Source organism: Tinamus guttatus, unplaced genomic scaffold, assembly GCF_059628265.1.
Source record: "Tinamus guttatus ecotype Peru unplaced genomic scaffold, ASM5962826v1 Tinamus_guttatus_pri_ptg000384l, whole genome shotgun sequence".
Taxonomy (NCBI): domain Eukaryota; kingdom Metazoa; phylum Chordata; class Aves; order Tinamiformes; family Tinamidae; genus Tinamus; species Tinamus guttatus.
Window position 1 is genome coordinate 2,358,303 of NW_028288918.1, and position 72,089 is coordinate 2,430,391.

A 72,089-nucleotide genomic window follows, 5' to 3' on the forward strand; every position below is an offset into this window, starting at 1 on the left:
TGAGAAGCTGGTGCTCTCTGCTCCTCATGGCCGCTCTCACAGGTGAGCACTGTCACAGGGATGTGTGAACTTTTCACGTGCTGGGTAAGTGCTAGGCTGTCCTTCAACTGGAGCCCAGAAGGCAACTCCCGACCGGCAGTCTCCACATAGACATAGCACTGGATGTAAGTCCATAGCCTTGTCCATAGCCTTGCTCTAGCTGAATCTCCTCTGTCTTCTCTGGGGCAACATGGTGAATATGTTGCCCTGTGGACAGTGTTGTTCTGGCAGATGGGTGCTTTTGGAAAACTATGGCTAATGCCTCCAAGTGCACTGAGCTGACTAACGAATGCTCCTGCAGGCAATGCAAAGGGCTGCTCCGCAGTGGTCACCTCCTACTCCAGTTACCTGTAGGATAGCCTGCTTCCCACCCTTGCTGGCTTTTTTTTCTTCCCCATTGTTTTTTTCCATGCATGTACTCTCTGGGAACACAGTAGCCCAGTAGCCCCATCATCCTCCTGCAAGGCACATCATAAAATCACCATTTTAAATAAGACTTCGGTCATGGCCCAAGCACATGTGTGGTTACTTCCAATGTGGAAATGCTGCAAGAGGAGCAAACGCCTTAAGGCTGTGTCAGGGGCCATTAACATGTGTGCCCTCCCTTTGTCTGCAAACATGAATCACAAGGAGGTGAGGTTGAAGGAGCATTGCACTGAAGAGAGAAATGCTGCGCTAGCAGGGGCTATGTCAATGTGAAGGATGTCTGAGCTTGGCTTCCTGCACATGCTGTAGTACACTGTGGGGTAATGTGTCTGTGATTAACTCTTTCTTCTGTGGGTAAACAGATGGAAGTGATATGTGCTGCTCAGTGTGATGATAAAACACCTATGTAGTCCCTTCGCATTTTTATTCAAAAAGCAGGAACGAAATTCTTCTGTCAGGAAAATGAATTAAAATGAATTGCCAGAACAACTGCATGTACTGAGTTTAATTTCATTTAATAATTAATGACTAGTTAGCTTTTTCTGCGATAATGATTGCACAAGAAGAGAAAGATCAGAGCAAACCTCCTGCTACCATAAGACAGCTACAGCAAGAACTGGAGAAATGTAGGGTTGATTCAACAGAATGAGGTTCTGCCATCTGCACTTGTGCTGAATACCATTTTACTCCTTGAGTGTTTTAGTTTGGGTCAGTAGGACCATGAAGAGAAAAGAAAGCATTCGGTATGTGTATGTGTTAGGGCACAGATTTACGCAGATTTTGATCCTAACTGGAAAATGCTCCCTCCGCTGATAAAAATAAGCAGTACAAAGTTTAGGAAAATCCTTTGGATTTTCCTGCTTTTTACGAGAAAGGGGTGGGATGTTTGCTCCCAGATCTCACATGTCACAAAGCTGACTTTTCCACTTAAATTTTCCACTCAGCTGTGCCATGGTGATGTTATTTTACATAAAGTGGATTTTTCTGCAACGATTTCTGCAACAAATTTGGAGCAACAATCTGTCCGCAATTCTGTATGGCAAACCCAACATTAGACACATTTGACTACCCAGTAGCATCTGTATGGAATTGATATTAATGTCAAAGATAACATTTCTATACTCTACAGGTAGCAGATGGAGGTGTTCTTCGTCCACATGGCAGAATAAGCTGTGATTTGTTTTGTCACAGTTGTACTGGCTCTGCACTGCTAACAGTCCTGTTAGATCTTGTCTTTGGCATCCTCAAATGCATTCCTCTGAGTTACCAGAGTTAGAAGAACTATTAGATACAAGGAACAAGAAGGCCCACAGCATATGTTCCATCTGCAGGCAGAGTACTGCTTGTGCTATCCCTAATCCATGTGTATAAAGATGGTTTAGGAAGCTAATTATGACAAGCACACACACACATGCACACACACACATAAAAAAAAGGGAAAAGGAAAGAAAGACCTGTAGGAATTTGCTCCAAGTGACAGCAAACATGTATTGCAGAATGACTGAAACTTGGTCACTTAAGAATCCTGCTAAAATGTGTAGCCTTCCTGACGCACAGGAAGGCTTACTGGGGTAAGAGTCATTTTCTCTTAGAGTCATTTTTCTACTCATGGCTAGATTAACACCTCTTTTGTTTTCCTTTCATTTGTTTCCCCCTACAGGGTAGGGGCGAGCTCTGTAGGTCAATCTGTTTGTTATTATTTTCTTTTTTTATGATAGATAAATTGACTAATAGATTCATGACAGCCTTGTGAACAGAAGGACAAACTCATGGACTGTTAACAAAGGAATTGCCTGATGTCTGCCATCTCTACTGAGGAAGCATTATGTCCTCCTTCCCAGATCCTCAGAAAGACTTGAGGTTCCCTTTCCTTTAATGTGCTATTTTCCACCCAACTTCACTGTGTGGTTAATTTTCCTTCTTACTTTGCTGCTTGTCCTTACCAACCTGAATAGTTACGTGAGTTTATTCCCCTTTCATATCTCCCAGATTACTGGGCATACTGCTCAGCGAGAAACAGGGACACAGATTTTAGAGCATCTGACTACTTTCCCTCCCCTCTCCCATCATCATTAAGGAATAAATATATGAAGATTTCGTGAAGATACTTGCAAGTACGTTCATTTTAAATAAAGCTCAGCTGATTTGTAACCTTGTGAAGAAAACAAGAAAGATGTTTTCTGGGTATTGCTTGCCTACTGGATGCCAACAGGGGGAGTTTCAGCTCTGTCTCAGATTTTTCTTCTAACAGTATCCATGCCTTTAGTGATATTGATCATGAGGGATAAAAGTTATTTATTTTTCTACATTTCAGTAACATTTCTTAACGCCTCTTTCCTTTAAAGAAACACTCCTGTAGCTCTTCTGTAAATTGAAAATGAAGCTGCAGTTCATATTGCCTGTTTGAATCCCTTTAAAGAGAAACCAGTGATAGAGGGGTTCTACACCTTGCATCGCTAGAGTGGAAGAAAACTGATTTGTCTTTGAGATGAATCAAAAACAGATTTTGCAAAACTGTCTCCATTTCTCCCTTCCCTCTGAAAGCCCTGATGATTGAAGCATACTTGAATTCTCTTATTCATTTTGTATAAACTAAGATCTGAAAGATAAGATCTTAGAAAACCAAAAGTCTGCCTCTGGCCTATCAGTTTAAACCCATTAATTCAGAACCAGATAGAAAACAAATGAAGAAAAAAAATCTCCCCTTTGTTTGTTTGTTTGGCTTGTTTGTTTAAGTAAGAAATAAACGGGAAACAACTTCACTTGTGATCAGGCAGAACAAGATTTTGGAAAATCCAGGCTCTGTGGTTAGAATGGGGGGCATAAGTCATGCATTTGTAATAATGAATGGAGGGACATTTTGTTTCCTTACAAAAGGGACAGAATGTGTCTGTGCAATGTTGCAGTGCAATTCTGACAATTCCTGGTGATGAAATTGCAGTTTCCTTTCTTTTCCCAAATTCATTTTATTTCTTAAGTAAGAAAATGTTGTGAAGTTTTCTTTAAAGCATAGCAACTCCACCTTTTCCGTGACATGAGCTGCTATTTTCAGTTGCTGCTGGAAGAGTACCTTCTGTATATTGAGCCTCTAGGGTTCACTCAAGTTACATTTCAAGCATTTAATCACTGCCATCCAGGCTAGACTTCAACTTCTGAATCTGCTTCCTTTTTAAGGGAAATATGAAAAACATGAAAATATGAACTGTTAAAAGTGGAGTGCTAATACTCTCCAGCAGAAAAGCAAAATATCCTGAATCATCCAGTGAAAGTTAGCGTTAGGTCCCATTTTCAAAGTCTTATTGTTTTCTCTAAGCTTCAAAATCTGCTTTCAGTATGACATCTCAAGTGATGGGATCCAGAGCTGTGATTTATCCATAGAGGCATAGGTGGAATAAATTTACTTTAGACAATCTAGCCTCTGGGGGGCAGTCCTACAAACGTCCCTCTTCCTAGGAGCATTTTTAAGGCATCAAAATATCTTTGCCTGCCACTTTGAGCCTGAATTTTGAATTCAGAAGCTACATCATTCCTCCCATGACCTCATGTATACAGGAAAACTATGTTCTGTGCAATGAAAAAATACATGTAATTAAATATATACAAAAATGCCATTACCTTCTTCAGAAATCTGGGTGCCAATTAATGTCGATAGAAGTGATAACCCTCATTTCACTCCCACCAGTTTGACAGCATGTTGAAAACCTTTTTAATTACTAGGTATCAGCAAATCAGTGAGTGGGTTGCTGGAACAGAGAAGGTTAATGTTGTATTTGGGAGGTTAGTGCCATATCTGCTGTATCAAGTAACTGCAATAGGAAGTAGGATATTTTCCTTGATTTGTTGAAATTGTGCTGGAAAGGAGTAATCTGTGTCTTGATATTAACATAACCACACTGCATAGGCTGCAGCAGCCCACAGCCTGTTGTGACAGGCTGATCCTGAGCAGGTACCAGGGGCCAAGGATGACCTGGTGTAGCTTGCAGAGATGTGCTGTCTATTCCCCTGCCAGCAGCCCAACCTGAGGGGGTGAATGGCTGCAGGGGTATTAGGAGAGGTGCCAAACTCTGTCATGGCTGGCAGATTTTACTCGGACAGTTGCAATATGGAAGTAATGTCAATTCCCAGGACTGGCTCTTGAGTAACGAGTGGAGATCAAAAAATGATTCCCAAGGAAACTGAAGTAGGTCATCTCCATCACTGACTGTGACCCTAATACCTCTCAGTATGAAGTCTCATTTCACTCTCTAGCCAAACTGCATGGAGATGGTGCTGGAAACCCTTCAGTTTCTCCTGCATGTGTGCTTCTGTTTAAAGCCTGCGTTGCTGTAATTCAGCTCACTGACACTGCAAGAGAGTGTAATAGAGGAAGGACATGTGGATTTAAAGAGGATGTCTAGGTGAAGAACTAAGAGAGTTAGATAGTGTCACAGGATTAAGGGTGTTACTCAAGCTAGCATGGATGTTTCCACCTGTGTTATCCTTAAGGCTTCTCTGAGAGAAGATTATTGTCCCAAACATAAATATAGTATATACATTGAAGGGTACATTGCAGTGTACCTCACAACCACAGCCCCTAGGTGCTATAATGTATGTTGGGACATACCAGTTTGCGCCATCCCAGTGTGTGCTCCACTTTCCTTTGCAAGAATATTTGGGTGTACAGCGACAGGGAAGGAGCTGGGTGCAGTGCAGCAAATCCTGTGGTCTAAATGGTTGCAAAACCAGAACCACAAGTTGCATCAAGGTTTAGATGTGCTATAGGTAGCACACAGCCAGACGTTATGCCTGGAGACCAGGACTGAGAGCGCACCAAAGTCGCAGTGAATATCGCTCTGGGGTACTGCTGTTATGGCTGTATGAATGGGACTTCCAAAGCTACAATTTTAATCACAGGATCTTGCCCCTGAGTTGTGTTTGGCAAATGTATAAAATGCTTTGTCTGCAGTACAACACAGGATGTGTTCTCTGGGCCTTTGACCAACAAAATCTAACTAACTGGTGGTGTTGTACTAGTAAATATTGCATAGAGAATTGCACTGAGAATCACAGTGGTGTTTAAATGGGATAACCAAGCTGATGGGCAGGCTGCTGGGTATGTCATATGGATGACTAAATTTTTACACAATGTTCAAAGTCTTGTCAAAGACTAACTGGGAAAACTAAAAGACTGAGATAACATGTGCTATGGAAGTAGACATCTGAGGTGTAGTACATTATAAATTTTTTACTGATAAATGAAATACCAATGGAAAAGGACTCATGTCTCTATCTGTGACTTCTCGACAGGTTTGCATGTACATTAAATAAAAGTGTGCTGGAGTAAAGCCAAGTTGCTTTCAAGGGTCATATATCCTCTAGTCAAATGTGGTGTAAGACCTCACAGTCTCTCAAGAGAAAAGGGCTATGTATGGGGTGGAGTGGAAATGTCTGTGGAATTGTTGCATCCAAGAGCTTGCTGTTTAAAAAAACAAATCTCATGAAATAGCCAGGAATGGGACAGGAATGAGAGGCAATGCTTTAAAAGCAACAACAAAAGAGAGGCAAATAAGAGTTGTGTCTACCATGTGATTAAGAACAATAACACGGAGTCAAAACATGCTGGACTCCATTGGGAGTGCTGTGGTTCAGCTAGCCCAACAGAGCTGAACTAGAATGCTCTTTTTGTCTTTCTGAAAGGCTGTGGAAGTTGGCAGAGATCGGATCAGCTGTTCAAGCCCTGCTGAACAGCTCTCAGAGTTCAGATATTAAATCTAGTTAGGGGGCCCAGTAGAAACATTGAGGGTTAAGCAGGTCTTTGACTTGGCTGCCAGTTGTATCTGAGAGATATATGGAATAAGATGTCTTTTCTTGCATGGAAGAAAAATATTTGTTGACTCAGAAAGGTGTGTGCCCATGCACTCTTCTTCTCCAAAGCAGGGGCTTATTGTGTAGTGAGTAAAAAAAAGTGAGTAATAGCTTGGGAACTCATTCCATAGTTGTGGTCTTACACAAATCAATTTAGCTCTTAGTCTAGGAATATGCGTCCAAGGCAGGTTAGGTCTATCTAAATCAGAGTTAGCACAGTTCTGCCCCGCACCTTGTTCCCTCTCTCCTTGCCAGCACCGCTATTTGTCTGATCCTGTCATGAGTCAGTTCAGAGAGCTAAACTGATTGAAGACTAATGTCCTTTTTTGCAGAGTTACTTTTTATCTGGTTTATCTCCCTGAACTCACAGCAGGGTCATAGCAAGTCCTAGTGCTGGCATGCAGGAGCTGGCTGGAATTTGTGACTGGAATGAGAAGGAAATGGCAGGACTGAAGTTGTCTTTCAATAGATTAGTCTAGCTCTGGTGGGACGTCCCTGTATGGCCATTTACCTGTCCTCCAACCTCACTACATCTGCTTAGTGACCTGTGATTCCTGTCAGTGTTTTATATAATGAATATTAATAATGTCACTCTGGGCAAGGTAGGTTATGCAGTCATTTCCATTCTGTGGTAGAAAGATGGCTATGTGAAAGAAAGCAGTAGAGCTCAGTGTGGAAATGATTTAGCCCTGCCCTCTCCTTCGAGTGGTTCAGAAGTATCTCTAGAAATTTATATCTTGGGATTGCTAGCAGGAAGCAGTACTTCAGAGCACAGGTTCTCAAATTGTGTTTCCTGGGAACTTGCCCGACCAAGAGATGCTGACTCCTTCAGTTCAAAGAATGTAAAATGATTTTCAGGATTTGGCATGTGCGTAATAGCTGCAGTTGCTGAAGAGATGTTGAGCAATTGCGGATGAGCAAGAGAAGTGGTCTGTGAAATCATGAAAGGAGGGGAAAATTCCCAAGAAACAATTTCTTCCCTACGTATATGTTCCACATTTTGTAAAGACCTAAGGGCCAGTATGCAAGTTCACATTTTCTAGCAATTTGACTTCTATTGCCACCTGCCAGTGTCATTATTTTAAGCCTCTGCATCTCAACTGTCTGCAATTGCTGATAAATCTACACCAACCTGCATCTTTCAGCTAACGTTTCCAGAGAGGTGCACAATCTTCCTTCCTTATTTTTCTTTCAGTGTTTCTTTGTTGCTTTGTTGCAGTATAGACATGGGAAGTATTTTTTTTTTCCTCCGAATGAGCCTGAGTTACCTGAGGGTTGAAAAAAATGAATGCTGTAATTCAAGGCTACCGCAGATAGAATGTAAATGGTGCTTTTCACTTAGCTTTTCACTTAGTCTGGTTTCTTGCAGTTTTGCACTCTTTCGCATGAAACAGATAAAAGACCATTCCAGTAATTAAAAGGAATACGTCTAGAGAATTAGGCATGTAATGAATGTCCCAGAATCTGAAACTCCAGCTCTCTGATTGTGCTTTCAGTCCCCATAGACCTAAAATGGAGAAGACAAATTCCAGACTAGAGCTGCTGTTTTCATATAGCTTAGGTTCTGTCACCAGCACCATGTAAAGATATTTTTCTTAAACAAAGTTTCTTTTTTTCTACATTTCATGGGGGTGAGAACAGTGCATAAATATATGCTAAAATGTTATAAGAAGTGGATTATCTATGGTCAGAAAAGAAAGTAAAGATCTGATAAGAGTTTCAAGTTCTAATATACTTGAAAAAGGGAGAGAAAAACTCCCACAAGACAGTTATCTATTGTTAATCTGATCATATGGGAAATAGGTGGGTTTGTGCTCATGCGTGATAGGACAAAACCCAGTGTAACTGTACTACTTTACATATGAGTAAACTTGCCATAGTTCCCTCTTATTTAGTAGATATTCACCTTGCTTTTTAAAATTAGAATAAGACCAGTGACGAATCTCAGGGAAAAAGGTTGAAAATTAGCCAGTTTCATTTTTCTTGTTGTTATAGTTTTGGACAGCTTTTTAATGAATAAAACAATATGGCAATCTGCGAAGTAGCAGAGGAATTGCAAGCAGTGACCAGCACGTGCAAAGTTAAAACTGTGTACAGCTGAATGCTGTTCTTATACGAAATGAAGGGCAAACAAGAATATAATTGATTATTGCCACTCTATGTGGCCTCAGAGATCACATAATCCAAAGTAAGAAATGGCATGCATGTGTTCCCAAAGATATTCTTCAGAGCGGAGGGGCTATATATCAAAACCTTATTTCCTGGTAATGAATTTTAAATAAGTGCCCAGGGCATCAGGTCACTGATGTTTCTGCTTTGCAAACTGGGTGGGCTATGAAAGCCCCTAGAGCCCTTCAAAAGCGCCTTAAAAAATCCCGAGCTTTAACTGACCAAACTTTTCAAGAAAAATACCTGAAACAATTAGGAGAATCAAAACCAGGAGGTCAGATTACTTGGCCCATGGCTGAGGATTTACATAAATAGGCCTAACCTTTGACTTGAAAATAAAAGGTAAGTACAGAGCCCTGACAGAACAGCAGGTCATTGGTATTTGCTCTGTAAAGTACTGCCTCTGATGCTATGACAAAAATGCCAGGAATTCCACTGATCACTGTGTGCTGATAGGGCTCAAAGGTATGCAGCCTACTAACAGAAACCCAGCCTACCTGACTGATCGAAACTGCAATACTCCCACGCATTTATAGCCTGCAATCTGCAAGCGTGGGAAAGTGTGCAAGGCCTTAGACTAATTCCTGAGAAAAGAAAAGGGAGAAAGTTGCTTTCTCAAAGACTATACACGTGCTTACTGTTTGGGCGAAATTTAAGAAAATTAATAAAAAGTCTAGCAGTGAATATCTTCAGTAGTTTTCATCACTGCCCGCATTGCGTTTTGAGATAATTTAAAATTGACATTCAATGTGCAAACTGAGATCAGTACCACATTCAGCATTGTGCAGATGTGAGACTTTGTCAGCGATGATCTGTACTTGCAAGCAGTCTTCAGCTGTGGGAATGGTAACACACTGTAGTAGGTTAGTAGCCTGGCTTATTTTTTATCTAATGAAATTCTAGGCAGTAAACATACATCAAAAATTGTAAGCTATATGTTTGTGTTACTTACATTTTGATAGGCAATAGCCCTGTGCTCACCAGGGAGAGATGTAAGAAGAACAAAGCAAAGCAATCTTTTGCATTTTTATGTTTAGTACAATAACAAAAAATGTGCCTTTTTTTTTCTTTTCTGTATAGATAGCATCATAAAGGTAGAAACAATAAGCGAAAAGAGTTTATGTTCATATTTTGGAGAGAGGGAGATGCAGTTTCCTGTTTCACTTTGTGACACAAGCACACATAAAATATCCTGCAGGCTGCTTCAAACTTGTTTCTCTAATTAATCAAAAGTGATCCATTACAGAAAACCTGCAGGAATGTCAAAGATGGATGCTTCTGTTTGCTTGGCTTGTTGCAACAGAGGGAGAAGCTGTTAGTGCCTGCCTAGTAAATTATTGAAGGATGGTGTAACAAGGCCTGCTGCCTTTCTTTCCAAGGGCCAGGAAGCCTGGGGCTACCCAGGGCTGTTCTGTTATCCCTGTCTGCTAGACCTGGGTTGTGGAGTGATGTGGTCTACCCTGCAAAGAAGGATAGATGAGGGTAGAAGACAGGCGACCTCTGTACGCTAGACACAGACTCACCAAGGTTTTTGGCTGAACAGGCAAGCATGCGGTAGGCAGCAAGAGGTGCATGTGGCCCTTGAAAAATGGTCAAGCAGTTTCAAAGAAGCTGACATCAGCCTCCCCCAAGCCCAGCAAACTTGAGTGCTGTACAAGAAGCTCAGCCTAGTGTCCATGCCAACCTGGCATGGACTTCAAAGGGCACCGCTTGGCATGACTTCCTTCCCTCATCTACCAACAGGCATGAACCTAAGGTAGACTTTTGAAGGGAAAAGTGTCCAAAGTGCTGACGTCCAATCTGTGGACAGTTCATGGTGACACAGACCCCCCTTTCATACTAGTTTTGGCATGTTTCCTTGCCGGGCTTTTTTTCCTCTTTCATATACGATTTTGAGGCAGTTTCAAAACAGTGCTTTAAATAAAGTATTAGTGACTACAGGATTTTTCCCAAACTCGTGTTCCATTTGTACTTCCTATATCTGTAGCTTTAGGAGAATACAACTTAGAAGAAGGTGATATGCTGTGGCTTTTTTGATGACACAGCAAGCTGTACATAGTCAATTTATAAGCTAGGGCTTAGGCCCCCTTTTCTTCTTGACCATGCTGTTTCTTAGTTTTTGTTAGTGTGCATGAGGTAGAAGATGTCACCTCCTGACTTTGGCTACGAAATTCTGGGAGGACTAAATGAATAGTGTCCTTGGGGAGGGGGTTTCTCTGTGGACAAATTGATGTTGTCTTTATTATCATCTTACCCCCGACTTTCAGGGTATCTTCATCTACTTCTGTTTCTCAGAATGCTTATTGAGATTTGTATCTTTTGTTGATGGAATGTCCCTGTATAGACTGCTCTCAGACTATTCTTGAGAGCTCTCAGGCTTTCTCCATTTTCAGTGGAGAGAGAGATTTTGTGGTACGGTGTACTTCATATACTGCCTTTGACCATTAGGACAACAGCCTTTGACTGTGCTTTTCTTCCATTTCTCCTTTTATTAAAATATTCTATATGTAAACCTTTTTATGCCATTATGCCAACAAAAGTTTGTTCTGGTTTCCTGTGAAATGCCTTAAGGGCAAAATTGATGAAATCCTTACACAGTCTCTGATTATATTAACGGCACTTGTGAAAACACCACTCTTGCAAAAGTACAGGTAGTGTGAGAAGACTTCCTCTACATGCATTGTGTTGAATATTTGCACATAATTGTTTAGTTCTTTTTGATCTATCTATAAATGATTACCCTTGCCTTCTTACAGTGACAAGGAAGTTCATCTATTCAGCAGTTTCTTCTGCTGGCTCTGTAACTGAGCAATGAGCTTTTCCAAATCTTTTAGCTTTTGCTGTGGAGGTGCAACTAAATTTCCACTCCCTGGAAAAGCTGAATTAAAATCCTTGAGGGAACTGTGTTGTGGTTGGGTTCTTTCACCTCTACTTGTTGCTTGCTGGCTGCTTCTCTCCCTCCTGGAAGTCATATCCAGTCTTTTCCACCTCCTCTAGCATTCCCAGCCTCTTTCCCCTTCTGTGTATTTTTCCCTGATAAACCAAAAATTTGATACCATTTTAACCTGAGTAATTATTTTCTTCCCCTCTACTAAGGATATTTATCCATCCATTCATTGATCAAGATTACTTATCCATCCAGTTAATCCCTAATATTGCCTAATTTGAGTAAGACCATCCCTGTAAAACCCAAGTCAATAAGTTCACCTTATTTTGCCTCTGGATTTTCTCTCAGGCCTGAGAAGATTGCTGCTGAAACCATAGGTTCAGGTACTCACATGCATCTGAAGATTAAGGTGTCTCTTTTATTCTGGAATATTGTGTGTTCATTTCCAGGTGCAGCGCTGTCCCCTGCTTTGTCAGGAGACTCCTTTGAGTGGCAGTGTCCTCCCAGGTTGCTCTGGAAGCATTTGTAAAATCTCTCCAAGTGGCCTTGCAGCGCTTACGCTTGTTAGGTTGTTTCTTGCTTCATGGAAGACCTATTTTAGATACTCACAGACAGGTGGGAAATCGAGGCATTCAAAAGCCAAATGTTATTCAAGGTCATAATGAAGTAAATCTGTCTCTGCAAAATTTTGTGTAGAGAAGTTCCTCTTTCGTAAAGAACTCTCAGACACAATATCAAGCCCATGTTTAGCTAAAGGAAGCAACATCTGAAACAGCAACAGCCAAAAGGCTTTGATTTATTTCATTTATTTTTAACTTTCTGTTTGAGATGTCATAGAAAAAAAATACTGCCTTCGAGAGCCCTTCAACTCTGGGAAAGATACCTGCTGTAATCCAGAAATAGTCATGTTCTGAGAACAGACTGGCCAAGTGCTTCCCAGGGGGGCTGTATTTTATTCTTTCCTATTTTTTCTTTTTATTTCTTTTCCTTTTCTAAAAATTATTATTTTGCCTCTGAACCTGTCCATGTCTTTTGAAGGCTGCTACCGCAGGTTTGAGTAAGGAGCTGGAGCTGCCTGGAAAGTTCCGGCTCACAGGAGCAGAGCTCAGTACCAGGAGACGGAAGCCCTGGGTGCATCGAGCTGTCACGAGGCACACGTGGCATTCAGACAAAGATCCCTTTCTTTCTGTGTCTGGTGGGTTCTCCATCAATGGGAGAACCTTGTCCTACAAGGAGAAATCAACTGCAGTGTCACTGTTAAAACACGACTTCCTTACCAATTTATACAAGCACTTTGACTTCTTGCTTTGACACAAAGACTTTGAAGATTTTTCATTTCTGTTTCTTTTTATGCTTTCAACAGAAATACTATAGGAAAGCTTATTTTGGGAGTACTTTTGATCTACCTCGAATAAGAAGCTGAGCTTGTGACCTTACAGGCAAAACTATCAATTGTCCAGTCTGTCAAAAATGATTTCAGGTTGCAGTTTACTTCTGGTTTAAATTTAAAACTACTTTTGCCTCAAGAATTGGTGGTGTGTGTTTTTGACAAAGATGAGACAAAACCTTTATGCCAAAAAAATTTCATTTCTAACAGAGGTAAGAAACATATGTAAGAGACTGCAAATAAAAGAGTGTGCTAATTATCATGGTTAAGTAGCTCTCTATATTTTTTCTTGATTGAATTTCATGGGGGCAGGAGTAAAGTTTTTAGATTTCACAGCAGGAAAGACTTCTAACAAAAAAATGAATGTAAGATAGTAGAGGGGTCAGGAAAACAGCTGAGGCAAAAAGAGATTGTTTATAGAATGATGTAGGAGGAATCTGAAGAAAAATATTAATTCACAGAAGAAGCAGTAGCATTTTGAAATTTTTCTAGCTGTTTAGTAACAAATACAGTATCCACCACAGTGTATTAGCATGTAATTAACAGCAGTCATGCTGTTATTAACAGCAGTCATGGTCACTATCCCAGATAGGACAAAAAATTCTTGTTTGTGGATAATTTCTTCTTTAAAGAGAAATATTTTACATATCACAAGATTTAAAGACAGCAAGATACATTACAAGGTGGAACCAGGCACAGCTTCCAGAAATAATGTTTTAAAGCAAAGCAAAGTGAAAAATGGAGAGAAGCACATATTTGAATAGTACTTGAGATTTCTAGTGTTTAACTGCTGCAAAGTAAACTTGTTTATGATAGTGAACTGTATAAGAGAAATGATTTGGGCTAGCAGATTAGTCAGCTTTGCTGCTGTTGTTCAGTCAATAGATCACTTCTCTGGGTTAGGGGTAGTGCTCTACCAAACAGCAGTTTTTTCTAGCTCGTCCTACATTGATAAAAAAAATAGTTCTGTTTCTATGGTACCATCAATACATCATCAATAGAATACATTATCAATAAGAAAGAAACAATTGTATTATTCCAAACTGCAAAACTGCAGTATTCTCTACTGTTCTTTTTTTTTTCTCTCACGTATATTAAAAAGCTCATCCCAGCAACATGTTTTTGCAAGGTATTTTGTAAAATATAGTTTCTGAACTACAAATGGAAAGCTGTATAGTAAGTGTGCTAGCAGTTAATTCAAATTCATTACCCAGAGTGCGGTTTTGCCGTAGTTGACTCCCTTCAGGGTCAGGCTGGGACACTCAAGTACGATGGCCACAAAGACTTCTTCCTCAGATAGATGCAGTTCTCTCTCTGATCTGTGTAGTTGTGTTTGCATGGAGATCCATAACAGTGAAGCAACTTGCCAGGTTTAAACACTGCATACAATGGACAAAAGTCAGCTCTAATAGTGCTGGGGTTTCGTGAATAAACTTGTATCACTGCCATGAATTAAATTAAACATTAGCAATAGAAAAGTGCTATTTCCTCTTCCAGTTTCTGGGCGGTTTATTATTCTCTCTGAGGATAAAAATACATTAAATTCCTTAATTTGGAGGGAAATAAATGTTTTTACTTTGAAATATCCTCACTTCTCAGGAAGTGGGTAGCACTGGATTAAGTACCCCAAAACTTATCAAAAATGGGAGCTCTCTGCTGTGCTCTCAGCCTCAGCAGAAACAGAATTTTGGTCACCTACTGGTGTTTTGTAGTAATTATGCCTGCTCAATTCTTTATTTTCATATTGCTGCAACTTTTTGTCCTCATTCCTACAGACACAAGACTTATGCAATCAGTCTGCCTGTACTGGGATCTCTGTCAGTTCCACACTCGCGGTCTCTTTTGAACCTATTGACAAATTTCAACCAATTGGTCTCTCAGAGAAAGTCATGCTCCTACAAGCTTTCTGAAGATAACCTGCAGGTCAGTGCTTTGACACAGGGTAAGGCTACAGCACGAAGAACCACCATTTTAGACAACAGAGAATCCACTTTTAAGGAAGTGTTTGTAAAAGTCTGACCAAGGGGAAAGCTTCAGTGAAAGCCTGTTCCTTCCTCAGTTTGAGGTCAATCAGGTCTGAGACATAGACTTTTCAGGAGCTGGGCTTTACAGTACTGATCTCCATAGCACATGGGCATGTTGTTTTGCAGCAATCATTTACTACCTTAACTACATTTAAAGCAAATGTTTTTTCTAACCCCTTAACTTTCCATTTCTTTACTTTTCTCTCTCTCTCTTTTTTTTTTTTTTCCCAAAGGACCAAGTGCTACCCCATAGCCTTTCCCTTAAGACCAAGACTTACTTTGTCCATCGCCCTAGAAGTCAACTCTTGACCTTCATCACTGTCACTTTTCTCCATTGATTCTCTGGGTTTAAAGTTACAGGATTGTCAAAACAGATAACAAAGTGCAGCAGGCTGAAAAGTGCCTGCGACGAACCTTCAGGGACAAAGTTTATCTGTTGGAGCATTTCCTGTGTGTACTTTGAAACCTCTCAATTTAACTTGATCAAAGCATGAGCCGACACATTTCAGCTACCTACTGAACAAACAAATTTACTGCTTATCATTGTTGCCACCTCAGTCTTTAATTTACTTTACTTAGTAAGCCAGTACATATTAAATGAACAACTTGTTCATTTCAAATGCTAGTTTCTGGTCTTAAAAATAGGCTATAGTTCGCCTAGTGTAAAATATTCAGCATATACAGCTCCCCTACTTCCCCAAAATCTGTATATAAAAGGAGATTTAAGCCAGATACAGTCAGTGTGGAAAACAGTGGCCTCTTTGGGGTCACTATATCCATTAACATCCATTAGATTTTATGTCTATATAAATATATGTATTTCATATATATGTATATATCAGGCTTCCTCCTTTTATTTTCTTGAATTCCCATAGGACATATGAGGACTGAGCAATTAATGGTGGTGTTCTTAAAATGTGTTAGTTAACTCACATTAACACATTTCAGAATACGGCTTAGCACATATGGATTGACAGATCATTTTAAACTTTGCTATCTTTGTCAACAGTAGTAACTAATACTTTTGTAATGTTCTGGTAGTTAGGGGAAAAATGTTTTTTTTTTTCTTTTCCTTCATGAAAAAGTGTTTACTTAAAGTAATAATAATACCAAAAAAAAAAAAGACTGTTGCGAGGTGTGGCATCAAAGGATCATGTCTAGACAGTCTGGCCTGTAGCAAATAACAAAGTATGGTGGTAGCCTTTCTTTTTTTAAAACCAAAAAAAAGTTGACCAGTGTTTTAGTCAGCTTTCTAAAATATTTTGATTGTTTCCCACTCAAAACAATCAAGATATCTTTTCCAGCCCATGTGGTCCCCCTTATTCTGAGGGAAAAGGAGTCCAAATATTTTAGTTTTATTGGTAACTGCTCCACAGTGATAGCATGTCATCCCGGTGCAGCATCCTTAGGGAGGCTGCTACTCTTTCAGGAGGCACCTGCCAGGTCCAGCTCGAGGCTCCAGCCAGAGAGCCTAGAACTGGAACATGTGTCTAACACAGCTCTGGACATTGGGAACGTGCTGCCTAGGCAAGGAAACTGCTACCATCCCTGCAACACATGGGTTTCTGGATCAGACCTCAATGACGAAATGTCCTGAGTTAGGGAAAACAGCAGACAAAGCAATCGGCCTCCTGAACCAGCTTTGCTGCCAGATCTTCAAATTATGGGCATTCCTACTCATAAAACAGAATGTAACAGACTCTTCAATATCAGTACATACAGATATAAGTTATTCTTCAGTACTTTTGAATTGTGATTACTGTTATACACTGGCAGCTTGTTTCCTTCTTTCAAGTAAAAATAACGTCTTCAAACATTCCGTAAACTCAGATATTAAACATAACGGATTTTTGTTCTACTCGTGCATCATCACTCAAAGAAAACACAAAACACTTAAACAGTATAATTTATGATGGAGACCAAAAAAAAAAAAAAAAAAAAGTGCAGAGAATGCAGCCGCATGTCTCCTCTGTAAATTAATGGAAATACATGACTGTTTTCTGCTCTGCTTTGTAAATGTCAATCAGGGACTTCAGAGAATGTGTGCAAGAAATGACAGAAGAGCCAGTCACATATGGTAGGGTCTACTGACACAGATTACCACCATATGCAATTCTACTAATAAAAGCACCATATCTTATCCCATAAAAAACACAGAGAAGGCATAGGAGAACTTGAGATTCTGTGAACCCAGACTATGTTATGTTCTTGGCAGCTTGCTACAGTATTTTAAATGCACAAAATTATTTCCTTCATAATTTGAACTTGCACTGATTATTTTTCTTTTCCGATATTATTAGTGTAAACAAACAAGAGGACTTCTTAGCGAGATGAAGCCTGTGTGAGATACAGAAAATCTTGGCCTTGACCTAAACATGGTTCAATGCAAGAGAACATCCTGCATTTTTTATTGCAATAATCCAGAATTTACTATTATGTCACCTTACTTACAAAGTTGCCAGAGGAAACAATAGTATAACTGGTGCTGCCATTTTCGAGAAAATTTAGATGACAGAGCAGAATGGGAAATGTTCCTGTCCCGATTCATCCCAGGATGAATCAGACTTGAAAAGAAATCTCCAGATAGGGAAAAGAGAAAGATTTCTCTGGATTATGCAGTCCAGACATGCTTGGACTTCACACCAGGAATGTGGGAGAGTTTAAGTCCTTCCTTTGCTTAAACTAGTTCTTCACATACCAGGAGGGATTCCCTGAGGAGCCACCTGGCTGCCCTGTGATGGAACTCCCTAAATATTCCTGGGCATATACAATTTGGTGCCAGCATTTGGACCTGCTAAAAAAGCAGGCTTGCATGGAGAGTTAAAGCCTAAAGGCAACGTCTGACATGGGGAGCCCTCACACTGTTTGTCTCTTTGTTCAGTGTGAAAACCAGATATTTCAGATCTCCCATAAAAAGGACTGACTGCCCACCGCCGAGCTGCTCCAGAGTCCTGGCTTCATGGCAGTCTGCTTGGAGTGCCATGAAGCAGGAGGCTTCCACTCTCCTGAATCCTCACCTGCCTGCTGGATATTACTTACACTTTTCTAGGCAATTTTATGGATGGGTTGAGACAGAAGAGGAAATAGAGTAGAGGAAAAGTCTGTTTCTGTGGTAGGGCTACCTGCTGTTCTCTTCTACAGCCATCTCATTGTGTGAACTATTCTTTCCATCCACAGTAAGCCAATGATGTCTTCAATTTCCCAAGGATAAGGAACATTAAATTCAAATGCCAGCTTTAGTTTTCAAAAATTAATCTTGTCAAAGCACCTATATCAGGAAAACCACTGTCCATTAGTAGGAAATTATTCAGAAAAAAAGGAAGACGATTTGATTATTTATGTAAGAAACTGCTGCACAATTAAGTACAGATACAGGCCAGTAAAATAAGTTCTTTGATCTATTGCTACAAGGAATTCAGTGTAAATACGTTTCCTGATAAGAGTCGCTACTGCGTAATTGCATTTTACAAACTGCGTACTGTGCTATTGCTCAGGAAATGTGTTTACTGATATGCATGTCTCCACTCAGCCTCATGGTTGAAAGGTATGCTTTTTCTGATATTTATAGTTCTTGCACATTTTTAAATAAGGCGATTAAACTCATGAAGGGATGGAAGAGTGTACAAACAGGGAGAATTGATTCTAGAGCATACAAAACCGCTATTGAAATAGAGACGAGCAGATTGTTTTTAAACAAACGTAGGTTAGTGGCATTTGAGATTAAACTACAAGACAAATATTAAGAAGGATTAATTTATACTGTCAGCTCTGACTGTTCTGAGCTTCATCCTTTTGTTAGAGCAGATGAGAGTATAACTCCATCACAACTGTAAAATGGCCTATGTTTTATGTAGTTTTGTCCTATTTTAGGGAGAATAATATTCCCCCCAGAACTTAGCCTCTTCAGAGCTTGCACAGGAGCTACTAACTGAATGTCTTGAATGCTCACTAGTTAGTCACCTAAGGATAGATTTGACCTGGACTTTTGTAGGGTGCCTTATATATGAAGATGAGGTTTGATGTAGTGTTATTATAAGGCTATTCCCTGTTTACTACAGATGCTGCCATTAAAATGAAAGTTTTCAGGTAAATCTTTTCAGATCTGTGTTTTAATCACTAAGAGTCTATCAAAGCAACAGCCTATTGAGCAGGAGCTGTTCAGTTGGGTTGAATTAAACTTATTAAGCATTGCCTCTGTAAGAAAATACATATTTTGTAGGTTTGAGCTAATGCCTCTTACCTTGGGGAAAGTGAAAAGCCGATCACAGAATCATAGACTGGTTGAGGTTGGAAGGGACTTCTAGAGATCATCCAGTCCAACTCCCCTGCTCGAGCAGGGACACCTAGAGCACGTGGCACAGGGTCACATCCAGGCAGGTTTGACTATAGCAAGCAAAAAAACAAGGGAGGAAAATGTGTTTATATTTGTATTTCTATGTTTTGAAAATGTATCATTGAAGCATTGGAAGTAGAAAGCAGCCCATGCAAAATATGAATGTGTCTCTGCGCTCTGGTGACAAAGGCTGTGATTTGACTAGTTGTCGGCTACTGAAAAATCCCTCTTGCCAAAGTACGATATTCATAGCAAAGTAAACAAGCTTTCTAAGCTCAGATGCTACATCTACCGTTCTCATGATCTGTAGTATAGAGCAGAGGGAAAAACAATGGGTTGTTACTGAGAGAGAGGATATGGCTTGGGGTTAGCAGCCAGGGTGGGAGGCAATTCCTGCATCCTGCACTATCTTTGGGTTCTGGAGCCAAGCATAGCCAAGCATGTTGCAGTGCACATAACACTTTTGCTAATAATAATCATAATAATAATAAAAATATCGTAGAGCTGTCTTCTCTGCGATAACTCCAGGATGAGGCCTTCCTGGGGAAGCTTCACTTGGTCTAGCAGAGAGCACGACATGCAACCCCGTGAGAGGTTGTTTGGTGCTTCCTCTTCTCAGTGAAACCAGGATAAGTACTGGATCGAGCTTCCTCTTTTTATGATAGAAGAGGGACACATGGGTGTGAATCTGTAAAAAGAGTTTGGAAATTGGAATCAAATTTGTCTTCGCTTCCTAGCTGTGGAGTAGCAGTGGGAGCCTACTACTGGGAGTGGGAGCCTCCATGGTAAATGTGAGGTTGAAAGAGGTGATGTGGTGTGGCTGGAGCCTTGCCTTGAGCATCCTCAGGAGCCTTCAGTGCTGCCTTAGGTAGGGCTCAGCAGTCATGGGCTAAAGGTCCAGCAGGCAGGAGATGAGTCAGAGCTACAACCTCTAAGAGTACAGGTGGTACCATTTCATTTTAGGGATGTTTGTTACAAATGTAGGCTGTGTTTTCTGTATAACTAAACTACATGGTGGAAAAAGTTTGTGGGGAAATCAAGATGGCTCCAGCTTGGTCTTCTTGCTTTAATTAGCAGTGCAATAAGCTGCCTTCTGATAAGGGAAAACTCAAGAGGAAGCAACATGATCTAGGGCATGATGATGCCATTGGGTTGTGTTGGGTTTTAGGTGGTCCAAGTGTTTTTCCATGGAGACACTAATACCTGCCTTTAACTCATTTGGACATAGTGCTGGAAAGAATTTGGAGGGCCAGTCCATGTTCCTGATAGCAGTTAGGATCAGGTTCTACAAAAGCTAGAAGTTGGTGGTGTCACCTTTGGGTAGTTAAAATTTCTAGAGTGTGCAGAAGACGTGCAGGAGCAGGTGTCCAGAGGTGTGTAGGATTAACATTGCATTACCAAATCCTTTTCCTTCTTTTTTCCCCTCTGCATTTTTTTCTTTTTTTAAAAAATATTTTAGAATATTAAATAGGAGAAGGGGGAAAGAAACTTATAAAACAGCAGTGCACTGGGAATGTATTTTAAGCAAATGTCAGGAAATAAAAATATTCAGGTTGCACACAGAATCTGAATTTGTCCCCCTTGTGACTTCAGTTGCTAATTCCATGAACAAATACCATCCCCAAGTCAGAAAATATAAAAATATGGACTATTTAATACTTTAGACAGGCACAAAATTCCCATCAATGATGTTAAACTGCTGCTTTATTGTCAGGGTAGTCCACTTTATTTTTACTGTCATGTGGGTATGAATCTCATTTTCTACAAGCACTCACTGGCAGTACAAGGGGTTTGCAAGTGAATGCAAATGTTCAAAGTGAAGTGCTTTCCTGAACTGAGATAGACTAAAACAGATGTTGAAATGCCTTCATGACTCAAGCCCATGCAGATTGGTGCATAGCTGGAGAATAAGGACCGCTGACTAGAAGAAGGATGTCTCCTTCCTACCTACTGGAAGAAAGGGGCTCTTCTACTTCAGGCTTCCAAAGAGAGACTAGTACAGGAGCAAAAATGTTTTCCTGATTTCTCTGAGGGATGTAACTTGACCCATCCTGCTTACAGAGGAGAAACTGGAGGAAAAGCTTCAGATACTAGAACCAGATGGGACAGTCGTCTCAGTTATCAATTAGATACCTAAAAAGCAAAAAAACCCACAAACAAACAAACAAAAATCCAGCAGCATTGCCAGGAGGAATTCTCCTCTCTGTGCAAGTAGCTTTTCTAGAGGTTAAAGAGATTAATAAATGTTGGGAGCTTTACATCCTATTTCCAGCCTGCTACTAATGGGCTGTATGGACTCAGTCCCATTGTTTTAATTCTCTATATTTCAATCCACTTATCTGTAAGATAGGCACAGTTTGTGAGGGCAGCTTTTTGTAAAGTAAACCGGGATCGCTTGGGAAAAAGTGTGGTATAATCTTGGCACATTATAGTTATTATCAGATTATCAGTAAACATGAAAAGAACTGCATTTTTCCACGCGAGAAGAGAAGGATGAAAGATGTTAATTAGTGTCTCCCTTCCTATGGCTCCAAGCTTTCACAGGTTTCCCTCTGACATGTGTCTGCAGCTGCAGATCAACAACGGCCTGACCTGGTGTAACAGCTCACTACTGTGCTCCCACCATCTGCCCCTCTCTCCCAATTCTACTCCTTCCCTTATGTTAGCTCTGATATCCTCTGATCCTTCACATTTCAGAGCATTAACCTGTAGGAAAACTACCCCTTACTTTTTTAGTGCGGTTAGTTTCTGTTGGATGAGTGCTCTGAAGCATGACAGCATTCGGTCAAAGGAACCCCTCAGCTCCTGCTGGAGAGGGGCAGGGTTGTGTAGCAGGGGACGAGATAGAAGAAGTCAACTTGGTGGCCCACAGACAGATGGATAGGGGCTACCATGGAGCTTCAGGCCTAACCTCAAAGCTAGAGTTTTCTGGTGCGGCTGTTGAGATTATCTATCATCTGAGTTGTCAAACAGTCCTGCAGACACTGGTGCTACTGCAACTGATGGGGCACTGCAAGACTGAAGGTCAGTCATGGGGAAATAAAGGGAATGGGGATGCTGTAAGATGGGACTGCAATCAAGAACAAATTCAAGAAGGAAAAATATGAGTCATTATGTAGCAAATGTTGGTTAACAAATTTGTGGCTCTCAAAAGTGCAAACAGAATAATTTAGGTCAAAAGGGACTTCTGGAAGTTATCTGGTCTAATCCTTCCTAGAGTTGAGCCAATTTAGATGGCTTGATTTGCCTGTTTTTGGATATCTCCAAGGAAGCAGTCCCCACAATCTCTTTGGGCAACCTGCTCCAGTGTTATCAGGCAGCAGGTTTGATACAAAATAAAGGAAATGTTTTATGCGTTGTGTGGCCATTAATTGTGTTGAACTCATTACTGCAGGATACCAGGGAGTGAGAAGACTGAATAGATTCATAAAATGGCTAGACAAACTGCTGGATCTTCAAGAGCTATTTAAACTGCGGACAAAACATCTGACTTAAGACAAAACACTGTAAGTAGCAGTCTGCAGAAAGGTGGGAACATACTTTAGAGGAATTATCATTGTTTACATCTCCCTTCGCATTTTCTTGAAGCACTTAACTGTTGGTCACTGTTGGTCACTGCTGGTCACTGATGAAGTACTGGCTATGACGGGCATTTACTCTACCCAACATGAAGGTCTTCATTCTGATCAGGCATCTAAGCCTGGCAACACCTCAAGTTGGGGTGAACACACACTGGAGCTCTTAATGCTGCCTTAAATTTCCCAGGATAGCTACCCAGAGAGGCTCAGAGCCATTTTCATCATGCTTTTAAAAACTGGTTTCATAACGGGTATTTTTCTGTCAAACTTTGTGAATAAAACAGTGCAGGAAGATGTCGTGACTAACATGAAGCATTTTATTCAGGCAGCAGATGAAGTGGGTTAGTTTTAGAAAGGAGTAGGAGTCAGAAGAACATTCAGCTTAAGCAGACAGACCAACCCTAGTTAAATTGAAGGGAAAAGCAGTGACACTGGGTCTTGCATATCTGATATGAAAGAGCTGGAGTACAATGCTGGATTTATTGTTCAAGTTATACATTATCCTAGAATACTGCATTTTTATAGGGGCGACATCTGACCACTTGCTATCAAGAGATAACTTAAAAGTGCCGCACGATAGAAAAGCTGTTCCGTTCTTGGTGCAGTTATTTTTATTGATGAGCTTCCAGACACTGCCAAAGAGTCCACTGGTACACAGCAGCAAATGCCATGCAGAACCAGTCAGAGTAAGATTGAAGGTATGAACAATAAAGTGAATGAATACCTTGCTGTTTTCTGCACACATAGCTGCTTATTCAGCCTTCAAAAACAAGTAAATAAAATGCACAGATGTTTGCATTCAGAGATGAAATGATCACATAATGCAGGCAGCTCTCACATTTTTTGGATACAATGTGCCATATCTTAGGGGAGAGGTGGATGTGAATAACACTTCTTTTTGCAATATGTCATCTGCAACATAACCCCCACATACTCACGTGTGGTTTCTCCTTTCCCACTCATGAGCTGATAACGTCCTTGTTGCAGAAACATTAATTACTTGCTTGGAGAAAAAAAAAAAAAGCATGACACTGAGAAGGAATGGAATGCTTTATTTATAGGTTTGCTGTTACTTTTTCTAAGGGGCTTACACTTCTGCTGGTTGATTATTAAGGGAGCAATGGTGTGATGATGAACACTGAGCAAAGCCTTTTTGATACTTATGTCCACTTGATTGAATTTGTTCTATCCCTACGCAGAGTTTGGCTGATGAGAGGAGATGTGCATTAGCCTCAGAGGTGCCTGGGGATATGGTCTGGGCTCAGGGTGACACAGAGTGGGTTATTCCTCTGTGGGCAGGTCACAGACAGGGAATGAGCCTGGAGATCGGTGCTTGGAGCAGCGTCAGGATCTGCTCAGGCTTCTGGGCCCATCATGGTCAACATGGTCAACAACCAGATGGACTGCACACAGCCAGGTGCCATCCCAGTTTGAAGTTCACCAGTTACACCAGGTAGTGCAGTACCCAAGCCACTTACGAGCTAAAACAAACCCCCATTCCCCGTCTCCATGAACTGAGGAGAAAGGGAGAAAGCATATGTCTGAAGGATTACTGGAGGGCTTAAAGGAAAGCAAGTTTGCTACTCAAGCCAGCACGTGGCAGGGCCCAGGAGACATTAAATAGACACATGATGTTGTTTCTGAGGCACATACCTTACTCAAGGCTTTTTGAGTGATCTAAGTAAGAACATGAGAAATGGCAAAGCTTTTAGTAAGATCAGTTTCCCTAATGACTCACCAAGTGCTACAAAGTCAAAACAGGTTGCTTGCACTTGAAAGGTATAAAACAACCATATGATTTTTATGATTACTGTACAAAACACAGTATATATGCACATAAGGGGAGATTGTGATCCACATATATACAGCTCTTTCTTTTCGTTTTATTTTTTTGCAGATAGAGGCTCCTTTCTCCTAGTTTTTATTCTTGTGTCATGCTTCTTATTAAAGGTTATTGCTTTAACAATTAAGCTAATTTCCTCACTGCACTCTGTCAGTCAGAGTGACATTCTTTTGTATTCTTAAAAGAAAGAAGAAATTAGGTTTAGGTACCAGTGACCCAAATCTGTCCCTGCTGCAGCCCACTAAAATTCTCCTGTTGACATTAGCAGGGGCAGTGAGTTTGGTGAGCACTGGGGAATGAGTAATAAATTCATCTCAATTCCAAAAAAAAAAAAAATCTACAAGTCCATCCACTTTTTGTTATATAAAATTATTTTCAACAATAACAATACACCTACATTTCTGTAATGTCTTTCATTCCAAATGAAATTTCACCACCATAATGTTTCAGGCAAATGGGCCTTTTTTGTAGTTATACATAATTTGACAAGAAAAGTATCCCTTGCAGTAAAGTCTGACAGCAAAAAAAAATCAAGGAAATAAAATATCTTGTATTGCAATTAGTGATTTTTACCAAATAACTTTTTAGAACAATAAATACTCTCATTTCCTCAGAACAAGGCAGCCATTTTAGGATTTTCCAGTGTTCCCCAATCTCTCCTTTATTTTTTGAGAAGGAAGAGGGAACATCCAGAAGTATTCAAGCCCCTAGAGGATATAACAGAGTATAAATAGTATTATGTGATATTTCCTTGGGTGGAGAATAATTCCTATATATCACATTCTTTCTGCATGTTAGGGTATGCCTCTGCTCCAGCACCTGGGTAGGTCCTGAGGTGGTTAATCCAGGTCAAGCTTCCACTTCCACTGCAACCCTTCTACCCAGTCCCTCAGCGCTGGTTTGCAGCTTGCCCAGGCACGCTAAAGCGAGTTGCAAGCAGAGGATGCTCCAGATTCTGGAGACGCCTGAAAGGGACTGTGAGCTTTTCTGAACAATTAAAGCAGTTAGGCATGCAGGAAAAAAAAAACAGATTCTCGGTTTGTTGTTTTGTGGAGGTGTACTTTAAATCCCCATTGGGCCTGAGTTAAGGGACAGCATACACTCTCCATTCAGTCAGTCTCCTTGCTTCACTCAGTGTTGGGAAGCTAGCTGTTCCAGTCTTTCACCCAACGGCACTTCTCCTTTCCCCAGTGGATACTCATCCAAGTATAATGATTGCCATCTAAGGCATGGGGTTGGAGTTTTCACCACATTTCACTACTGGCTTCACAGAGGCACCACTCTGCCCAGCGCTGTGGCATGACGAGGTGCGATAAGGGAAAGTGGAGGCACATCACTCCTGCATGGATGCTGGGAGAAAGCCAGTTTCTTAGGCTTTTTGTCTAAACTGTTGCTCAGGAGCATGTGCTTGTGAGCTGTCAGGAAAATGAGCGAAAGGGTTAAGTATGAAGGCTCATGGGAGCACCTGCCCAGGTTGAGGCAGGTATTGCCTGCCCTACAGCTCAAAAATGGCAGTTTACGGAACAGGATGCACATTTCTTTCTGCTTTCTGCTCATTAAAAACCCCTTGGCAATGACAGACACTATCTCCTGTGCAGCTGCTCAGTGCCGTGCTGCGGGTCTTGCCTGCCTCCAGCGCAGAGGCTCGCTGCTGGAAGGCACCGCGGCAAGGCTATGGGGCCATACTCACACCTTCCCCCAGGTATGGGCACAGCAGGCAGAAGTGGCAATGGCCTTTTGGCTTTTTAGCCATCAGTCACCCACCTCTGTTCACCTTCATACTGTCACAGGAACCTTCAGCTAAAGCAGGCTTCAAATTAGGGGAGAAACAGGCCAGTTTGGGTCTCACGTGATGTCCTGTGTGTGGGGGACACAGCAGTTGTAGAGGCAATGGAGGGGTGAGCTTGTCCCCAAGGATGGCTGACCAGTGCACCAAAGTGTCGCAGGACCATCAGCAATGGGATACAACCTAGGCATTTGGAAATGCTGCTCATCAATCCTCCTTACAGCTTCTGAGCTGTTCCACTTGTTTTAAAATTCAGGTTTCCCCACAGTCAGACCTCTCTCAAGCTGCCTAGCTTTTTTTTTTTTTTTTTTTTTTCCTAGCACACCCACATAATTACTCCAGCACAAAGAGTGGGCTCGTGAAGCAGCAGCATTTTAAAAAACCACAGACTCTGATCTCAAGGCAATCTTTCCCTCCCACTTCCTCCCCCTTCAAGCAGGGGTGTCAGCCGCGCTGTTTCTTTCAAACTTTCTGAGTCATCCCATCAGGCAGCTTGTAAATACTTGAATGCATCCATCAATGTCAAGTCGAAGTAAGAAGCAGCATATGCCGTGCAGTGGAGTTTCCCTCACTCATATGTGCCACTTTTTGTAGGTGCAGAAGATTTAGGGGTGGCCCAATCTCCCAGTTTCATTAATATACACATATAGATGTCACCAAAGATTTTTGCCATAAGAACCAGATGTAAGATGTGCTTCTTACAGCCAAGAAAACTTTTGCTCTTCTAAAACATCTGTTATTGTATCATCAGGAGTGGCATATCTTTATGCAACATGCTCTATTCTTTTCAAGCTTAAAAACTGGAAACTGGAGAGAGTGTCTGAAGAGCTGGAGTACCAGCAACCTCTTTGGAAGGCACCATTGTTAACCATTTCTGATAGCTGGTCACAACCTAATGCACTGTTGATTGACAGAAAAATATTATCTTTTTGTTTTACGAAGGTCTAATTTGCTGTGTCATCATTACATACCAGCATTTAAAAAGTGGAGGGTGTGGGTGATTCAGCTGTGTGGACGGCAAGCTATCCCTTCAGTAGACAAAAATCTCTGTTGAAGAGCAATAACACTTCCATGTATGACTGATAAACATGTGAGTTTCATCTTGAACTAAATGGCAAAATATGAAACATGCATTAAGGTATTAGGATGTGGCAAAATTCACCAGTTCATCTGCTAGCAGCCTGGTTTATGGAAATGAATTCATTACAGTGCAAAGAAAGGAAAAATCTTGCAAAATTCCTGAGTTGTTCCCTCCAGATAGCTTGGAGGTAAAGTCTGACCATTGGGATATTGTCCTAGTAAATATGAAGTCGTCTGAATGGATCTGATTAGATGGGTGAAAACTTTCAAATATGCATATGGATGCAGATATAACTCTCCTCCCAAACTCCAAATAGGTAAGTTATGTATAAGAATTAAATTGGGAGCCAGGAACTTGCTGGTTCTCATGCTTAGTGCTATTTGAAGGAGTATTTCAAAGAATTTCAGAGAAAAACAGCTGTGTGAGAAATGCTCTTCTGCAAATTGGGAGGGAATATGCCCTGAAAACTCTCCCTCTCCTCTGCTACAACCCACAGTGAGACCTTTGCAGAACTATGTTGTGGGGATCATCTCATTCATATCTGTTATGCTTGTAATACGTAAGACATTGGGATGTCTCCCTCCGGACTAAGTGGGCCTACTAGAGCAAGATACCGGTCAAGGTGAGCACTAGAGGTAGAACCGAGCAATTATTCCCTACCATGATTTCTAGTGCTGCTCCTACCCTCTTGTTTCTCAGGGAACCAGGATAATCACACAGCAAAAATGCTTTCCATCTCACTCCTTTATTTACTTTTTTTCATGATTTCCTTCCACTCCCAGGTAAAGGAATGTAGGCTGTTTGAAGAGCTGATCCGCTAGGGTGGGGCACAAACCTAATTTGAAACATTGCTGAATATTTAGTCATGTTCTGTAGGAGTATAAGAATTACAAAATTCTTGGATTCCTAACAAACTGTGCACGTGTGCACGATCTCCAGAAAGAGAACAAGTGTTTAAAAAACAAGGCTCTGTACACAATTCTAAATTCATTTAAATATAAGATATATATAATTCAAGTTAAAAACATATTGCAGGACTACATTACTGACAGCTTAAAGTCAGGCACCAACTGTGATGGCATAGAGCTGTAAGCTGCTTCAGGGAAAAAATGCTAACTGCTATAAATCTGATTTTAAAATAAAGATAGCATAAGGGGGATTTTGAGTTCATTTAAATAGAAACATGTCATTCATAAGCAAAAAATCTTTCCCCAGGGGTCAAGTCGGTCAACCTATCATGGTTTAGGAACCACCTCTCTTCTTTTTTCAAATCTTTAGCTTGTATTTTGACACATGAGACTTTCCTTTTGTGACAAAAGTCTTCAAATTAGAATGCCTCCCCAAGTCTGCCAAGGACTAGAGCTGGGTCAAAGCCAATTTTCTCTTTTCTGAGAGATCTTGTGATTTCAAAAGATTTTTCCATATTTTACAAGGACATGAGAGTTCAGCTGACTATCTCATCCAATGTTTATAGAAATGGCTTCAGTTAGAATCACTTTGCCTCCCATTTTTACCTACAACAAAAATATGTTGCCTTTTTTACCTACCACAAAACTGTGCTTGAATGGTCATTCAAACGTGGAGTCCCTGTCATTGCAGTGCTGATGGGACACCTATGGACAAACTCTTGGACTCTGTGAAGGCCAGTACTAGCTCAGTGTTACCATATTTTTGTCTACTTTGTCGTCCAGGCTTCATACTCCCTGGAGAAGGATCCCAGGAGAAAATTCTCTCAATAGTTCCCTGAGTAAGAGATGTACGTGCTCGTAGGACAAGGTGACTACTTGTTGGGTGATGATTATAAAAATCATACGCCCATTTCAGTCTGCTCATATGCAGACTCAGATTCAGACAACAAATCTTACTCACATGAGCAATATTGGAGTGATGGGCAACCAGAACTAAGCCCATCATTTGCAAGTCAGGCTCCACTAACAGTTCACAAATCCTGTCAGTACCAGACTTGTGAGGAAAGCAGAAATTGTTGTAAGGCACAAACACTGTGTGGTGGAAATACCTTTATTCAGTAAAAAAATGATAACAAATCTGGAATTGATCGGAATTTGAATTACCTGGAATCTGGAATTAAGTGGTCTGTCCAGCTTCCATGTGTAGTTTTCCAACCGCAACTCCTGAGCCATACTTAATGATATTTAGCCATCTAACTACTTCCTTGATAGGCATAATGAGGTAATTAGCTATCCAGGTGTTATCAGACATGTGTGTCCACAAAACTGCTCCTTCAACTGTCAAGGTGGAGGTGACGTCAAACTGTAATGGTGTATTCACAATAAAAGTGAGGCAAAGACAGCTACAGTATCAAAACCTTCCCTGACCACCACTGCTAAAGTTAAATCACCTTGCACATCTTAACTGAATATTACTAAATTCAGAGTCATTCGCACATACGGAGACCAGCTCTCTCACAGAGCCACACAAGCATCATTCACTGTTACATACTGTGTTGACTTCCATACTGAGGTACATCTCATGCCCTGACTTATCTTTGTATATGTTGTCTCTGAATGACTCTGAATAACATCTCCAGACAAGTTTAGTGCTTCATTCCAAATGAATAAGCACTGGTAGCAAATCTGTTGTGAAAGTGTAGCAACAGACTACATAGCTAGTATAAAGCAAGTAAGGTTTCCATGGACACATTTTTGCTCTGATAAACCATTTTAAGAGAGAAATATTATATTACTGTAGCAGGTTAAGAACATAAAAGGAGACAGACTATTCCAGGAAGTAGCATGCCTCGGTTGTGTTTGAGCGGTCAGTCAGACACGGTCATTTAATGAGCATCGGAGGTAGTTGAATAAAAGATATGCTGTGTGGTAACACAGATAACCCTGGGATGGCCTGAGCTCTGCCAGCATGCTGTGCCAGATAACTGTTATAGGCTGGGGACTTGTAAAACTCCTTGTGAGAGGTGCCCTGCACTCTTGTCATGGCAGGTGTACCGCTGCTCCGAGCTTCGGTACCAAGGTACCGTGCAGGAAACAGCCATGAACATGCAGATATGCACATCATTTGGGAGCATAGGCACCACAGTGTGATTTTATATTGTTACGGGGTATTGATAGTTTGACAGTTTTTGGTTGTTGTTGTTGTTAGCCAGAAATGGTATCAACCAGATTAGAGGCTTTTGTTAGAAACAAGCAGAAGTTTTGTGACAATGTGTTTGGCAAGGATAACACTCAACAGACAGATTTTGACAGGGAAATTTTAAGATACGCTTGTCAGTGCTTTAAGGAGAAAGAATATCCGCCAAGTTAATATGTATCTAGATTTTCTCCTTGCTTGTCCAGTTAATGATCCCAGCCTTGGTAGCTGCTATTGGGGAAGATCCATCAGCTAGAGATTTGAGATGAAAATGCTGAAGAACTGTGGATTTCTAAATTAGAAAAGCTCAAAGGTAGAAGCAGGTAATAAGGAAATGAGATGAAAAATCTCTGTGATCATCATCCAAACTCTAGGGGGAAATAAAGAAATCTACTGAGGATATGAGGTACACTCCATTCAGCCCTTCAGGTCAAAAGACTTTCTGCAGTTTCCTTCTTTCAAAAAAGAAAATAAAATCAACTTGTTGAGGAGTATGGCAGAAAGCTCTAAATGTGGAATGGAAATGGCAAGACTTAGAAAGATTGCTGTATTTGGTTCCCAGCTAACCTTATTCAAGAGGGAGGCAAATGCAGTCCTTAGAGCAGCATGACTTTACCCTGTCAAAACTTGTCATATCTTGCCTACTCCTGTTATGTTTATTCCCTGTACCAGCTGAATAACTGAAAGCCTGAGACTATTTTGTATGTGGATTTGTGAATTTGTTGGGGTTTGGGATTTGCATTTTTTAACCTTTCCTTCTCATCTCTTTTCAAGACAGTTTGCCGGTTTCTTCTTCCTGCTGTTTTCTTTTTGTTGTCTGTTCAGAGATTGTTTCCTAATACACAATACACTCATATATGCTCCCTGTTATGACGCTCTTCAGTAGGGGTGCTTCACTTGCACAGATCATAGCTAACTTCCTATTTTTACAACTTATAAAGCTCTTGGTTGTTTTTTATCTATTTTTTAGGTAAAGAATATACAGCAAAGAAGCCTGTAAGTCTTTCCAGTTATATGCCATACTAATTGAAAAAAGACTCATTAATTTCTTTTGGACCATTATTACATAGTGAATAATGCACTACAAGCTCCTGTATAATGTTTGCTTGCTTTATGGATTGTTTCCTACCATGCCTGCAGCAGGGTTGTTTATATTGTTTTCACTTTGTAATTTTGTGCATGAAGAACTACAATAAACATAATTAAAACCAAATTTCCTTATCTAGGCTTTTCTCCTCCTTTCCTTTCTGTGACTCTTTCCTTCTCCATTGTATTGTTTCCCTTCTCTTAAATTCCTTTTTCTCTTTTTTCTTTCTGTGTTTCTCTTCTGCTCTCTCTCCCTGCCTCCCAGATCATTCTTGCCTTTTCTACGTTCAATGTGTTTGCCCAGACCTCAAAGAGCCACGTTTTGCGCTTCCAATAAGGTGGAGTTTGCAGAGATGACAAGTCTGTGGGCAGAATACAATAAGATTTGAAGCTCAGTCATATAAAATAGAACTACAGGCTCTTGCAAAAGTGGCTTGTATAGACTCATGTGAATGACACATGAGCAGACTACCTACATTGCTTGTATTTTCCATTTAAGGTGATCACTTGCAGTCTTTCACCATTCATCCATCTGTCTTATTTTCTGTTGATAGATACTTTTTTTTTAGGAAATAATTGTTATGATGTGGAAAGGAGATTTGGAATTTTTTCTCTGAAATGTTCTTTCTACATTGGGGTTTGTGAATGGAGCCCTCAAGTAGAAAACTGGGCATGAGACTCTCCAGGCTTTGCTGCTGGATGGGCATGAGTCAGCCAGTCCTCTGTTTTCCTATTTGCAGGATGGAGATATTGACTCCTTTATAAAGTACTTGGACATATACAGATGATTAATATCTTTACTATAGAAATATTTTCTTACTTCTTTCACACTAAGAAAGCACCAAAGAGTTCTTGCTGGTCATTCAATCTTTGCACTTAGAAGAAATGTAGGATGGCCACTGTAGAGGGAAATGTGGAGATTTTTCCATGAGATTTAGAAGTTAATCTGAACAGTGTGTCTGATGAGCATTACCCAGTGGTATTTTGTTTGTTTATTTGTTTGTTTGTTTGCTTGTGGCTTTTATATTTTTAATTACTTCTCCCTCTACCTCTCAGAAAATGCTGTCAAATCTCTTTATGCAGATTCTGTTCAGTAAATGGGAATAATTTGCTGATAGAATGACACTACCTCAGATAAGCGCTGTCCATTATACTCTATCAGAAAGGGTTCAGAGATCAGAGATGAACCTTGCCTGTGCTTAGCACCAGTGAATCCTTGTAGAGCTATCCTTGTAAAGTGTCCCTATAGCAGTAGCTCCAAAATTTTGGCCATTGGTAAAGACAGCTATACTCTGCCTTTAATGAAAAAAAAGTAAAGATTTCACCTTACCCTCTGTCAAAAGTGTCATTTTTCCTATTTGGGAAGAATGATCCTGTTCAGCACAGATTTTGTCCTCAAGAATTCTGTTCTGGCAGACAGAAAGAAACACAGATCATAAGTCTGTTGTAAGCCCAGAAGAAAAAACTTCTGTTCTGTCTGCAGCAGGGGTTGAGAGAAGCATGGGCAGAAGCAGTTACAGAAAAGCTTCTGTTCCTGGTACATAGTAGTTCCCTGTATTGAACAGGACCTTTTCCTTCTTTAGAAAAGCTTGCAGACCAAAGGATATTTATATCTCTGGTAGAAGAGGGTTTGCGGACGATACTAAACTGGATGGAGCGGCTGACACTTCAGAGGGCTGTGCTGCCATTCAGAGGGACCTAGACAGGATGGAGAGCTGGGCAGAGAGGAATCCCATGAGGTTCATCAAGGACAAGTGCAGAGTCCTGCACCTGGGAAGGAATAACCCCAGGCATCAGTCCAGATTAGGGCTTGACCTGTTGGAAAGCAGCTCCATGGAGAGGGATTTGGGAGTCCTGATTGACAACAGGCTAACCGTGAGGCAGTAGTGTGCCCTCGTGGCCAGGATGGCCAATGGGATCCTGGCCTGCAGCAGGAGGAGCGTTGCCAGCAGGCTGAGGGAGGGGATCCTGCCCCTCTATTTAGCTCTGGTGAGCCCCCCCCGGAGTATTGGGTGCAGTTCTGGGCTCTCCAGTTGAAGGACATTGAGCTTCTAGAGAGGGTTTAGTGTAGAGCCACCAAGATGATTAAATGACTGGAGCATCTATCTTATAAGGAAAGACTAAGGGAGCTGGGCCTGTTTAGTCTGGAGAAGAGGAGGCTCGCAGGAGATTTGATCAACATGTTCAAGTACCCGAGGGGTGACTGTAGGGAGGATGGGGCCAAACTCTTCTCGGTGGTGGCCAGTGATAGGGCAAGGGGTAATAGGCACAAGTTGAAGCACAGGCAGTTCCATCTCCATGTGAGAAAAAGCTTCTTTATTGTGAGGGTGACAGAGCCCTGGAATGGGCTGCCCACAGAGGTTGTGGACCCTCCTTCTCTGCAGATCTTCAAAGTCCACCTGGATGTGACTGTGCCATGTGCTCTGGGTGTTCGTGCTGGAGTAGGGGAGTTGGACTGGATGATCTCTAGAGGTCCCTTCAAACCTCAACCATTCTGTGATTCTGTGATATCTTACGTTCAATTAATAACATAGGTGACAGAGGAAGTTCTTTCTTTCATCCATTTGCTCAGATAGTGGTGGTGATTACTTTGTATATGTGCACATACCTGAAAGCTTTTGTTTGATGAAGAAAGCATGCTTTTCTAAGAGGATAAATGCGATCATGTGTAGATAAGGAAGAACTGAGAATACAACTCAATGGCATTTTTCTCTTCTTGATGTTTTCCATAGTTGAATACTGCCCTGTAAAGGAACATGTTCAACACAGTGATCCATTTAAATGGCATTTTCCTAGATATTTCACCAATCAATTAATCTGGTCCAGAAGACAAGCAGCTCCTCTTCTCATGAATGCATTTTAAATGCTAACTCCTGAGTAAATCCAGCTTGGATCACTGTACCAAACATTATATTTTAGAAAACTTACAAGAGTTCCCCTCTTTTTCCAAATCAGAACAAATTGTTGAAACTCTCATCAAGGGAAAAAATCTGAAGAAATAAGCATACAAAAGAACAGCTCAAACACTTCATTTTCTCATTGTTATTTTGACTGCTACATTTAAGATATTTCTATTAAGTTAATTCCTAAAATGAGGAATAGTTGTTGGAAATTTTAACAAAATAAATTCTCTTCCTCAAAAAGAGGAATGTTTCATTTCTGTCACATCAGCATCTTCTGCCAGAAAAATGCTGGCCAGCTATTGTGTTGCTAAGAAGCAAGAGAAACCCTCCTGCAACCTTCGGTATTTTGCCAGAAACTCATTAATATAAGCCTCAGAAGCTGGAACAGGTAGGCAACTCAGCCATCACTTCCCTGGCTATGCCAGCTATCCTTTGGATGCAACTGAGAATTATGGCCTCAATTTTTCTAAACTCGGGTCTTTGCTTATTAAATAAAACTAAAAATGATCGTGTATCGGAGGGTAGGATGAAGATATATTAACAACTGGGGCTTTCAGACACAACTGTGAAGAAGACTTGGAAAGCATCTAGACAGCTGGGAGAATTAAATCCTATGTTTGCCAACAGTTTAGTGAAATATGCGCACTTACTTGAAATTATCATCATTAAAATACCTTTTTTTTTTTTTCAAGTCCAGAATATCTGTACTTGTAAATAACATGGTACAGGTGTTTTGGTGTAAATACAGATGCCGATATTTTTCAAAGATACTATTTAAAGAGGCATTTAAAGACTGTCTTAGTAACAAATATAGCATCAGTCTCCACACAGCAGGTTGTTATAGCCACTTAACTGGAGTCACCTTGCTTGCTAGAAGGCAATAGTCAGGGCTCAATCTAGAATCCGTGGAAATTGGAGAAGAGAATTCCTTCAACTTCACTGGCTTGGAGCCTGGGTGACCATGTACAAGCGGATTTTAACGCATACATTTCTGATGTGTCTGCAATCCAAACCACGTAGTGGGCCCTCTGTAGAGGCAGCCCAGCACAGTGACCCAGGCTGGCCTCACGCCGTGCCAAGGGCCAGGCAGCCTTTTTTCCATTTTCATTGTGTGACTGCTGAGCCAGAGCTCATGTCTGCTTCCTCCCTCGCCCCACAAAATGGAAAATGTGTGCCAAAACACTTCCTGTTTTTCACTGCCAGCTGAGTCGTGTGCTCTGGGCGAAGCCCATTAAGGCAGCATGAGGCATGAAAAAAGAGTCAGCCTCCAATAGTGGAAACAATGATATTTCAGCATCCCATTCCTGGCTGGACACAAGTGGAAATGAGGCTGCAGAGTTCAATCAACCCAGAACTAAACCTGTCACCTCTTCTGAAAGAGGAGAGGCAGTCACATATAGAGGTTTAAACAAGCTAGAGAAAGCGGTTATGTAGTCTATGTAAGAAACATGTTTGTTTTTTGCTTCAAACAATGTAGGAAAAAGAGCCCAAAAGGAACATCTAGTAGTTCAAAACTGCTTATATGCAGGAGTTTTTTTTTTTATTATTTCCCATAGTACGAAGGGACTGTCCATTACCTCAGCTCTTCTCTGCCTGATAGAGTCAAAGAACAATGTAATGTAAAGACATTTGTCTGATAACCTTCTGAGAAAACCTTCTCCACTCCTTGAGAAAAGCACTTATCTGATTCTACCACATTTTGTATCTTTTTTTCCTCAGTTGTGATCTCTCTTTCTCAGCTACCTTTTCCTATGACCATTCAATCTACATTGTTGGAATAATTTCTCCTCATTTTGTCCTAAATGGGTTTATTTTTTCCCAGAGAGGGTTAAGGGACTGTTATGTCTAACTCTGTTCTCACATGTGTAATAGAAGACAAAGAAAAGCTGTACAGTGTTTTAGTCTTTCCCCCTTGTTGGTGACTAAAATAAGATTTCATAATAATGTTTATGTTTAGAATTTCTGCAGTAATAAGCAGATCAGTATCTGTGCATTTGTAGTGAGTTTAAAGAGCTGCTAACAGGCAGTTGCATGGCTCAGGAATTCAAAGCTTTCATTACTATGTCATCAGATTAAATTCAACTCGGATTATTAGGGATCCTTTAAACATCAGTCTGTCTTACTGAGATGAAGAAGGAATGGTTGTCCAAACTTGGAAATTCGATTCCACAGCAAATTTGGAAATTGCGCTTTTTTCTCTCTAAATTTTCATACGAAACAACACTTTTGGAAAATGGCCTTTGGTCTGTTTCTTATTTCAGTTTTTCTCTTTAAAATTTTATCTGGTTCATGAAATGTTTATTAGGAGTCAAGATTAAAATATAGCGAAAAGCAAAATATATATAACAAAAAATAACAACCACTTTTTTTTCTCAAAGGAATATATTCTAAAATATTTTTCTCAATTATGGTCAAGAAAGAAGTGATCCTATCGAAATTTGTTATGTTGATTATTCTCTCAAAGTGAGATGAAGTTTTGATTTTTTTTTTTGTAGGAAAATATATCTGTCAAACATCTCCAGTAAAGCAGGTCAAAGAGTCAATACAGCAGTCAGCATAAAATGAGTTGGTAGCTTCCTTTAAACCAATTTCTGCTTCACAAACCACTTCTATACAAGGGGATTTGGACAGTTTCAATGGGGCATCTGACTTAGTGGACACAGCAGTGAAATCACCCCACTGTTAAAATGATGTGGCAAGGCCAAGACTGGGGCAGTCTCATATGAGAATTCATTTTTTTTTTGTTTCTTTTCTCAGTCTATTGTTTACATAAACACAGCTTTTAATATAGACATCCTATTAAAGGAGCCCCTTTTTACTGGCACTATTTTACTTAAAAGCCAACATCTAAAATGCCTATCTACAGGAAACTTTGGAAAATAATGAATTTGGAGATGATTCTGGTTGGCATGTTTTCCCATCCTTCTTTTTTCACTTTTGTACCAATTCTTTTGGATGAGAGGAAGGGGAAGAACTGGTTACCCAGAGTATTTCACTGAGAATGTCTTAATAATCTGCTAGTGATCTTGTGGTCATTTCCCATAGCCACCAGCTGTGATCTTACACAAAAGACTGTGACAAATAAGCAAGGGAAACAAACAAGCAAGAAATACACCACAGAATTTGTTTTTTTTTTAAGTCAAAACCCCAAAAATACAACATGGTAATTATCTATTACAGACTTTCTGTCCCAAATGCTCCATGCAGAGACAGTTGGTCTTTGAAACTAGCTAGTTTTATATCTTAGATTTTTTTCTGAGGAGTCTCACCAAGCAAAGTCAAGGGGTTGAAATATAACATATTATTTTAAAATCATTTTTCCTCTCATTTCTGCCATGGTTTCCCGAAGACAAGTTATCTACAGGTGATCATATTCTCCCTTCCAAACAGAAGTGAAAACAGAGTCCAAAGACGCTCATTCTTTTCTTGTCCTAGAAAAGTCATTTCACATTCATCTGTGTTGCTCCCCCAAGGGAGGATTTTTCATTAATTATGTTCTGGTAGTGAGAATGGATGAGATAAGAATGAGCTAAGACCAATTTTCAGTTGGGGAAATGCTTAGTATGGTGGGAATGTTTACTCCTGTATGAAATAAGGAGATAAATTCATTGTCATGATATCAGCTAGAATGGAGTTGCTCATGAGATGTGCGTAATAATAAGCAATTTTCTAAAATCACAGAACTTAAATATGGAAAGTCTCTGCTTTCATTCTTAAAAAATGACTTTTTATTGAAAATTTTGTAAGCTTTGGGTGTTTTTTTTTCTAAAGCAGTGTTTTCCAGTTCATTATTTATGAATAGTTCAGAAAATGTTTTTAGAGCTCACGCAAAGGTAACTAAGTAAAGCAAATTCATAAATACTCAAGAGTGACATACACGCATAGACTTTCTGGAAAATGTTAGAGATTCATGAATGAAGAAAGTGCTTTTGCAATTGCTTGGAAGTATGGGAATACTGCATACAGATATCTGAGAATGATATGTTTAAAATATTTTCCCATAAGTTACTTTGCAAAATAAATCGGATTGATATAAGATTATTTCATGATACTTTTTAAAAACTTGCAGTGAATCTGTTTAACCAGTGTTCACCTGAAGTAGAGTATGTAGACAAGTCAGACAAGTCTGGGATTTCATTAAAAAAAAAAAATAGTAGGCCCTGCTTGCCTCACGTGAGAAGTTTGAATTATGTGCTTCTAAGTAAACATGGACAGAAAAAGTATTTCCTTAGAAAATCTCATGGCTAAAGAAAATGCTCAGTAAACAAATTATCTTGTTAATATTTTTTTTCAAAACAAGAAGGTAGCGACACAAGTGCTTCATCCCAGCCATTGGACTGTAGCTTCCCATTTTCCCTTTTGTATTTTCCTGAGCTGCTGTAGTGACATTTTTCCTCTTGTATGGAATCAGTCATCTCAGTGCCTGGAAAATCTGATGGGTTTTGATCATCTTTCGATATTCTTGTATATCACGGAGTCACAAGCACACCTTGCTCCTCTCATAGTGGCACATTATATTGAAATAGGCACTAGATGTCTTGCATACTTTTTTACAGCGACTGACTTTATTTGAATAGCTTCGTCCCATTGATAAAGGACACTTTATAAAACTGAACATCATAATTATTTTTTTTAAAACAAGAAAAACTCCACACACATTTTCTGTAAGTCTGCAATTGCAGAGCCTGTAGTAAAGTGCTCATGTTTTAGGTCATCTGTGGGCCTGGATTGCATCATCCTTGTACTGATGGTTATGCAGTTTAACTTGCACACACGCACATGTGCACACACAGATGTTGCTACATTCACATTTGAGGTAGTCAGAGTGTCTTTGGCTATATGATATCCATGGTAAATGTGGCTTTACAGTCTTAAATTCCCTATATTGAGTTACTGTATCTCCATTGATCAAGTATATCTGACTGAATGGAATAATTTAGAGAATGCCTACACTTCTTTGGAAGAGACAGCAGTTAGATGTTACTGAACTCTTGAGTTTACTAGCAGCAGGAACTGGACACTATGATAATGTGGGAGTTAATTCCCCATCACTAACTTTTAATGTGTACTAAGTAAGGAAAATAAAATCATGACGAAACATTTGCTTTCTTAGTACAAAACGCTGCCTCTCCAGGACAGTTTAGCAATCTGTTGCAGTGTAATTTTAATGCAAAATTCCAGCTTTAACTTAAATTTTTTATCCAGGGTTTTTCAGATATTCATATCAGCACCTACATCAACAGTCTGATACTTAGAGATGCTAAAAGAAGAGGTGGTGGAGTCAGTGAAAGTTACATGCATTAATCATCTTTGAAAATCAAATTACCAGGTCTCTATCCTACAAAAAACATGCATATGTGCTTGATACATGAGCAGTCTTGTTGACTGCAGTGGAACAGCCTACATGCATACAGTGGAATATGTAAACTATTTCAGGATTGAGACAATTATTTTATAATTTAAGTTTTTGATCCTAATTCTAATGCAGTGAGGTTTGAGAATATTGTCTTTGTTTCTTTTAAGAGATGAGACTAAAAAATGTTATTGAAGTTATTGTTTATGCTGTACAAATGTCTGAGTAATCTCAGGACAAGGTGAAATAGTTAAAGCATTCTTTATCTTAGAAGAAACCAAATACTGAACTATGAATCATAATTCTCAAGTTCAGCATCCTAGAATTTACAAATTGTTTTAACTTTATTATAACATAAGCTGAAGCTTGATCTTTTGGTACCCTTAGATAATCTTTCCTTGACAAGGAGGTGATGTTTTTTAGATTGCAGCATTGTTTCACGTGCATGTTATTTGCAGGTACACACTGGGGAGCACTGTGAGTCAATTAGACCTAGAAGTATCCCTCCGATGTCTGTATTTCCAAAGCAACCATGTACTGATGGCAAATCATTGTGACTGTACAAGTACCTCTGCATTTTTACTCACTTACCATTTCGTGATTGCAAAAAAAGAGAATAGGAAAGCATAGGAAAGCTGAACTGAAAATCAGTCAAGATATCGTTTGACACACATATTTAGAGAAAGTGGCATTATAAAATGGATAAAGAAGCTGTTGAATTTCCAGTAGCACTGTAGTTTGTGTTTTAGTCCCTTTAACAGAGCATGCTTGAGAACCTCTCTTGTGAGCAGGTCTGGAGTCCGCTGCATGTTAGACTTGTTCAAAGAGATTTTGTGTGAGCTACTGGTGTGAACTAACTGTACCCTAAATCCTTCCTATGGGGACTGAGGCTGTGAGAAGAGTGCTATTGAATATATCCCTATTGTAAAATATTTTTTCGCAAAAAGCAAGAGCTCAGCTTTGGTGGACAGAGAAATGGTTTGTGCAAAGGCAACTCAGAAAAGGTGGATGGGTGCATTACCCATTGTCAAGTGTCTTTGGTCCCAAGGACCTCTTTAAGTTGTACGTACAAAAATGATCTTGCATGGGTATTTCAGTACTTGTACAACAGCAAATACATATAGCAAGGAGTTTTTATGAAATGTTCCCTGGATAATATTTGAAAGCTAACTTTGTGATATGAATGCAAAAGTTTCGCTCATATTTGGAGGATTTCAGGAAAAAATGGATCTCCCACTGACAATTTCAAAGACAAATTTAAACGATATCACCCTTTTGTTTGTTTATAGTAAGACTCTTGCCTAAACTTGAATATTCAGGGGATGTTTTGCCCTGGAGTAGTTTTCTTGGCACTATTCATAGTCTTTTAAATTCCAAGCTAGATTTTGGAAGAGAGTCAACACATTACTTCATTTGAAAGCTATTATTCTATATGCATAACCAGCACGCCATCCTGCAAGATGGTGAAAGTGAGGCACAGGGCAGAGGTGCTGGTAGGGAAACTGACTGTGGCTTTCATGATTCGTAGAAGCACACGATGAAATGCACTATGGTCTTGGGCTGGCAGCACCATTGTGTCCAGGTCCATCAGCTGCGTGCTGGGTGAGTGCTCTTTGGAAGAGAGCTGATGGAAGCCCTTTTGTGTGGGGGAATATGTGCACTATTTGGCAGTAGATGGATCTGTGGGAAGAGTGTCTTACCAAGTGAAATGGCTGCAGTATAACTCCTTACCATCTGGAGGAGAACAGTCTGTGATGTGGCTTTGCACCCAAAGCTTTGCTGTCCATTGCAGCATTAATACAGTTCTTATCCATCCCCAAAGAAGGCAGAACATAAAGAAGCAAAGACTGACGGAGAAGTACATGACAGAACAGATTTTATTTATAGGCCATATGCTCCTGGTTGCCAACTCACAGATCTCTATGCCATGGGGCAATTCTTCTTGAGCTTCTTTTTATCTTGACTAAAATTTTACTATATTCCTTTTCTGAATTGTCTCTCATAATGATCCAGGAATATCAGCTGGTTGCCATAACCTGTACCATGAAGCCTGGCTGCCTGTCAGACACCCCATGGTTGACTCTTCCCAGAGCATGAGAAGCTGTTGTGTAAAGCATTCAGTAAGCAAATCTAAAACATCAGAGCAGTCAAGGGCAATGTCACTGTTAGCTGAAGAGGTACATGCAGTCATGGCAACCTGGAGAAAAATTACATTATATTCTGATCTGCCTCTCTAGCATTAAGAAAATGTGTGTATTTCTAATGGAATGCTCTGAAAAAAAAGTGATTTAATTTCAGGACTTTTTAGAGCATTCCTAAGAGCCTGAAATGTCTCAGAAACGGTATTTCCACAAGAACTGTAGAACTCATTGATGAAACAGAGATTAATACCAGAAGTATTTTTAATTGATCTCAAAAGCCAGCAAGTTTTCATGTAAGAGGCCAGATAAAATGAATACTTCACTATTGACTTGAGCTACTTTTGCTCAGCAATAGGTATTTTCACAGCTCTTGTCTAATTAACTTTTTATTTATTTGTTGCTTGCTTGACTATTCTGGTAAAAGTCTTGATCCTTAACAACATCTAATTGTTCTTGAGAGCAAAAAAATAGGAATTTGCACATAATGAATGTGAAACTTTTGTATGAACACCATGGCTATCTCATATTTCTCCCTAAACATGCATGTTTTGAGAGAGTGAGAGAGAGAGAGAGACACTTTATTGAAAGACTTCCAAATTAAATACTCCTCCTTTCATGCCACTGGAATTGAATGCCGGACATGTGCTTTGATGACAGAAAGGACTATTTCTGATCATCATGGCTTACAAAAGCCATACATTTTAACAATTGATTCCTCCATTGAGACTCTAACTTCTCTTAGAAGGGTACACATGCTCAGTTTCTATACTTCACATGACAAAGAACCTTGCATACCCTCAAGCAAGTTATTTGGTTAGCTTTCCTTACCATTAGGAATGTATGCTTTTTTTTTCTGAATGTATTTAGCATAGTTACCAGATGTTGGATCTTGCTCTACCGTTTTCCATTAGTTTAAAAAGCCCTCTGCTTTCAGAGGTATTTACAGACCATGACCAGATCACTTGTTACCTTTCTGGGATAAACTGAACAGACTGAAGTCCAGGAGTCATAAAATATCTCCCTTAGCACAATGTCCCTCTAAAAGGTGACTGTAAAAATGGTACTGTGCAGTTTCATGTTTATGACTTTAATGATTCTTGTGCAAAGACCTTCGTTTTACCAGTTAAAATACAGTGGGACTAGTTGCCAGACCTTTCAGTTTTATCATAGTCACCAAGGGAAGTTGAGATGTTTGCATCTTATCTGTCATCACAAACAGCACATGCAGATTAAATCAGGGTTTTCAGGGGTTGAGGGCTGGTGCTGAGGTCCATGGCCAACTCCCCCTCCCCTCAGAGGAAAGGCATAAGGGCTGCGAGGCTGCATCCTCCTCTCCAGCCATCCTCCCAGCCATTTCCCACGGGAGTTGCCCCCCTGCCAGCAGGTTCTCAGGATCATGCTGGGCTGCCCCGTGCAAAGGAGCCTTCCATGACTTTCAGTGGGTCTGCACCGAGCATCAGCACATGACGCCTGATCAGCATGTGACGCCTGACGAGCATCAGTACGTGACGCTTATTAATGAGTTGTAAGACGGAACGGTGGTCTGAGTCTGTCCTTCGGCTGCACTAGCTTTCCACTGCTAAACTCAAGAGAAGCAGTACCGTGCTCTCCAAAAAAGATCAAATAGCCCTTAAGGCAAAAAGGAACCGTTCTGTTCAGTTGGAAGCTCTCACATTTACATAGACATTTTTCATAGCAAAAGCCCATTTCAGGCCAAAGTACCTCTTTTTTTTTTTTTTTCCTCTCCTTTGCAGTGATGGGTGTAAGAAAGAAAGAAAAAAATACTTTAAAGGTAGGAGTTAATGGATTGGACTGATGACTATAGGGAGGAAAACCTAAATAGGAAGAAAAGAAACAGGGAAGAAGAAATTGAAGAAAGCAGAAAATGTTTGAGGGAAGAATACACTGTATTTCTTTTTCTATTATTCATTCTTCCTTCTGCTTCTTCCAATTTAAATCTTTCCTTTAGATGTAGGCACCAATCCAGCAAACTATATGAAGCAAGTAATGAATGTTGTGTATGGAAATGGTCTCATTAACTTAAATGACCGCAGTCAAGATCAGATTTCTGTTCCTTTTTTTCTATAATGCATATGTAGAATCATATTCTTTGTGATAGAATATTTCTTTTGCAATATATTAATTGCTTTTTTTATTATCAAGAGAGTTTGTACTTTGAGAGCTACAAAAGGGCATAAGGTTCCAGCAGCATTTAGAAACAACAGTCAGATCTGTAAGAGAAAACAGAGAGACTGTAATGATCCCTAGATAATTCCCTAGCCCAGAACACAAGCTACGAATGTGTCTTTTACAAAGTTAACTTCTCCCTAAACACATCCTCGATGTCAGGCACGTAAACCTCAGAATGTGCACAGCACTCAGCAAACCCAGTTTTCACGTATGAGAGAAATAAGTGCCAGACTCAGAGGTGCAGCAACAAACACATCCAGTTGTCTTTTAACAGCTGGGGTGCTGGACACTTGCTCTCTGGAAACCTCGGTGTAATTCCCAGGTTTGTCTCAGTTGGCAGAGTAACCCACATAACACCAACCCTGCTAGTCTGTAAAACAACCAACCAAAAGCAATAATTCTGTTAACCTCTTACCTAAATTGAAGCTGCAAAGAGTTCTACATTGTGCGTACTCATTGCAATCTTCCTTCTGCTGTTTTTAATATACTGAAAAGAGATTCCCAGCAACATCTCATGAGCTGTGTCCTCGTGATTATCATTAGTGATACTTAATTCCTGAAGATGTTTGTAATGTATGTCTGCTTAAATATTTATTATAGATAAGTCCGTATTATAAAGTTATAGTCAAATTTTAAGTACAGATCTTTAGAAAAGAGATATAACACAGATCTTATGCACTATTTATCACTTAAAATTAGTTTCAAAGATTCATAGTTGCATAATGATTTATAAATAAAAAATAATACTGGAGGATGAGTTTCATTTGAAATTTTGTTTTTTTTTTAATTCAGTTATATCCAATATTTTTGCAGTTAAATTGAAATCCAGCTACATAATTTGCATCCAAGAACACATTAACATGTAATTTATTCTTCTTTAGCATAAACGCAAACTATATTCTGCAGATGCATAGGAATATTTTATTTGTGGAATTTAATATCATTTTACTTGAAACAATACAGCATAAGAAATTCAGGTATAGTAGTCATTAGCCATCCTCCACCATTGCTGAAATCTTGGAAGGAGATCAAGACTGATATGAGTTCCTTGCTAAGAACAAAGAAACAGGTCTTTGGTGTTCTCTCTTATATGACCTGTCAGGCTACAGGTATATGTTGCAAGTCTTGTCCAGGCAAGGCCCTATCTAGAAAGTGAGTTCTAATACAATTTGGGTGTCAGGCTGCAATGTTTTTAATGAAAAGAGCAGCTCCTTTCCTTCTGCTCAAGTCTGCAATGTTTGCAAAGCTGATACAGCCAATCAAAACAGAAAAAGAAAATCCTTCATAAGATTTACCTTCCACTCCATATTAATTGGAAAGCTTTATATTTATTATTTTCTGTTGGCTCAGTTGACTTGTTCTCTTTCCAGAAAAAAAAAGGCCAATACTGACGTATTGAATTCATAGGGTATCTGAAACTTTGTTGAACTTTCAGGGAATCATGTCTTAAATCCATCTGCAGATTCAGAATTATTCCTTGGTGTTAACCTGTGCTTCAGGTTGCTCTTATTCCTTTATTCCTCTCTTGTTTCTTATTTTCAGTCTTATTTGGCACAGATCACCTTTTTTTCTTTTTTTTTTTTCTGGTGCTGTGTCCATAGTAACACAGACAGCCTCATGAAGGTGGTTCATGAGCATTATGATAATACAGATAATCATAGCGGAGGGCTATTTTGATCATCTCTTCAGATATTCTATAGTAAAACAGGTCTGAAGACTCCCTTGAGTTAATATCCATTTGAATCAAAATGCGTCTTTTGGAAAAAAAAGGATCCAATTGTGAGTTAAGTATTTCCAGTGATTGAGAATCCTTCACAATCCCCGGTAACTGATATATGTTAATTATCAGCATGTGTGCCAACCACGATCAGTTACTTTAAAGCAGCAACAAAAACTATGTGGTCTGTTTACTCAGAATTACTGACGGAAAAAAGCCAACAAAGATGAAGGTACCTATATTCTATAAATCCGCCCATCCCGAATAATATCCTATTTCTCTTTATATAACCCAGGAAGCATTGGGGGGTCCTTGGAGAGATCACTTTGCTTCTGTAAACAGACAGTAAACAACAAGATCAAACAAACAACTCACAGGGAAATAATCTACATTGTGGACTTCACTGTATCCTCCTGCAAAATGTCCATGACCAGCTCATACATTATTTAATATGACCCTTCCAAATTACTGCATGGAACTATACACTTATGTCTGTATAGAAAGAGGCAGAGATTATTATTCTTTCTTGTAAACACTTGAGTCTTGAGGAATATTAACAATGAAGGATCAGCAGGTTGGTATTATTTCTGGACTTGACAGCTGCTTCTTTTATCATTAAGAGGAATGTATTTGGACTTCGTCTTTGCCAAGCAAGGATATCAGACAAAGATGTCTGAAAAATTAAAAAAAAAAAAAAAAGACTCAAAACAAATCTCTCTTTCCTTGGCTAGTTAGGCCTTAACCAAGACATCATTATTACAAATCTTTGCTAGTGAAAACTGTGAGTGAACGACAAAATGTATTTGCAGTCCTGGAGATGATACCTGCGCATCATCAGCGTGTACCTCCTAAAGCCCTAGACGGGGGGTCCACCAGTCTTGGCCCAGCCACCACCTCCTCCTAGTGGGGTCTTGACTGGAAGCTCCTCTGGAAAAGGAACATGCCCTGGATTCTCACCAGGGACAGCAGCATCTGAGATTTAAGGGCCTTAAAGGAAATATAAGTAATCCTCCACAAAATTAGATCCTACATTTTTTTTTGATTGTTTATTTGTCTGTTTGTTGGTACCTGAGACTGAAATGCAGCCAGCAGCCACTCTCAGCATGGCTTGTATTATGAAATAACAAATTATTTTAATTGCTCTAGCAATTCCCTTCCCATAGCTGTAAACACAGCGCGTTCTTGCAGCAGCAGCCTGACTCGCATCGTGCTCGACAGAATTGCTCCTGGCTCTGATGCTCTGCGAGTGCTTTGCAGTGACAGCAGCATGGGGACCACAGCCTCTCCATCATGCTCCTGTGTCCACCATCAGCCAAGGGATACTGGTGAGCCTGGAACTGGCCTCTTGGTGCTCCCGCCGCCACCTCTCCCATGCTTATCTCTGTATATAGGCACTCTCCTGGGCTGTGCTGATCTATAGTTTGATTCACTCAAGCCAAGACACAACTGCAAAGACAAGGTAGTTCTGGCATAACATAGCTCCCTGAGCCTCAGCTGCCTGTGTCTGCCTGGAGCAAACAACTGCAAAATTATTGATTATTATTGCTTTCCTATTGAGTATGCAATTAGGACGTGAGCCACAGGAGGATCATGCAGCCAGTTATGGTGTTTAACTTTGTTGTTATGATTCGGAAGCACATTATCTGTTTGTGTGCTGCTGTTGCATGAGAGTGAAGTCTGCCTGTAGACATGATTTCCGAATGATTTTGGCCCTTGGTAGATAAAATGCTGAACGAAGGCAATGCAGAACATGCTGGAACTCTGCAAAACAAGAATTCTTTAAAAAGTAACTCAAGTAACTTGCAGTATTTCCTTGGGCCTAATCTTAGCAGCAGTTACAGTGGGATATAATATTGGTATATGGTGATGATTGTACTTATTCAGACTGAGATAATGCAGAAGAGCTGTTCTTTGTCATAACTTCTTTCCATGAAATCTGTAACCTGTACTCTCCTCCATGGATGAGCACTTAGCAGTCTGATTACTAACCTTTCAGATACCAAAATGGGCTTTGTCCCATAGTCAATAATCATCTATCCTTCATTTTTATTGCTATCTAAGCATAACTACTAAATAGATATTATGAGACCTGTATTCCACTGCCACCAATAAAACATCTTTGCTCAACATCCTCATGACACAGCAACACTGTCTTTTTTATCCTTTGAGAATTTCTTTGAAAAGATATGTTATATCGATTAAGTGGATTTGCCCTTAAAAGCCTGCAAACTGTGGTGAGAAACGTTATGCAACTGGTTGATAGAAAATCTTTTCACTTGCTCTTTTCCTAATTGCTTATAAATCACAGTCCAAAACATGGGCTCTAGGTCTGCATACTTGCAGACTCTGTAAGCTTATGATCTGAAGTAAAGTTTGAATCAGATTCTGAATTTTGCAAAAGATTCTTAAAATTCTGAATCCAGAATTTTATATATTTAGAAAGCTCCAAAATGAGTTTTCTAAATATGAGAAAATAAATTAAAATGAGTAAACTCATATTTAAAAATCTCCAAATTGCATTGTATAAACCATCTCTAATCAAAAGCTAAAACTTACATATAATTAGAGTAAGAGCACAAGAGTCAAATATTAACTATGTTTGGTTCATATTATTAGGCTTTACTTTCTCTTTTTCAATTGTTTGCTTATCTATTGAGGTTACTTAATGGGCCATGCAGACTGAATAGGATTGATTTTCTTCATTGGGACTGCTTGATGCATTAAAACAGGAAAATTATGAGCAAAATATTTTGGCTTTGAACATTTTGGTACATAGTTTATCTAATATTTGTAAGGCTCTAGAGGTTGTGAATACTTAAAAACCACTTTGCACTTTTGAATATTTGTGATGTTAAATAATAGGATCTTGTGATTAACATTATTTCAAAGTAAATGGATTATTTTTCCAAATATACCAATCTTTTATGGAAAATAGAATGCCATATTGATAATGCTGCTAATTTCTAGTTAATGACCAATAATAGGATACCCTAACATTCAGAGTTACTCTGTTTAGTATATTCAGGTTGTTTATTATGAGTTCAGAACTTAAAAGTTCTGTATTAATATTTTCTGGACTTTAATAGGAACAATGTTTCACCCTCCAAATTCTATTCAGATTTCTGAAGACTGTTTGCTCCTTCAAGTTGAATCCATTCAAAAGCAGGGACTAGATATGAGCTCAAATGCTGACTTTACATTTTGTTTTTGTTCAAAAACAAAACCCAGATGAAAATTTAGGTTTGTTAGCTTTCTGTCAAAAATGACCAGTATTAAGGAATCTTAGTTACTTACATGCATTTGAGAAGTTTGTAGTGTAGTCAAGAAAGATAATATAGTTGTCAGGTTTGTAGGTTTAAACTTGGGAAATTTAAAGGAATGTTAATTAATGCTGATGGAAAGGGAAGCTCAGTGGCATCTCCCAAACAAAGATTCAGGTAGCTTATCAGATGTTCCTGGGGTTATCCATCTACACACCAAGAAGTAAAGTCCCTTCCTTAGCCCACAGTTCAGGTATGTGAAGAAATTTGGCAGGAGGGACGCGTTGAAAGGTTTGTGCCTTGATTGTACTGGGGATGGTCACTTCCAAGCAGTTCCTGGCAAGTCTAGGTGACGGTCATTCCCAAGTTTTTAAAATGTCTCGACAGTCAGCTGCATTGCAGACAACCTAAATATCGGAGAGAATATGTCACTGAACATGCCATGTGCTCTAGGTGACGCAGCGTGTGCAGGAGGGTTGGACTAGATGACCTCTAGAGGTTCCTTCCAACCTTAAGCATTCTGTGATTCTATGATTCTATGAACATTATTTCTTAACTTGCTAGAATTTGAGCCTTAAAATTTTGGGCCTTTAATATGACGAATGAGTTGAAAGATTTCAAACGTGCTAAGGAAATGGAGATTTATTATAACTCTATTCATTATGGACTCTGCCAGACACTGTGCAGATTGGGCAGGATGGAGTAGTACTCTCCATTTATCTTCTGACCATGGTCTGAACTTCTAATGTAGAATCTTGGGTTTTGAACAAAATTCTTTGTCTCATTTAAAATAACATATAAATGATCAAATAAAATTTTATGTATATGCCTCATGTTTTGACTCGATCTATTCAGCACCCTGTACACATCAGAATCGTGTGTACCAGAGGTTTTATACATCCTCTCAAATATGACAGGAAAAATACCAGCTCTTGAGACACTCAAACCTGTCTCAGCCCATTATCCCTTCCTTCCAGGTTCAAAGTATCGTGTTTCTACATAAAGAACAACATCTGTCCTGGAATGCTGCCCCTTAGGGGGAACAGCCAGGGAAAAAAATGAGGAAATTTTATTGTGAGGCATTGATATTTGATGCATTGATCTTAATAACAACACTGAAACATCCACAAGTATTTAATGGCTTTGGAATCTGAATTCCAGCTTGTTACTGGTTTTATTATTCCAAGAATTAAAAAAGAAGATATTTTACTAACATTTTGGGGAAAAGATCAAGGATTTTTATTTTTCTTATTATCTGGCAGTGGAAGAGTGGAAGTGCTGTTTTAATGTCTTTCATCTGTACAGGAAGGATAAATATTAGCCCTCCTCATCCTATAGTCTTGTGTTCAGCTACACTACAGCAGGAAGACAGTTAATGACATTAGTACGAAAAAAAAAAAAAAAGTTGACTCTCAGCACCCTTGTTCTTTCCTGTGTTTGGATTCTGTGTGAATTATATTCCTGCAGCTGCACTGAACACCAAAATTTCCATATAAGACTACTTAGTGTTTCATCATACAGTTTAATTGCACCAAGATGTTAAATGTAATTATATCAATAAGAAGGTTTTTGGAGCATGGCATATCACTCTTTCCAGTAAGTGAGGAGGATAGCCACAGTCTTCTTTCATTTCATCACCAGTACTGATATAATTTATGATTTATTTTATTTTGAGAATAAATACTGCTTACATTCACTAAACTTAATTTATTTACGAAAAATGCTATAAAACAAATGACATTTTAGTCTGAAATATACTTAAGTATGTTGAAATTAAGTTGTAAAATCCTATTCAAGCTATCTTTACTTTTCTTCAGTCCATTCAAAAAATACAGTCTAAGACTTCCAAATACTGGGAGAAGTGCTTGTTAACTTCATTGAAAACATCCAAACAGCTCGTGGAATTTTTGCCTTGGGGAAACATTTGTTTTTCTTGTTTGGGCAATTAAACACTGCTTTTCCTAAAACAGGGAGTGTTTTAACAAGAGGAACCATAAAAAAAGAAGTACCAATGGATTGTTTCAAACAGTTTGGGTCCATCTTCCAGTTATGAATTTGGAAAGCTCAGCCTTTCACTCAAGAGAGAAAAACAGAAAATGAGGTGTCTCCCTCATAATTTTCCATAAGATTATTCATATAGAAGAGTTCCATGCACATAAAATAAAACGTTTTTATGGCAACAATAGTACTCTAATAGCAAGGAGCAACAAAATTAAGCTACATGTTACTTTTTTTTTAAATGTAAGTAAAGGATTTTTAGATAGGAATTCTACAAAAAAAATCTGTATGGTACCATTGAAAGCATTAGGAAAGCTGTCCTAATGAAAATGAATAGATGTAAAGGGCATACAAGTCTTCAACTGGATAAGCACAATTAGAAGTGCTGTTTTGAATTTGATAGAAAAAAATGATTTCGGCCATATGTTCATGAAAAAAGTGTTTTATTTCAGAATAATTAAGATGCAGCATATTTAATTTTCTGATTTTTTATATTTGCCTTTATAATTTTTTATATTATAATATGAAGGTCAAAATAATTTGAGACTGCAGTGAAACATTTCTGTAAATCTGAAGTGAACCAGTAATTTATTCAAATTTCACTCAAAATCAAGGATTTACAATTTGGAGATCTTGGAAGATCCCACCTCTTCCTGTGAGGTGGGAATGAGCTGGAAAATCATCTCTGTTCTGGAAAGCATTTAAGCACAAGCTCAATCGTTTGTCCTGGAGCATGTACTTAAACATGCAGCATGTACCTGCACACTGTGTTTACCTGAATGCTCAGACTGATGAGTAAAAGAAAGGGTGAAGCTGAGATAGCCAGGAGGGGATCCATCTCACGCCGCTTTAAGCCTGTGCAATTTAGCTGCCCCCAGCTCTTTCACACCTACCAGGAGAGGAAAGACGATTTACCTGTTTGAAACCACTGTAATAGGGTGGGCTGCACACGACAGTTTTCTAAGCTTTACATGCAAAAAGTCCATCAGTTAAGGAATGCATGTAGTACATCATCCATTTAAAATAAAAATAGGTCTCCAATAGTTTTGGAAGCATATAATTTCAGCTTGCATGTTTCCTTTCATTGGTAAAATTTACAGATACTGCCTTAGGGGCCAAGCATGGAAAGCCAATCCAGCCCTTGCTCCTGCCAAGAGATCTGGATGAGGAAGTGTGTTTAAGGCAATCTCTCCTGTTTCTCTGTCTTTATTCGAATGGATTGTTTATGCATCACCAATGAGTTTAAACAAGGTATAAGGTGTATTCCTCCTAAATGCAATATAATTACTAGTGAGCTGCTGTCATTGATTTTGTGCCTCCAATTCTTCCCCTAGTTGGTAATGCTAAGGGTGACCCTGGTGTCAGAGGTGCCTAGAAAACCAGCCAGGTAAAACCAGCCAGGGTGAGCAAGAACATGCCGAGGCCCTGGCCTGCCCTCTCCATGGCATGTGGTAAGGAAGCCTTGGTAACTGCAGCTCTCTCACCAGCTCCTTATTAGGCTAAGAGCAGATTTTACTCTCATCCTTCCTCCAGGTTACTGTGGGAGTGTAACTGATGCGCCCTATTACAGACGGAGCTGGTGTGAGTAATCCTATTGTTTCTGTCGCTCTGTGCAAAGGGTGCATAATCACCCTGCTTCCTCCTGACAGCATGAACAGCCTCATTTTGTGACTTTTTTTCCCTGTGTTCCTGACTTCTGTTCCTTATTTTCTGATTCTGAGCCTTTGGATTGATGCAGATGCGGGAGGGGGGTGGAGGTGGGAAGACAGAGGGATGCAAAGGGAGAACAAAACTGCGTTTTGCCTCCTCACCTGTAACCCTTAACGTTTCGGTTTGACTGTGGGCTAGAGATCTGATGATAAGTGGGAGGAAATTGCACAGACAAAATTCACGTGGCTCAGCCTGCCAAGAGCAACACATTGCTTGGGTTTGGGGTTGTCTCTTGCTGGGGGCCTGGGTTGGCTCTCTGGCTGCAAGTGGAGGAGTCGGCATGAGAGAATTTGCCCCCTTTTTCCATAGTAGCCCAGAGCAAATCTGTTTCTGCACTGTCTGGGAGACCAAGGAGGGGTATGCAGTGACTGCACTCATATGCAGCCCTGCACTCAGCAGTTTTTCCCTCTCCTGCAAGCACATGAGAAATACACCAAGGCTCCGCTCCTGGATGCCCTCAGCATGCTGCTCAGCCAACCTGGGGTTGGCTGGGGAGGGAACACGAGTCACCCCGATGCAACCCAGTCTCCCTTCCTGGCTCATTGGAGAGCAAGGGAGAAGGCAGAGGTGCTCAGATGTTTCTCAGAGATCCTTTTTAATGCTGTGATATTAAAAGCACCACCTGCTTGCAGGGACAAGAGTCAGCTTGGGCAACAGATTCTTAATGGTCTCTTCAAGACTTGTTTTTCTATTGACTGTCATTAGCGAGGAAAATGCACCTAACCTTCCTGCTAAGAAGAAATACTCCTCTAACCACACTCCTTTCTGAACAGTAAAACTCTAATAAATACCTCTCTCACCGCCAGTCAGCAGCAAAGGAGGCCATGCTAGCACCAAGAGGGATCCATGCCACTTTGCAGTGGAGGTGTCTTGCTCCCTTTACAGCAAATGGAAGTGGTTGTTTGATAAAGGTGTCGCCATCCTTAAGCACTTTAGTTAAGGGCCTTAAGTATATCAAGCCATGCTGATCCTGCTGGTGGTGCTAAACTGCTGACCTGAGAAACCTGGTGCCAAGAAATCAAGTGTCAGAAAAGTCTTGAGTTTGATTACAGCAGGTTTGCTACCTAGATGATCCATTTATAAGGGTATAGAAATCCAGTCACTGCCTGAATATTATTCCAGTACCCTGGCTAATTCTAATTTAAGTGAGTATATTACTCTGTCTGAGTCCACTGCACAGTTAATGATGCTATGCTTCCCTCCTTATCCACAGCTACTGGACAAAGTTACTCTGCTCCGTCCAACATCTTCCATGATTCACCATGCAGATGATTTATATATAGATGTTGTTTCACTTCTGAATTTCTTTGGGGTTCTCTATGATATAAGGTCTGAAAAGCAATTGCCTGGTATTGGGCACAGGAACTTTGCTCTTTACTAATGCCTAGCAGGTACTCAAGAGCACTGAACATGTATTTAACTTCATTATTTCAGATGCAATGTTCACCCTCCTTTTCCTGCATACAACCTGTTCTTACTGCTATTAAGTTTAGAGTAATGCCAGCACATCCAGCACACTGTAGTTCTCATCCAGTGTGTTCCAGCATTCATCTCCTCCAGCCACAAAAACAGTCATATTTGGATCTACAGCCACATGCATTTCTCAATATCCCTCTGACAGTATTTTCCATCAGTACTGCGTCCATCTCTGCTGTAATGTTTCGCCACAGGAGATGGGCACTGTTGTTCAGAACATTTCCCAAATGCTCAATAAGCCTTCTTGTTCCTGCAATTTAAAGTTTGTTATATTTCCTGGGGATGACACAGTTCACAGTTCCTTGTAAGTGCAGGAGAAGTAGACATACACAAGTCTATGTGAGAAAGGAGGCAAAACATCAGCCACCAGGTAGATAGATGGGTTTGCATTTCTCTTTTTTTTTTCAAAATACATGGGCATGAAGCAAAATCTTCCCTTTTGCACTTCAGACATTTTTGGTAAATGTAAAATACAGACCAACACAGAAACAGGAGCATATACCAGTAGTCAGTCCCACAAAATCCGTGTTTGTTTATTTTGCTACTGCAAAGTCCTAATCCCCATCTCTCTTCTTTCCTCCATACAACCTATTCCACTCCTGGTGGTCCACTTCTGGTCCACTTCTTCTTAATGTATACTGTATTTGTGATATTATTTTTATCTGCAGAATGAGAAAGGAGGAAGTCGTGTGGTGACTTTATTATCACAGTTGTGCATATATTGCTCAAAGGCCATAATGTTGGGCACCTGGGCGTTTTTTGTTCTTAAGTACCCAGCATGGAAGATGCTTGTTTACCATAGTCATACAGTAGGTACTCATCATTAGCTACATATCATTGCTTAGTTGATCTTAAATGATTGTTGCTGCTACTAGCTGGATAACAGAATAAATGGTAGGAAAAGTGTTCTCTGGGCAAATATCTATTACTCTTGCAAGACATTGCCACAAATGAGATACCAAATAACTACACTAAAACATTACAATAGACTTTTGGGAGGACAGCCTGTTCTGAACTATGTTCAACTTTGTCTAGAATATTATTGATGATCTGTATCCAAGGAGAGTTGATTTCCTAAATGTTTTTGTTATAGTTTCTGGCTTGCCTGCAAGCACAATAAACAGTAAACCTTGTCTCAGGAACTAAGTGGTCTCTGACCTGCCTTGCCCTTGAATTGAAACCACCTTCTCAGAGACTTCCGAAGCCCCAATGTCATCAGCAGAGAACAGAATTGTGCTGGAACGAGAGAGGAATATTAGATCATGGTAACTAAGTAAGTGAAGGGACTTAATCTTGTCCCTTCGTTCCCAGATACTTTTTTTTTTTAAGTCTTGACAAATTAGGAGGTCAAATTAGGAGGTTCCTGTTTTACTGCAGGAAAATAACAACAACAAAGAAAAAAAAAAACACCCTCAATTTACATTAGTTCCAGGCTTAGATGTCTTTGCCTTATGTTCTGCTTTTCCTACTGAAATGATATTAACATGTACCATATACACATACTTTAGAATATATCCTACTCTCTTTCTCTGTTTTCTGTGAAGTTGAGTTACTGATACCACTGTAATGAAATAGTTTGGAAACTCCTGGTGAAAAAGGATGGTGCTGAATATGATGATGGGTTGATGAGATGATCCAGGAACAGCACTAATGATCTGTGATCTCAGCATTTCAGAACACTGCAGCCTAAGAGCAGAGCTGATTGAGGCAGCTGTAAAAAATTAGAGCTTTTATTTTAATTGTTAATGAGAGATGATATAAGGCTTTCATTGCAAACTGAGGTTTATCAAAACATTGGTCATGGAACAGTTTTCATATGCTGGCACTGCACAGAGAGAGCATCTCCAAGTCTGAGGATGGATTGGGGTAGTTTCCCAGCTGCCCTCAGACAGATGGATGAATGGATGGATGCCAGACCTCTGTATGCTTTTTTTCTATGGGTTTTATGTGTCCCAGCAGAACATTACTGAAACAGCAGGTTCCATACCACTCCTGTAGTAAAGGCAAACGGTTCTGTTGCTGAAATGTTTTCTGGGTGCAGTTGTAAGCATCCCATTTATGTGGCAGCTGTTCTTTGTAACCACTGACTTGAAGGAGTTACCGGGAGCTGTTTTCAGAAGGCGCTTTTTGCTGGTTGTGTCCCTCAAATCTATGCTCCCTCAAATAGAGTTGGGCTTGAAAAACATGCGACTCAGCACAGTTGTGTCATGTCATTTATCAGGATTTCTTGGTGAGAACCTTGGGCATTACCACAGCACAATTAAGAAACAGGACTTCATGGTGGCTACAAATTGTGTGCGCAAATAAAACAAAGGTAGTCCTGTTATAAATCTAGTGGTACAACACAAAATATCCGCTAGAGACAGCAGAAAGAGCACAGAAAACAAACAGATAACGTTGTAGCCATCAGTGACTGGTTGAATGTGCAACTGTCACAGACAAAAAGGCAGGATTTCTAGGCTGCAAAAAGCTCCTTAGAGCAGTCCTCCCAGCTCCCATACCACACTTTACACTGTACATATGAGTCAAACAGAAGCAAAAGTTTTGAAAAGTGTGTTTTCAGAATGAACGATTGGGACCTAGCAAATCTTAACTTGCTTCTCACTATCCTTTCTGATGAGGATAAGGTCTATTTTCCCCCTTGGTCCCCTGGCAGCCCCATTTTCAGACTGCCTCATGGTGGGACATGAGAGTGCCCCAAGCCTATGATGTGGGAGATAGAGCAAGAAACTTTGTTTCCTTTTTCTTAGGTTGAAAGGAAGCAGTTAAGGGTCTAATGTCAGCAGGTAGGTTTCCATTGACTTCCATGGCCTTATCTGAGATGCTTGTTATTTCTGGAAAAAGATGATGATGTATGTTCAGGTCTGATCATTTTGTCTTTCCTCTTGTCTCTGTTTTCCTTTGCCAAACTCCAGTAAGGTAAAACACAAAAGTATTGCTCAAGTCAGGACTGAAAGAAAAATAAAAGAAAAAGTCCATTTCAGTCCTGCTGTGCAGAGCTATCCCTGATATAAGGGAGCTGACTTCCTCAAATTATATTTTATGTACCTATTAATATTGTCATCTACAGCTATTGTATTTATTTACATTGTCAAACCACTGAAAGATAAGAAGATATAGGATCTGGAAAGCAAACATAATGATTTTTGAATCTTCAGATTGAGGTAAATGGGAAGCATCCCTCATAAATAAAAATCACAAAGCACAGAAAATACTGCAGTGGAAGATGATATTACACTGGGGCTGAGGAAATTTGCATCCTTTCTTAGAGCCAAGCAAAAGAATGCAGAAAGAGAGCAAAATAGTAACTCCCCTTCCCTTCTCTTGCCCCCCACCAAAATTAGTGTTAAAAGGGAAGGGTGCGGAACAGGAAAGGTGTGATAAGGAAAAGTGAGAGAGGCATTTAGATAAAACAGCTCATAATAAGAAATTGAATGAATGAAAGGAAATTAACAAATAAAAGCTAGTCTAAAATCCCACAGGGAATGACCAAACCACTACAATAAACTAGATATGGAAAATCTCCAAGGAAATGGGGTTGGGTGTAGTAGGTGGAGTTGGGCCTTGGTTTGGAGACCATAGCAGGGTCTATCAGGAGGTAAAACACTACATCTACCCTTTTCACATGGGCTACCATTCTCTGGCTGTGAGCCAAGTACAGCCCCCTCCATACACCATAAATTTAGCTACTCTGCAGCAGCTTTTAATTCATTTTCCTAAAAACATGTGCATGCTGTGCATGTTTGCCAGTGAGCTGAGTCTACAGCTCTCAGAAGCCTAGGGGCGAGGGGTGAGGGACCAGGGCATGGTAGGAGGGTGGCCGGACATGGTCTGCTGCGGGATGAAGCCACCCCGAACTCATTGATCCTTCCCTGGGTAGCCACAGCCTCTGTGGCCAGCTGGCCTCTCCTCTGCTTACATGTTTTTACCGGCTTACTTCTCTGCATGTCGTTTCAGGTCGTGCAACATGCAGAGTCAAAGCCAGGAAAGCAGCAGCTTTAGGAGCACGGTTTGGAGCTAGGGGAGTCTTTTTCAAACTGCAAAGGTGCTTGTATCATTAAATGGCTGTCAGCAATATCTTGGAATTTGAATGCATTTAACTCAAACCATAAAATCCGAATAGAGCTAGTCAAAGAAGAAAAAAAAAGGGGGGGATGTGAAAGCAGACATTGTAAAGACAACTGCAAGGGAGGTGAGTAAAAGAAGCAAAAGAGCATAGAGGAAAGGCTTAGTCAGTTGTACAGTGTATTTTGGACACCTAAGAACATCTGTGATCTCATAAAAGCACATGGCTTAACTGGGAATACCTGGGATGAAGGATGCGACTGTCAAAGCTGATGATGACAGTGACACCTTGATATAGGACAAAGTTCAGCATATTGTCATCAGCCATGAATGAAAAACACAGAAATAATGAATTTGAGTTTAGGTTAATCAGTGAAAGGAATCAGTCATTTTTCACATCTCTTCAGAGTATCACACTCTTTTGCATTGATCTGAAAACACAAAGAGCTTCCTTGCAAACAAATTTTCCCGTACTGTTACCACTTGCTCCTTTACAGTCTTCCTCCTGCCTCCTCTTAGATGTTCACAGGACCAGACCCTGCTGCTCTATAAAGCTGCTCAGTTAAAGTCTGCGAGTATCGGTCCCATGGGTTGTCTTCTACCTGAGGAGCAGCCTGGCCCAGTTCTTGGCCCCACATTCTTCTCCAGATGCTGGGGAATCTGCACGCGTGAGCTGGGCACACAGAGGTCTGGCTGGCAGAGCCCCGCTCTGGTGCCGCATTTGCTTTGGTTTGATATGTGGCTACCACCGCCGTAGGCTCTGCTGGAAGCAGATTGCCCTGCTTTGCAATAATAAAGCTTTTAAACAGAACATTAGAAGACAGCATGCCAGCCCTCTCAGAAAAGGATTTTTTTAGCATCTTTCCCACCCTATGAGAAAATGCCAGACATATTTCTGTATCTAGTGTTAGCAGTGCTCCTCCTGGGGAAGCTCCCATCGCTCTTACCTCGCTAGTGATGGCACTCCTTGATTTACTGAAGAATCCCCCCCTCCCTTTTTTTTTTTTTATACATGTTGGCTGTATATTCCAGGAGACTGAATGTGAACTGGTGCTCTTATTTTATATTCCCTGTTCACTTTTTGGATCTATGTTTGTGCTTGATCCCTCTATTTTTCAGCTGCAAAAGCTGCAGAATTGGAATATTTTTGCTCATCAAGATGATGAGCAGGAATTACTTGTTTGTTAGGGAATTGATTCAGGGATGCTTAGGAGTTAATCCCCCAAAGCAACATATCACGTCTAAGTAACAGCACCTCTGTTCCTCATGAACAGTTTGAGCTGACACAGAACAGCTCTATGGTAGATTCAGCTGGGGAGGTTGCAAAATGAAGATGTAATTTAGCAGCTCTTCACTCGGTGAAGCAGTTATTTTTGAAAATAGGAATTAAACTATTGCTATCAATCAGTAAGCTATGAGTTGGTGACTTCCCTGCTGACTACAGCTTTGGAGCCACAGGAGAGCATGGAAGAAACTCAGTGGTTTTCAGGCCAAGCAAAAGGTCAAAGTAGGGAGGCAGGTCACCATGGGAATGTGTGCAGGCTGAAAATTACTGCTGATTTTCCAAGTAGCAACCTGAACCAAGCACGCAACAAATTTTCTATGGTCACTTACACAGTGTTAGAAAGTGTATTAACCTGGGAAAAAAACGGGACATGAGAAGATGGAATAGGAGGATGTAATTATTCTCACAACAACAAATATAGTGTTTGGAAATAAATTTTATTTGGGGAATATTAGGAAAGGATGTTAATCTTTTAGGTCAAAGAGAGTTTGTAGTTTTGTAATTTGTGTCATAAAAATGGGAGGAGTGGCATGGGGATTCTGCAATCTTCTACCCAGCAAAATAAGCAAGCTTTTCTTCCTGCTTGGCAGGGCAGGGTTTTCATGCTGAGTGGCTACTCTGTGAGTCTCAAGACACCAAGAGTCCAGACTAGCTCTCCTTTCCTCTCCAGGAGCTCATATATTCACAGATGTCCAATCAAAGACTATACTATGAAATTAGCAGCATTTTAAAATTAGATTCATCAGTAAGAGCATGTAATTTGTGTTATGAAAAAAAAAAAAAAAAACCTCAGATAATTTAGCAACCGGCATCTGTGTCTTTGCCAGCTGCAACTGGATCTTGATGGTGTCCCAGCTGGGGACTTTCTTTTCAGTTAGTGCTGTCTTTGAAATAGCTGAGACTCTCTTAGCTCAGCTCCAGACCTCTTAACTTTCTGGGGTTTACTTATTTTAATGCTGACTGATTCTCCTGGATTCCCTAATCTCCTTATTAATTATACATTGAAAAGATAACAAAATATCACAAAGTGATGTCATGTCTGTGGAATCCAGCATATCGGATTTTTTTGCCTGAAGTGTCAAGCAAGATTTATTATTCTGATAATAGCTGGATTATTCAGTTTATCATATACAGCAAAAAGACACCATTAACATTCATCCTGATCTATTCCTGGTCTTAAGAGGCACAAGTGGCAGAGCTGGCATTCAGAGGGCACTCGTGCTCTTGAAAACCCCCTGTTCCCTTGTTGCCTTCCCCTGATCTTTGGGCCGAATTCTTGCCGCAGGGCTGGCTGTTACCATGGTGGCAGAGGCAGTCCTGCAGCGCGCTGTGTAGGTATGAACATTTGGCAGAGCTCGAGGTTTTTAGGTAGACGGTATAATTGCTCTGTCATTCAACACACACACACACAAAAAGTGATTTTGTTTTTCTCTGATTGCTTTAGTTCCTGCTTTCCTACTGTGAGATTGTCAAGATCCGTTGCACAGCTTCTGAAAGCTAATTTGAGGTCAGCCTGTGAGTCAAAATCGATTCTTGATTTTTGTCAACTGTGAGCTGCAGATGCGGGGGTTGATTTGGGAAGGGAGGGAGCAGGCGCGCTCCCTTGCTGACTGACCTCGGTGGGAGCTGCGACTCTCAGCAACTCTTGGTCTCCTGCTCTTGCTCTTCAGTGATGAAAAGAGTTGAAAAGGGGCAGGATCCTTTCAGCTTATATCCCTCTTGTTCTACAATTCCTGCTATTTTCGGTATTACTACAAAGGGAGTGAGAAGGAAGGTTAGATCTCAGGAATGCACTCTCATTAAAAAGAGGCTGGTAACCTGCCCATGGCGAGCCGGAGCCATGTCAGCTCCTGCATTTGTAACTGAAACCCCTCAAGTTTCCGGAAGTCTCTAAATGGATTGCTTTCAGTTGGAGCAGCACAGACATTATAAAACCTGCAATTACTTTTACTGTAGGGCCATAAAATATAGATCTGATGAAATCTTGGGGTAGGACGCATGGGCGCCCTACAGTTCCGCCCAGCACACATGAGAACCTATTAGAGATGATGAAAACAAGGCACTAGAAAATCCATTAGAGCTTTTTGTTGCCACTTGCAATGATATTCCCTGTAACCACATTAAATCAAAGCATCTCTGGGGCTTCACCGCATTTTTTTTTATATCAATGCTGTATACTGTTATAAATAATGGTGTTAAAATCACTGAGAAGAAATTCTATGATATTGTATAAGTTAGGGATTTGTGGTCATTTGTTTAGAATTTATATCAGAGAAGCACTTAATTTTTCAGTTGGGGTGGGGTAGCATTGTGCTAGAGACTGCACACATATAGAGAGAACGAGAATCACTGTCCCAAAGTGCTTTGACCATCTAAATTGCATTAAGGACAAAAGGTATAAAATGAACAAGTAAAAATGATTAAACTCCTCTCTGGATAACTGCTGTTCTGCGATTGAAACCATACTCTTATCCAATAAGGGAACGGAGAGAAATACCTGCTTTTGATCTCTAGGAAATAGCAAAAGGAGACTGACAGAAGCTGGTGGTCACCGTGTGTAACACTGCTCTTTGCCCTTGCTCTTCATAGCTCCCTCCTTTTCTCATCTGCTATTTACAAATAGAGACACAACTGGACTGTACCTCTTCTGGAAATAGTCAGGGTGACCAACAGGGGTTCTCTGGAAAAAGATAAATACATTTTCATGATAATAAATGAAACAAGGCTGTCATCATGGCTTTAGACAAGTGCCTAGAAGGAAAAGTAGCCTTGTTCTTCTTGATTCCATCAGTTTTGTATTTGAGTTTCCAGGGTCTATGAACACAAAACATATAAAGGAGATATGAATCAAACATGCTAATAGAGTTCAGTGAAAGTAATATGAACCCAAAACAATGAATTTTTCCCCCACAGTTCTGTTTACAGTATGTAATTATCATGAGCTGGTTGGCAGTCCTGCCATAATTAGGCACAACAGCATGAGTTAAGAATGTATCACCAATCTTAGCCTAGGATTTATTCACTTTTGTTGGTTTATACTAACCTTGTCATACTTAAATAGCGATATGCATCTTTGTAAGAGAATATTTTTTTAATGAAAAATTTAAGTCGGCCTTAAAATAAGCTATAATGAATTCCTCCATTTCCAGTGTAAATACATCATTTGCATTTTAGAAATCTAAGATTTAATCCCAAATTATAACCATACAAGCTTTGAATTTTTGACTTAGATGAGCAGATATACCTGCACTATAAGTCATTCAGGTCAGAATATTTTTGAACAATACATATGAACCCCAAATTTGCAAAATGCTACATTCACAGAGACTGCTTTTGTGGGGGGGCAGTTAAGACAACAAGAGCAGAAACCTAAAGTATCTAAAGGATGTGAAAATCTGGTTCTTACTCAGGGTGGCTTTGCAAATCTCAGCCTGTTTACTCAACGTATTTACCTCTGAGCATCTGTCTCTGTGAAATGATGCACCAGGGAAACGCATGTTCTTTCTCTTAGGAAGGCAGATTTTCAGGGATTTTCTTTCAGGGTGCTTTTGAGGGAGATGGAGCCACGATTTGATCTTCCATAGATCTTGAGGGGCAGTTTTGCCTCACTCCAGGACAAAAGTCCTAGAGCCCTTCTGCAAGCTGTGGGCCGCTGGAGTTAGTGCCAGCCCAACACTCCCGCCTGCCTGACAGCAATGCCCTTGTCAGTGGAAGCACCAGGATTTTTCCCCGCCTAAGTTCATAGCCTTTCCACTGGCCTCTTGCAATGCCAATTTGTCGGCCCAGAGAGAGTTAGCAGCAGCTGATACTCTGCCCTTCCCTTTGGGCTTAGGATCTGCTATATCATCCTCATCCTTTGAAAGGAAGAGCAAAGTGCCCTAACGAAACAGAGCCTGGGGACAGTTGCTGTTCCTGTTTTGCTCCCTAATCAGTCCAATCCCACAGAGGTGCTAAGTATAGCCTGCCTACATTTTTGGCATATATATGGAATGAGGGGATCCCACAGGTGCATGTTGCAGCATGAAGGCGGTGTTGCCCCTTTGTCTTTACTGTGGAGTGGTACCAGAGAAATAGATCTATTGATTACTTACCAACAAGCTAAGTATTAAATAAGCATACAACTCCCCACTGCACCTGCTGGTCACTGTCGGTATTCCAAACTGCTTGACTGCATGCTGTGTAACAAAGTCAACAGTCAAGAAATCTTTCTTGCCTCACACTGTTGTCATCATGCAGCCAGTGCTGCTAATCTCTAGTATCCCTCAAAAGAAAAATAATCCTTTAGTTAAGAATCCTGAGAAAAAATGTTGAGCATGGTTTCTGGAAACCTTCAAATTACAGCTTTTCTGTGTGTGTGCATGTGTATGTGCGTGTATGCATGTGTACATAAACAAAAAAATTGTTAACAATCCTGTTTAACTTCCATCCCTGGCAAATGGATTTTTTCCATTGGGTTTAATAGGAGAGCAGAATAAAATCCCAGTTCAGGAAAGCACTTTAACTGGGCTTTAAGGAGGTGACTTGTCCCAGAAACTTCAATTAGACATGTCAGCAAATGCTTTGCTGACTAAGGATTTTCATAGCTCAGCTGGTGTAGAGGGCAGCTTCCAAGCTGGATGCTATAGGATGTTGACCTCTCTCGAGAGCCCCAAGTAGCAGCCAACCATCTTCAAAACATGCTGAGTAATCATAATAATTCCCTCGGCAGCCTCTTTCAGGGAGGAAAGGGAAAAGAAAGAGTAGAAAAAAAGAAGGAAATTCTTCCTATTTAGCATTGAAATGCTGTCATGATTATTGTCTTTGCATTTTTAGTTTGGGGCTGTATATCTGAACTTTTCTACTCTCCTTATATAAATATTACAGCAAGGTCCTCAGTACTACTAGGGAGTTGCTACCTCAGTAGGGGAAGAAAATATGTTTTGCTGGTTTTGCATTCTTCCTACTGACAAATGTAAATCTCGATCGTAAGAGAACATATCATTTTAGGGGTAGTTAGCACTATTTATCAGTTGCAGCTCACAATACAAACAGTTTTTGTATCTTATTGCAGAGATAGCCAATGTCCCTAATCCTTTTAGTGACATATCTAAATCTTCATGTGCCTGAGAATTCATTGTTTTAGAAAATGTGTAAGTAAGTGCCAAGTTAGGCAAATTATATATATTGGGATCATGTCTGTTTTCCTGCAGTTAGGTTTAGTAAAGCTTTTGTTTACTTGTTTCAATGAGGGAAGATGGAGGGAAAAAAGAGCATGCTTTTTCTTTCCCTTCTCATGTCCTGATATATGTGCTACACCAAGGTACTTCGTACTGATACACTGATATATCTGATGTTGCTACACCTGACAGGCTGAACCCATTTGCTCCTGTGGGAGCTCTGATAATAGTGCTCATTGTTTTGCTGAATAGCAGGCTCTGGGTAGTGACTACTGAGTAATGAGCAGTATGATCAGGCCAAAATTATTTAATGTGGGAGGCCTATTTGCACAGGAGAGGTCATAGTGCAGTGCTGTTCCCCATATGGAAGCAAGTTCATGAGTCAGTGAGGCCAATTTTTAAGCAAGGTACACTTTAGCAGGTTCAGTTCTGAACTGCATTGAGCTTAAAAATGGAGGAACAGAAAGTAATTTTTTTTTTTTTAATGTCCGTAATAATGCTTTAAATACTTGGTGAGCCCTCTAGTGGTGCTCAGCACGCCCTGGAAACTTCCAGGAACTGGGCTGGAGACAGGTGGCCCCTTTGGCCATCGCATTAACGTAAACACTGTTCCTCAGGGTTCAGCATGTTCATCTCCTTATTTCAGATGCCTACTAAATTCAGAGAGATGAGAATTTGGTTTCTCATCAAAAAGAAATTTTTGATTTCTTTCGTGATAAAACACTCTTCAGCAGATATGAAGGAACTCACTGAAACCATCATCTTTGTTTAGTTGTCCCTCTATAATACTCAGTCTACAAGAGCTTCCTGCTCCTACACAGGTGCTGGGGAGGTCCAGGCTCCCACCTCGCATTCCGGTGGCAGGGCTTAAATCTTGAGGTGCACACGCTGTGCTTAGGCAGAAATGGCCTCTTAATGAGCGCCTGCTGTGGCCTCTGTGGAGCAGAAAGCAGCTCTGAGCTGCTGCCCCGTGTGCGGTGCCGGCTGAGCTGAGGCTGGGCAGGGGCTCTGCTCACACACAGCTTTGAGGTGGACAATTTGAGGTGCCTATCAGGGCAAGTAAAGGACTGTTTTTCGGCACGCCATACTGTCTGGGGTGTGCCAAAGCAGCAGAGTAAGAATATAGTGCCGCAACGAGAATGCTCTGGAAAGGAATGATTTGGCCAGGAAAATCTTCTTCTGAAAGAGCTCAGCTCTGGGATTTCACGGCGATGAAAAGTATTCTTCTGCTTTGCTTCCAAACACAACTTGGAACGCGCCTTTGTTTTTAGAATTGACTAATAAAGACTACAGGAGGGCACCGATTAGGGAAATAAACCTATAATGCTCAGTGCAGTGACTGCCATAGGACTGCTGTTTAACAGCCTCCATGCTAATCAATTCTCTTCAGTCAGCTAAATGCCATAGATGTTATGTAAATAAATGCAAGTTTAAGAGTGTTCTTCAGTGCGTGGTTAAGGCTATGTTTCTTCTACTCCACCATAAAATCAGCATGCATGTTAACAGATATAAACTGCACCTTGTACCAGTGGCTTTTTTTGTTCATTTTACTGCTGCAGCTTGGTAAAAACAGAAAAACAGGGAAAAGCAATAAACTCCCTGTTCTTCTTGAGTAACATTTTTAAAATCTGATACCTCAGTGGGGTTGGGGGAAAAAGATGCTGATTTTAGGTTCATAATAATGTCTACAATTAGGTTGTTATGGAGCTTCTGTTGCAAATTTTGAGCCAGACTCTCATAGCCTTCCTCACATATGATAGTCACCCAGAGGTGACTTTTCCTCCTCCAAGTTGATGTTTTAGTGAGCCACTTGGTAAGTATTATCAAAAGAATCCAAAATCCATCGAGGACAATGGCAATAAATTCAGTGTCTTTAGTGAAACTAGAATTTGTTGGGAGTGTGAGTGAGCAGCACGTTTTTACTAACAAAACCTTTATTTCCTAACTAGGGAGACCAAAAGCTGGACAACGGTGCATATTTGCCATTTATGTTCTGTTTAGTCCTGAGGCAAGAGTGGAGATATTCAAGAAGTGATATAAGAAACTTTTAATACCTTGTTCTTAGTTTATACTTTCAATACTACAACCCAGGATCCTGCAACAGAGAGATCAATGTTTTACCTCCAGGAGAAAATGAAGGTGCAAGAAGATGGAATGACTCGTCCGAAGTTACCCAACATAACTTGAAACCAAGCCCAGACCTTACATGTTTAGGGAACTCAGCAGATATTTTAGATAAATTAAATAGGCTGATGCTCTGTCCTGCAAATTTCGCTGACATTTTTATATAACTTTTTCCTTTCTATCTTCTATACTGATATAGAATAATGAACTTTAAATAAATAAAACATTTTGTTTGAATGTCTAACATTTGAAAAAATTGAAGAGCTGTAAAGTTCCATTATCTTGTATTGGTAAGGAAATGCATCCTTTCCTCTTATCTTTTCTGCTTTTTTTTATCATGTCCTATGATGCTGTGTGATACATATCACAGACAGCTTCAAACACTCATTCTTTTTTACAGATAAATCTTAATTTATTATTTTGTCTTCACTGTATAATAAGATTTTTAAAAATCTATTAATGTTCTATATATTAATATTATTTTGCATTAATATTGCTTATCAATATTTTAGCACATGGGGCAGATGATGAGCTTTTCTCTCTGATTTAAAAGGTGAGTAAACTGAGATAAACCATACCGACAGACTGAAAATATCCCCTATAGGACCATTGAAAGAATTTTATAAAGCAGAAATGAGAGTGCTGTGTTTCTTGCTTCCCGCTTTTTTCAATTTAGGAGCAACTGCTGATTTGCTCCTATACATACAAATGCATGAAACTTTCAGCATTTTATTTGGTATAAAGAATTGAAGCTAATGATATATTGCACATGCAAAGCAATCCTGAAATCTTTGGTTTAATAGGCAGCTAAATGATTTCAGAATATGTTTATAAGTTTGCTTAAAGAACAATCTTTCTGCATACTATAATGAAGGAGAATATCCTACGAGCATAGTCCAATGCAAAGGAATGGACACAGGACTGGTTATGTGACAACCTAGAACTGAATAGAACTCAGTGAGGCCTGGTGAAACTCCACAAAAGGAAAATAGAATAATCTCTTTGAAGAATATTTAAGAGACTTGTTTTTTAACCTTTTTTTTTTTTTGATTTTAGTATCATTTCCTCAGAACTTTGATTTCTTTTTTTTTCTCAACTTATCTAGACCCTTTTCATTTAGCAAACCATTGGGGACTTTCTCACTACTTCTCATTGAAGTGAAAATAATAAAAAAGTTTAGTATAAAAACAACCTTATAATATGTAACACATTTTCATGCCAAAGTCCATGTCCGCAGTTGTTAGGACTGGCGGTTTGTCATAATAAATCATACAAATTGTCATGGGGAAAGACAAAAGCAGAAATCACAAGAGTGCAATAAAAAAACATGGATCATATTACTTAAACACAGTTCTCTTTTATTTTTAAATACAATCATCTGAAAAGCAACAATGATACAGTTTACCTAAATTTCTGTGGCAATGACAGTGCACAAACACATCGGCAAGCAAGAGCCATTACTGTTCCCTCTTGGTTTCTGCTTTCCTACCTTTGCTGAGGGAACCACCTGTGGTCCACCAGCTCCTGAGTTCACACATTACTTCAGTGGGGCCCTGGAGGAGGTGGGTAAGCCATGCAAGCACTGGCCAGTATGCTAAAACTCTTTTTACTGGGCTTCAGGTCTCCATTCAAAACTCTTGGGGTCTGCAAGGAAACAAGCTGAAAATCATGGCTATATAGATTTTCATAAAAGCTACCTTCTTTCTAAAGGAGCTGGTGTCTCCAGGTTTGCTCTGTGGTCAAAGCTGAGTGAAAGGTGCCCAGAGGAGTTCATCCCTCTTCACTGATTACAGGGTCAGCCTGGGTAGGTGACCCTCCAGGGACTAAAATTTGCCCCTATAAATTTTGCCCTCCGTTCAGATCCCCCACCTACAAACTGGAGGCATCATTGAGCAGGCAGGGTGGCTTCACATTAAACACGGCTTTGTCAATCTAACATCCACTTTGTATTGAAAAAAGAGGTCCTGCTCCCTCTCCCCTACCATTTCCCCGGCTGCAGGTATCCTCCTCCCTCATGTTGGCTTTGCCAGTTGAGTGGCCTTAGGGTGAATTGACTCAGTTGACAGGTTGACATAACTGGCAGCAAACGGTTCTTTTATTTGCATATTTATTTTATGTGCAGTGTTAGGTTTCCATTGGGTCAGTTCTCTGGATTGATTTGCCCCAGAGCTATCTGACTGCTAGAGCCATCCCAAGGGAAACAAGGAAGGAGTAGGTGGGGGAGGAGAATGGATGAGAAACGGGAACTCCTCCAGCTTTTGGGACAGGACTCAGCGGGATATGAAACTGTACTCGGAAGGGATCTGAACTGGTGTTGCCACTGGCCTGCCTATTCCCTCTCTCCCGTCCCAGCTTGTCCTGGCACCAGCACTGGTGCTCAGCTGAGCAGGCAGGGAGCTGGGAGATCACTTTGCAGAACATTCAATACTTCTTTGCTCTGAATGTTTTCAGCTGCATTGACTAAAACGCATTTCTCATCACTGGATTGCTGCACACGCAGGCAAGTGCCCACCCTGGCAGAATGGGAGCATGGGCCCACAGCCTCCAGGATGCAGATCAACTTGAGCTAATTTGGAAGTGCCCTGGAAAGAAATCGTTAGTTCCCTCATCTAGCTCATGGAGAGGGTCCCACTGAAGCAATCCGGGTATCATTTGACTGCTAGGAGCTGTTCCCATTTACACCAGTCCAACTGTATCCTATCTCCTGCTCTTTAGAAGCAGAAGTCTCCGAATGGCAGAAGTTGTGGATGAATTTTAAAACCCACAAAGCCAATGTACAGCAAAACGTAAGTGACAGCTATCACAAAACTGCAGCCTTAGCAATTATCACTGGTGACAGTCAAGATGTTGAAAGAGTACTGAAAAAGTCAGGCGCACTGCAGGCAATAAGTCAAAACCAGACATGATGGGAGGTACCCTTTCGGTATGTACAAAGATGCATGTCAGAAGCCAGAGCTGTTTTTGTGCATCTGGCCCACTAAAAAAACCCTTACTTCATGTTCTGCACGTATCAATTCAATTTCTCTTTTCTCCTATATGATGAGCAAATGTGAGCACTTGGGTATAGTAAGCCACAGCTGTGAGATACCTCTGTCTGGGAACCTGCAAAAACAAATCCCCTCAGTTTGACAAACATTCTGAAAATGAAGCCAATTCCTGGTTGCTGTAAACTGCAAGAAAAACACCAAAATAGCAGTAAATTGTGTAAGCTTTCACAAGGTGCAAAGGACTGAAGAACCAGGATATGGTTCTTCATGTCCTGGTTCTCATTTGACATGAGATATGAAGGATAGGTATCATGGGCCTGATGTACCACCGTGTTGTACCATTTTATGCCAGTGTCAAAACAGGATGATAGAGCTCTGTTGGATACTGCTAAGAATGCATCCCTTCAGTTCTGTTATGTGTTCTCTCAGGCAACTAATAGTTGTGGGAATGAAAGACAAACCTACTAAAAATGAAATGGTAGAAATGTCAGATGCTAGGAAAGATAATCATTCTACTACTTGAGCAACATAATTTTGCTCCAGTGGTCTCTCCTGAGGTGCAACAGGAATTTATTGAAAAAATAACTTGCAGTAAGCTAAAGACCTCTTGCAAAGTGGTGTTAATTAGTATTTGATAAGTAATTAAATCAGACTGAAAGTTTGCTAATCTAGAGTTATATATAAATATCTTAGCTGTTTGGCTTTCTCCATCTTACCATATTATTTAATGCTTACAGCTCTCAGAGCCATATTCTGAAATTGTTGTGCTTGTTGCATAGTGCATTATTACTTGAGGAGACCCTTTCATCCACAATGGCTTACTCACAGCATAGTATTCTATTCAAGGAGAATAAGTGTGTGACCCTCTCTGTAACAGCACCACCTTCTAAGTGGGTATTATGCCACACATAGCAAAGTTTCACGTTGTGAGAATTTATATTTCTTCTTTAAAATTATACATAAGGCTTTACCAAGTGCAAAAAGCATTAGGAATTGCATTTTAAAACACTCTGAAGTTCTGGAAGTGCTGAGGAACCTGATTTCTAAATGTGTTTATTTGAACAAAAACTTCAATATGCACCATGATTGATAGGCTAGAACAATGCAGGAAAGGAACTTGTAAAAAGGGGTCTAGTGTGGCTGGGATAAGCTTATTGTGAGAAAAGTACACCTTGTGTTGTAGCAGGACATTTTAATAATGCAATAACAAATGGCTTAGTTTAATTATATCTATGATCTGTTACTTTTAGCTATTTAAAATATTGCAAATGTATTCCTTATGTGATCATTTCCACAGAAATTCAAAGAATTATTTGGTTCACATTCAGCCAGTAATAATCAGTGGCAATGTTACTTTTACAGTAAATGTACATGAAGTTTATGAGCAACTGCACAGTGGGATGTAAAGATACCTATTCGGCATTTCCAAGTTTATGAGCTTTCTTCAGAAGAAACTTCTGAGAAGCTTATTTACCCAAGTACGTATCTACATACAGTCATTTACTGTAAGTGAAAGCAGACGTGTCATCTGTTAAACTTGTTTGATCGACTGTAGATTGTTTGCCCTTTGATTGTTGCTAATGTTCTGTGGGGCTATTTGTTTTCCTGCAGAGTTAATGATATTAAAGGAAAAAGTATTACTTTTTTTTTCTTTTCTTTTTTTAGACAAATGAAATTAAAAGTGTTTTTATTTAAAAGGGGAAAAATGAAGAGATTGTTCGTTCTCTCACCTGCTCACTTCAGGAGCATGCAGAAGCACAGACTCTTGGGACATGGATTTTATGACAGATTAAGGAAAAATATTTTTGTGAGAAACCTTTTGTTAAATTATTGGCAACAAATCATTTGTCCCTCAGGACATACAGTGCTTGGTTTTCTACTGGTGGAAACTGGAGGGAACCTGCTCTAAATTTACCTACTGTTTATCCTGAAAAGTTTTAATAAAGACTGAATTGTGAAAGGGTTTCCAAGTAATGAACTGCACTGGGGAAATATTCAAGTCCAGGGAAAATAATTATTCTATTGCATATTTCAGAATCTTGGGGATTAAGAATGTGGCCTTGTGGGATTCACAGAAAGAAAGGTAAGCAAGCACATCAAGACAGGACTAGTCAAAGATGTGCGACTTCCTCACAG